The 72,089-nt window shown below is 34.9% G+C and overlaps 4 protein-coding genes and 2 long non-coding RNA genes across 6 annotated transcripts; 5 read left to right on the forward strand and 1 right to left on the reverse strand.

The window, feature by feature from the left end:
• Window positions 1-6,075: 6,075 nt before the first annotated feature.
• LOC131163662 (uncharacterized) lies at window positions 6,076-7,304 on the forward strand. Its single transcript, XM_058120315.1, has 2 exons — window positions 6,076-6,399; window positions 6,817-7,304. Exons 1-2 carry the CDS (start codon window positions 6,246-6,248, stop codon window positions 7,047-7,049), a joined length of 387 nt encoding a protein of 128 aa, XP_057976298.1. The 5' UTR covers window positions 6,076-6,245; the 3' UTR covers window positions 7,050-7,304.
• A 13,607-nt stretch (window positions 7,305-20,911) lies between these two features.
• On the forward strand, window positions 20,912-22,221 carry LOC131163663 (uncharacterized). The gene is made up of 2 exons (XM_058120316.1): window positions 20,912-21,390; window positions 21,815-22,221. The coding sequence occupies exons 1-2, from the start codon at window positions 21,237-21,239 to the stop codon at window positions 21,964-21,966; spliced, it is 306 nt and encodes a 101-aa protein (XP_057976299.1). The 5' UTR covers window positions 20,912-21,236; the 3' UTR covers window positions 21,967-22,221.
• Window positions 22,222-24,361: 2,140 nt separating this feature from the next.
• Window positions 24,362-43,717, reverse strand: LOC131163664 (uncharacterized). Its single transcript, XR_009139083.1, has 4 exons — window positions 43,591-43,717; window positions 39,477-39,520; window positions 38,264-38,361; window positions 24,362-24,564 (listed from the first exon to the last, which is right to left on the reverse strand). It is a non-coding gene; the product is annotated as an uncharacterized LOC131163664 (long non-coding RNA).
• On the forward strand, window positions 26,247-26,972 carry LOC131163665 (uncharacterized). Its single transcript, XR_009139084.1, has 2 exons — window positions 26,247-26,369; window positions 26,724-26,972. It is a non-coding gene; the product is annotated as an uncharacterized LOC131163665 (long non-coding RNA).
• A 186-nt stretch (window positions 43,718-43,903) lies between the features above and the next one.
• Window positions 43,904-47,010, forward strand: LOC131163568 (MDIS1-interacting receptor like kinase 2-like). Its single transcript, XM_058120159.1, has one exon. It carries the CDS (start codon window positions 43,904-43,906, stop codon window positions 45,629-45,631), a length of 1,728 nt encoding a protein of 575 aa, XP_057976142.1. The 3' UTR covers window positions 45,632-47,010.
• LOC131163569 (MDIS1-interacting receptor like kinase 2-like) lies at window positions 45,816-47,010 on the forward strand. Its single transcript, XM_058120161.1, has 2 exons — window positions 45,816-46,416; window positions 46,502-47,010. Exons 1-2 carry the CDS (start codon window positions 45,816-45,818, stop codon window positions 46,693-46,695), a joined length of 795 nt encoding a protein of 264 aa, XP_057976144.1. The 3' UTR covers window positions 46,696-47,010.
• Window positions 47,011-72,089: the final 25,079 nt, after the last annotated feature.

Here is a 72,089-nt window from a genome sequence, read left to right on the forward strand (position 1 = left end):
GCTATTTGATAATAATGGGTACATTGTATTTTAAATTTATATAATAGTGTTTGAACACAAGGTATAAATGAATTAGAAGATTAACTAGATGAAGGAAAGGAAAATGAAATAGGAAAATCAAGGAAATTGCATTGGTAATATATATTTTTTTCTGTTAATTCTACTTTATTTTGTATGCAGGACCATTGTTTTTATAGGCTCTATTCTTTTAAGGATTATTAATGTTTTCGTTAGTAGCTAACTTTATGGCTGAGCTCATGAAATTTAGTTTTTGTTTACATCATTTCATCCCTAGGCGATTGCCTTGTTTGATAGTATACAATACTTTAGGACCAAACAACATTATTAAATGTTTCCTAAAAGTGTAAAAATGGTCAAGGAGACATAATTTAGCTATCCTCAGCTTAGATTTTGCTGTCATTGAAAACGGTTTGTTATATAATTTTAAGTCTACTTTTGATAACTTCTATTTTTGATAGTGGGCATATCATTTGCAGTGTATATACAATGAATGGAGGGGCTTTATCTAGTTTACCCGGGGTTTCTTTTCAAAATTGATTTAAAATGCAATAAGCCTGGCCATATAGAAAATATGAATTTTAGCCTTTCATCCAATAGGTTGTCTCTTATAGTTAAGGTATGATTTAAATATTAATTTTATTTCTCTCGAATCTTGATGCCCTTCTTGTGATCATTGCATCCACATAACCTCCCTAAGACAACAAACAAAGTCTCTCTGCACTTCTGTCCACAAAATCACCCTAAGATAACACCAATCTCCCTGCAGTTCTATCCACAAAGTCACCCTAAGATAACACTAATCTCCCTGCAACTCTATCTATGCGAATCTTCAAACCAAAACCCTTCTTGGTAGAACCCAAAACACTCATGACAAAACCTTTCAACAGAGTTTCCAACTAATAAGCCTCAATCCTAACTAATAACATGTCAGTCACAAACAATAGATACATCACTCCCTTGCATCCTATCACCCTCTTCCCCATTGGAAGCCTCGCTAACTCTCACATCTTATTTTTATGCAGTAACTTCATTTCCTCAACCATAACACTCATCCATCTATTTTTACCTTTACTGTACACTATAACTTGAAAAATAGTAAGAATCTTACTGTTGGTAGTAATGAATGCATAAAACACCAGAATGCCAAATTTATACATGAGTGGTGGTCTGATAGTGCACCTAGATTCACCGTGATCCTGCTGGTCTCCTGAGCTGAAACTCCCTGCAATATGAACAATGTCATCTCTACCCTGAGTCTATAGCTCCACCTGCATCATATGCCCATTTATATTGTGATACTATTGACTTGATATAGAACTCCCTACATTTCTGCCCTGACTCCACCGGAATTACATGTTTGTTGCTGCTACAGTTTTCTGACATTTGTTTCTCTTCCTTTACTTGAGTATGCTGCCTTATGACTTTCTCACCAAAAGTCATGTCTCCACTAATCAGCCCCTTGTTTGTCACATGATCACCCATCTTGAACTCACCCTTCTTATATCCCAGAAAGATGTACTGTCTAGACATAACACCAAACCTAAATCCAACATCACTAGAAACGTGCACCTATGGACATCCACTCAAATCCAAGCAGTCCACCGCAAAACTTGCCCATAATTCTCCTGCAACTCTCCCATCTATTGATACCTTTGGCGATCAGTTAAACGAGAAACGTGTCATACTCACTAACTTCACCAAGAAGTTCTCTACAAGCACGATATATAACTTGCCCTGCTCAAAAAACTCCTTGAACTGAACCAACATACTCAGTCCCAATATCTAACCTGAGGGTCTTTCTCTCAGTCTGGTTCTTCATCTCAACCACAAGTTAAATCTGGTAAACATCTCAAACTTGTGCCACATGAGATTGAGCCAAATAAGGAATGGGCAGAGTAGGAAAGAATTCGACTCAGATTGGGCCGAATAAGGAAGCAATTGTCTCAGATGGAGCTGAATAACTAGCTCGACAAGGCCGAACAAGAAGGCATTCAGCTCGGATCCAACCAGAATTTTGAGAAAATCGGCTCAAATGGAGCCAAACAACCAACTCAAAGTGAGTTGAATAGGAAATCATTTAGCTTGGATTGAGCCAGACTTTGGGAGACTCGACCTAGAGGGGGTCGAACAGGAAAGCATTCGACTTAGATTGAGCCAAACTTTGAGAGAACCGACTCAAGTTGAGCTGAACAACCTGCTCAGACTGAGCCGAACAAACTGGTTGGGCTGAGTTGAACAAGCGACTCAAATTGAGCCAAAAAGGAAGGCACCTAGCTCGGATTGGGCCGAATCGTCCAGTAATTGGCTTGGGTTTTGCTAAAGAGTAAGATTAGCAGCTCGCCTTAAGCCAAATAACATTATAACTGGCTCAGATGAAGCTGGAATTCTTAGTAACCGGCTCAGATTGAGCCAGGGCACTCTGTAACTGGCTTGGATTGTGTTAGAAGCTCCCCAAATTGGCTCGAGAAGGGACCTCAAAACACACTCTTGATAAAAGAAGCTTACTTCAAAAAGTCTAGAGTAAGGGGGGGCAATTGAATGCCTAAAATTAATAGGCACATTCATGAGGACTAAGGTTATAAAACCATCATCAATACCCCTACATAACTGATATACCGAAAGTCAATAGGCATATTCATAAAGGGTTGCAGTTATTAAACCACTATTGACACCCTCATGTAAATGCCCTTAAATCATCATAACCTCCCCCATAATTGTAATAATATGCCCATAAATACTAAATTAAAGAAAGACATCCCTCCACCACTATAAAAGGGTACTTTGAGAGGATCCGAGAGGAGGTAAGCATCTCATTCTTACTCATTCTCTCCTACTGTTGCAACCTAAACCTCTCACAATCCCTAACTTAGGCATCGGAGTGATCCCCAAAGTACACCCCAAGTCCTCCAAATCATTCTTGTTTGAATTCTTATAGGTGATCGCAGTCGAAGATCAATCTATGTACATTATTCTATTGTTGGCAGCAACACCTCCCATCAAAAGGGAGTTTTGGAAATCAGCCTCATCAAAACATGAAATTCACAACTATAAATCAATTGCAAAAGCAATAAGGACAACCCATGAAATATAATAAGGTTGTGAAGGAGGCCACGTTATCCACATCTCTAGTTAGATGAACGAAGTATCAACCGACCCCTGTTTTCACGCACATTGGCGGGCCCTGGAGTGCCTATCAAGGGCACTAGCGCATATCCTAGGGTGATCATCACCACGTGCACCTCACACCTCAGCGCAATGGAACGTGTAACTTGCCCACTGTCTCATTCAACTACATTTGTTCCTTTAATTCATAGCCTAATAGAACGCAGCAGCAAGGGACAACCCACAAATTACTATTTAATTTTTAATTAATTTGAACAAACCATACATTATCTGTTACACCTATTTAATTAACGCTTTTGAATATCACTGTTCAACATATGCATGTGGCCATGTCCTCCGACTAATAGAAAATTTATAATTTCTCTGGCCATCATTATGCACAAAAATTTTGGGTTCAAACACTCAGGTCACAACCAATACGCACCTCCTATCTTGTACGTATAACTTATGAATAAAATATGGGAATAAAGGGATGAAATTGCATCTTAAGTCCCTAAAATTTACTTGATAAGTGCCAAATGCAATTAGCAGATCCTTCGTGCTTGGGCTAGAAAAAATAAAACAAGTAGCCTAACTTTAATGGCTAAGCTTCTGTAAGTGCGAAAATGAGGCAGAAAATCACATCATTGTGCAAACATTAAGAAAGAAACAGGGTACTACAAGAGACTGTATGGCCAGATTTTCAGTACAAAAATAAATTATTTCAAGTTGCGTTTTTTAACATGCTGACTCTTACCGAGTTTAGCATATTAGAAATAAAAAATATGCAATGCAGTAGTAGCACAAAATAGATGTGTCAACAAAAAACACTTGAGGTTGTGTGTATATAGGAGAAAGAGAATCAGTGCTCTTAAGTTATGTCACCTTTTGCGGCCTCTGCTCTCTCTCTTGCTTTATGAATTGATGAAATCTATTAGAGATGCAAGAGTGTCATTTGCAAGATCACCTATTATTATCCATCTGCAAACAAAACAAAGCAAAGGGGAAACACAAATAAATTGAATATTCGGCACCCAAATATTAGAATCTCAGTTCCTAGTCAGATTTATAGAGTGAACCTTTCAATTTGAAGTTCCCTGAGGATGTGAGACCAGCTCCCCAATTTCTTCACCCTCAAATCCCCACTCATTTACTTGTATATTAAAAGAATTAACAAACTGAGCATTACAAGTTACTGTTTCTACAAAAACCCTAACAATTTGTAATTGGGTTTCTGAAAAATCCTCCAGCCATTCTAGGGTTCCTTGGATCTCTGAATACTCCTAGAGCAATTCTTGTTTCTTTAACCTCAAATCCATAGCCCTTTTCCTGATCAACCAAGGCAAAAAGAATCAAATTGCATAATTCCATATAGATTACTAAATTTTATATTTAAAATAAAAAACATAATAAAAGAAATGCAAAAGGAGCATACTCTTGAAAAGGACGGCAGCAAGCAGAAGCATCTTATCCATTTCTCACTTGGCAGACCTTTACCAAAATTGGTCTTCCTATTTCTTTAACCACATATTTTATTTAAATTTATACAATTTCAAATTAGAATTTTGAAATTCAAACTCCTATTTACCGGACGGAGTATAATAATTAAAATTTTTAAATTTAAAAATTAATTTAACATAAAAATATATCAAAAAATTTCGTATTCAATGCCTACCTTAAAAGATATTCTAAACATGATGTAGGATGATTCAAAGATTCAATCAAAGTATATTGTAACATCTCATTTCTTATTTTAAAAGTATGCAATGACAAAGAAGATTATAGTTATATTAATTTTAAAATTTTTTAAAAATAACATCACATGTTTATAAATTATTTTATTCATAATTTCATATTTTCTTCAATAGACATATATGATATGTTTAACTTGGTCTTTTTTATATTTAGGCCTATTTGGCTTTTTTGATTATGCCATTTTGTTAAATTTCTTTAGATGTACTTATTTTTACCTTTATACCTGATCATACTATCAGTTTCTTTAGATATGTCCATTTATTCTTTTATCCATAGTCGGTCAACTAGTTGGTCGGTTTATTTGATTTTTTTTTTTACCTTTTTTCTCTTTATCTATTTTCTAAGGGTCTATTTAGATTAATGATTTTTCTTAGAAAAAAGAAAAAGAAAGAAAAATAGGAAATTAAGAAAAACTAAATATTAACGATGTGTAAAATCAAAATTTTGTTAAAAAATTTGTTATAGTTTTTATTTTCTTTCTAACTTTCTTTGATAAATAAACATGAAAATGTGAATTTCTCGATATTTTCCTTTCTTTTTTCTTATATTTTTGAAATTCTAAACGAATTCTAAAAGGAATAATATTTATGGCATTATTATTACATATTATTTTATGTGTTTGTTAGGTTATATTAAATGAATTATGTCATACTTCTAATAAAATGGAAAAATATTAGAAGAAAGAGTTTCTGGTATATATGGGTGACCCATTTTTTTATTAAAAAAATTGAAAAATGTCTTTGAAAATGTATTATTTAAAGATTACTTTTTATTTGAAAGTATTTTAAGAGAAAATCAATGAATATAGAGAATGAATGAAATATTTTTTTTTGCAATTATTCTGTTTAAAACATGGTAAGATATTAAAATATATGTAAACTAGACTTTTTTTCTAACTGATTTAGAACCAAATCAGCGCAAATCCTATTTATTAAATGTTCATCAATTAATTAATTACTTGAAACTTGACTCCTTGACTTGTTCTATCACTTGGGAGAACAAAAAGAAGAAGTGATGACACCTTTTATTTATTCTATTCACTCCTTTTAAATAAAAAAGAGGCACCTTCCTAGCTACTTGCTGGGTGACTGGTGAGCCCAGCTGATACTTTATTAGGCATGACAAGGCTGACCATTAACACTCATGGATCATCATATATGTATATATAAGTAAGTGTGGGGCTGACCTGTTTGCTTTAGTTTCTTCTTTCTTATCTCAATTATCAAACACACTACTGTTGTCATCCCCTATGACTATAAATAAACGAACGCCCAGCAGCCTCAGTGCCCATAGAAGCAGCAGCTGGGGTAATACTCTTCAACAAAGAGGGAAGTTAAATACATACAGCTCAGCAACTATACAGAGATATGGCGGTTGGTCAGCAGGCAGCAGCAGAAGCAGCTAAGTCCTCTCTGAGTATCTTTTGTGTTACCCTCCTGCTAATTTCCACCCAACTGCTGATTCAATCCCCCACAGTGCTTGCAGCTCCACCAGCTTTAGTATCATCCCAGCAGTCAATAAGTAATACATATTAACTCTTCTTTGTGCCTACTCTTTATCTATATATCATTTTTTCCAATTATTTCAGAACGTATGTATATACACATATACACACATATATAGTACATACATTCATACATACATACATATATATATATATATATATATATATATATATGCATGTAGCCTGCCTCCAATTTTCTTTCTTTCTTTCTTTTTTGCTAATGCATGATTTCACTTTCGACGAGTCATTTAGGTCCTCTCAAATGAGTTATAAATCAGGAGAGGACACGATATACCGGACAACTCCCTCATGATAAATGAAAGATCGGCGAGATTGTGAAATTACCTTTTACTACCAATAGCCTATCTCAAATATTAATAGAGGGACTGAATGTGTATATAATTATTAATTATGTTATTAATTGTATTATACAGAAGAAGAGAAGGTCGTCATCAACAACATTAATAGCAGAAAGATGCATGGGGGGCTTAAGGACAATAAAGGTAGTCGCTCAGCACCTGATGGATGTGGAGCACTAGAAGCAGTAGGTCCTGGAGATGCATACAAACGAGTACGTCTTGGAAATCCATACACAAAAGGTCCTGGAATTCATCGAGGTCCTTGCCCACCGGGTAGTAGGCCCAGGCACCCTGGCATACACCCTTAAGCCGAATGATATCAGATGCACAATTACACAGAGTCAATAATTATTTGGCTTATCTATCTTTCCTAATTTGTGAATCACTCTTAAAGTGATGTTACTGTCGGATTGTTTTAATGTTTAACTAGCTAGCCAGTAATTAGAAGATATAAATGCCTATATTTGTATGTGTGTGCTTGATCATATATTATGTGAAGATGTAAAATTGTTGCACCTTTTGTACGATGAGATGTACTGTACTAATAAATTTCTATTTTCATCTTTCAAGGTTTTAACATTTAAGTCTCAAATATTACTAAATTTATTTTTGGAAGAAGCTTTTCGAGTAATAGGTCAGAAAAATACTTCATTTAAGTACTGCCAAACTCCATATAACAACACTGAAAATTGAAATTACAATGATAATTTTGGTTGGAGTATGAGGTTTGAATCTTGAGATGAGAGGTCGATGGGATGCCGATCATTGTATAATTTAAGTTCAACGTAGATCTTAATTGGCCAAGAAAATTAAAGGTTGCCCAGAAAAATTGGGTGAAAAAAAATTATAGAAGAGTGCAAGCGAATACAAAAGAGTAAAGGAGTAAAGGAGTAACTAGGCTTTTAAGCTGACAATTATTATTAATTAATTTTTGGAGAAATAATTAAAATCAAACTTCTAGCCACTTTGATAAAATTAAATAATAACTGTTAAATGTTGAATGCAGTTGTGAATCTGAAAACTGAATTCTAAATATAATTGGAACTTGCCTATGAATTTATAAGTAACGTATTTGGATTTAAAGCTTTGCACGTTCTATGTTTGGAGGATTTGCGAATTCCTCCTACTTATTCTAAAACTTTCCAAGGTTCGCATTGTGGTATCCAAGTTAAGAGAGAAGGTCGTCACCGACAACATTAATAGTAAGAAGATGCATGGGGGCTTAAGGACAATGAAGGTACTCGCTCGGCATCTAATGGATGTGGAGCACTAGACACAGTAGGTCCCGAAAAGTCATACAATGAAGGCCGCAAATGAGTTCGTTGCCCACCAAATAGTGGACACAGGCACCCTTAAGTTGAATGATATCAAATGCACGATTACATGGAATAATTTGTGAATCACTCTTAAAGTGCAATCACTGTCTGATTGCTTTAATTTTTAACTAGCTAGCTAGTAATTAGAAGATATAAATGTCTATTTGTTTGTGTGTGCTTGATCATATAATATGTGAACATGCAAAACCGATGCATGCTTGTATGATGAGATATTTTTGTGCTAATAAATTCCTACTTTCATCTTTGAAGGTTCCAACATATAAGTCCCAAAAAAATACTCCACCTATGACGATTTTGGTTGGAGTCTCAGGTTTGAATCTTGAGATGAGGTGAGAGGTTGATATAGTTGTTACTGTTGTTTAGTTCAAGTTCAACATAATTTTTTTTTAGGCCAAGAAAATCAAAAGTTATCTTTGAAAAAATTTGGGTGAAAAAAGTTATAGAAGAAGGCAAGCAAATAAAGAAGACAATGTTCCAACAATATGCATGACCATCACAATTAGGAGTAAAGGAATTAACTAAGCTTTTAAGTTGATAATTATTATTAATTTTTTGGAGAACTAATTACAATTAAACTTGTAGCCATCTAAGGAGAAATTTAATAAAATTAAGTGTTAAATGTTGAATACAATTCTAAATTTGTAAACTAAATTTCAAATATAATTGGAACTTGCCTATGAATTTAAGGTAGTGTTCGGTAGCATTGATTTTCGGACTTTGAATTAAAATTTTTTTAGATTGGGTAGAAGTTCAATGCAATGTTATATAAAAATTAACCCAAATTTACAAAAATCTAAATCTAAACCCTAAATTTCATGCTCCCAAAAGTAGTGTTAATGTTATTTTCAATTGCTAGCAATGGATCTAGAAAATGAAGAGAAGTGCGTCATGAAGTATTGTGGAATTCATATTATTTAGGAGAAAAAATGTCCAAAATGCAACACTTACTAATTAAAAGGTTTACAAAACAAGGTTGATTTAATTAATTGAATTTTAAACATTAAGAGTTTGAACTCTTTTTAAAGGCAACTAAAGAGTGCATAAATGCATGCATAAACCCTAATTAAAAAACAACCTTAAGCTCCAATGGCCCATAAAAACATGCAGTCACCAGCAAAAAAAAAACATGTTGTCACAATCAAGTGGAGATCACAAGAATAGGATGAGAGACTATGTTGATGTTGTTGTTTTTTTGTCCCACATTGGTAGAATACTTTCACTTTAGTATAAAAGGTGGTTTTGAACTTTTTATATTATTTGTCCCACATTGGAGAGAAGTGTTTTTTAGACTTGAGGTTGAAGCTATATAAAGAGTTCAACTCTTCATTTGTAAAACACACCTCCAAGTTGTACTTTGTCAAGAACTAGTGGATTGATCATCGACGCCCGAGGACGTAGGTAATTCTATACCGAACCTCGTAAATTTCTTGTCTTGTTCTTTTATTGCTTTATTATTAGTTTCTGCATTACTTTATTTTCTTTTATATTCAATAACAATAGTTGTAGTATTGGTGTTTGGCACAAGTGGGGTGCCCGGCACAACAATTGGTATCAGAGCTAGGTTGAATAGTGTTGATACGGAGGTGTTTCTCTGTTAGGATCCTTGATTCTACGTTTGATGCCTAAGAAAGACCTTGTCTAAGTGAGTGCTCAAAGACCATTACGGCTCAGTCGCTCGCTGGAGGTCGGCCTGGTCAAAGTGGAATTTCATATGATAAAACAGAGTAGACACAGTTGATACGTACTATTCATTCTAGGCCTTTTGCTTTGTTGGTTGCTATTGAATATATAGAAGATGGCAAAAACTAGTGCAGCAGTAGAAGAAACTCTGTCCACACGAACTCCAACCCCTTCGACTTCAACATCATCATCAAAGACGATAGCTAATGCTCGGTTTGAGGTGGAGAAATTTGATGGTACCAATAATTTTGGTATGTGGCAATGTGAGGTGATGGGCATCTTGTATCAACAAGAACTAGATATTGCTTTGGATGATAAACTGATAGATATGGGTGACAGAGATTGGGAAAAGATCAATCGTCAGGCATGTGGTACGATTTGTCTATGTCTCGCCAAAAATTAGAAATATTGTGTTATGAGGGAGACATCTGCAAAGAAATTGTGGAACACATTGGAAGATACATTTATGACCAAGAGTCTGGAAAATCGACTCTATTTGAAAAAGAAATTGTTTAGCTTCCAATATCAACCAGGTATTTCGATTAATGACCACATAAATGCTTTCAATGAAATTTTAGACGATTTGTTAAATTTGGATGAAAATGTGAAAGATGAGGATAAAGCCATATTGTTACTGAATTCTCTCCCTGATGAGTATGAACATTTGACCACCACTTTATTGTATGGGAAAGATAAAGTTACTTATGATGCTGTTTGTACTGCATTGATTAGTACTAAATGCAAAAACAAGGATCAAAGGGTCCATAAGGAAACAGCAGAAACACTAACAATAAGGGGACGTTCTCAGAGTCATATGCCTGGAAGGAAGAGTAAATCTCATGGGAGGAGTAAATCTCGTGGGAGACCTGCTAAAGATGAATGCGCATTTTGTCGTGAGAGAGGGCATTGGAAGAAAGATTGCCCTAAATTACAGCAGAAGAATAAGGGCAAAACAAATTCTAATGCCATTATAGCCAATGAAGATGGAAGTGAGTCAGATTTTTCTCTTATTGGAACATCTTCGTCACATTATATTGGTGAGTGGATTTTCGATTCTGGTTGTTCCTATCACATGTGTCCCAATAGGGAATGGTTTTCTAATTTTGAAGAATTAGATGGTGGGGTTGTTTTTATGGGAAATGATAATACTTGTAAAACAACTGGAATAGGATCAATACAGTTGAAATGTCAAGATGGAACTATTAAGACCTTGACTGATGTTAGGTATGTTCCAAGCCTAAAGAAGAATCTGATTTCATTGGGTGCCTTAGAATCTAAAGGGTTCACTATCACTTTGAAAGATGGAACCTTAAAGATTAAATCAGGTGCCCTGGTGGTGATGAAAGGAATAAGGAAAAATAACTTGTATTATTTACAAGGTAGTACAATTATTAGTTCAGTAGCTGTTGTTTCCGAGAAAGATGCAGGTTCAGATACAACCAAGTTATGTCATATGCGATTAGCACATGTAGGAGAAATTTTTTTGCAACAATTAGTTAAGCGAGGTTTGTTAAAAGGTGCAAAGGTGTGCAAACTTGAATTTTCTGAGCATTGTATTCTGGGAAAACAAACTAGAGTAAAATTTGGCACAGCAATCCACGAGACTGAAGGTATTTTAGACTACATCCATACAGATGTATGGGGGCCCACAAAAACGGTTTCATTGGGTGGTATGCATTATTTTGTCACTTTTGTTGATGATTTTTCTAGAAGTGTTTGGGTGTATTCTATGAAGCATAAAAATGAAGTATGTGATATTTTCCTTAAGTGGAAAAAATTAGTTGAAACTCAAACTAGCAAAAAGATTAAACGGCTCAGATCAGATAATGGTGGTGAATAAACGAGTATGAAGATATGTCAGGATGAAGGTATTGCTCGACACTTCACAGTTCGAAATACACCACAGCAGAACGGGGTGGCATAGCGTATGAATCGGATTTTACTGGAGAAAGTTCGATGTATGTTGTCTAATGCTGGGTTAGACAAAAGGTTTTTGGCTGAGGCTGTTAAATATGCATGTCATCTCATCAATCGTTTACCATCATCTACAATAGGGGGAAAAACACCCTATGAGGTATGGTCTGGAAAGCCTGCTAGTGATTTTGATTCTTTACATGTATTTGGTACTATGGCTTATTATCATGTTAAAGAATCTAAGTTGGACCCAAGAGCCAAGAAAGCAATATTCTTGGGGATAACTGCAGGAGTCAAAGGATACCGTCTTTGGTGTCTAGAGACGAAAAAAGTAATTTTAAGTAGAGATGTAACTTTTGATGAACTTGCGATGATGAAGAAAACAATACGCAAAGAGTCACGAGTTAAAGAGAAGACTAGTGGTACTCAACAACAGGTGGAGGTTGAGACAATTTTGGGAAATCCAGTGAGAAATGAGACTACACAAGTTAACTCTCCAGTTACGGTGGGGAATAGTGTACAAGAAGAGGAGATTTCAATTCGAGAATCTTCACAGCAACAAGAATCAATTGTTTCTCAAAGGCCAAGACGAGAAATTCGAAAACCTGCTCGGTATACTGATATGGTGGCCTATGCACTTCCAGTTGTGGATGATAATGTTCCTTACACTTTCAAAGAAGCAATGAGGAACTCTGAATCAGACAAGTGGAAAAAAGCAATGGATGAAGAAATGCAGTCTCTTCATCAGAATCAGACTTGGGAGCTAGCCTAGTTACCTAAGGGTAAGAAAGCAATTGGTTGTAAATGGGTTTATGTAAAGAAAGAAGGATTTCCAGATGCAAATAATGTTTGCTTCAAAGTTAGATTGGTAGCTAAGGGCTACGCACAGAAGGAAGGCATTGATTATAATGAGGTATTTTCTCCAGTTGTTAAACATTCTTCCATTCGAATTTTGTTGGCTTTGGTAGCATAATTTGATCTTGAACTAGTTCAACTCGATGTAAAAACTACATTTTTACATGGTGATTTGGAAGAGGAAATCTATATGACTCAGCCAGATGGATTTCAGGTTGCTGGAAAAGAAAATTGGGTATGTAAACTGGGTAAATCTTTGTATGGTTTAAAACAGTCTCCAAGACAGTAGTACAAACGATTTCATCAGTTTATGATGGGTCAGAAGTGTAACACCCCGACCCCGAGGAGCCTGAGATATTAACTTATTACTACTGATTTATAGCGAAAGCAAATAAACTCAATTTTTATTAAACCAGAGCGCTAATTATCCATATTACAATCATTTATTTCAAAAGAAGAAAAATTACACAAACATAAATATCTGAAACCATACTAATATTTCTAATCAATCTTTATTTTTCTAATCCCCACCCGCATGCTTGCTAAGCCTGGTTTCCGACATGTCCTTCAGAGTTATCTGAAATAAAATATGATTAGGGTGAGACGACGCTCAATAAGTAAATAAAATTATTATTAGTGTGTGGCCAAAATGAGCTTTTAAAGAATTTCGTAAAACAATATTTAATACTATAACTTCAAGATTGCTTTTAGAATAAACATAAATTTAAAAATTTCTGCATAAAACTTTTATCATCAATTTCAACAGTAAATTTTTACAATCATATACTATAATTGCTAAATTAAACTTTTAACTTTAAAACTGTAAAAATATTTAATGATAAACATACATATACTTTTCCTTATACGTTTTCCTTAGATCGTCATTTAAGCACCAAAATGATCCATTTCACGTAAACTTACACTTTTCCTTCAAATCATCAGTAACTTTGTACACGTAATTAAATATGTATAAACATATATTATAAAAACCACGCTTATGCCTGTTTGCCGTAAGTCATGTTTACCCCCATGACTGGGTTGTGCGGTCTGAAGACTGGACTTAACTGGTTGGCCGACCAAACTAAATCAACGTACGAAAACTTTAAGTGATATTTTCCTTATTAAGTCCTGGTCCGGAACCAGGTGTGCACTCAGGAGGAATCCACTAACATAAATAACCACTCTGTAAACAGTGTGGGTGCACTCTGATCCGTATAAACTTTAAGCTGCGGTACCGAGCATCTGTAACTTTGAACTTTCATTGCCATAAAGGGTTTTAAAATCATCTTATTATAATTTATGCAATTAAAAATAATATCGTGAAAATCTCATCTTTACTCATATTTTCATTAAAAATGTAACGTAGATATAAACTCATGCCACACAATTTGTGTTAAAAATATATATAATTTTATTTTTGAATAGAAATAAATGCTGAAAATTTACCCGAGTGGATTAGAACATTTCTTAACCCAAAAATAGATGCAAGTATATTAAAGATAGAACTGGTATAATTAAATACGCGTAAAAATAAACTCATGGAAATTTTGTGGAACTAATTAACATATTTAAAATTTACTCATAAAATAAACTCGGGTATGAATTTTAAATAAATAAAAAAAAAAGCTAACATAATCAAAATTTACTTACCTTCCTTTTTACGAACACTGTAACTATCTTTAAGAAATGAGATCGGAAAGAGTGGGTGATTGAGAACTTATTCAAAATTTCTCTCTCCACCACAATTTCTTTCACTCACTAATCCTTCTCTTCCTTAGGAAATTATTGTGAAAAATGAAGGTTGATACCTCCCTATTTATAGGAAAATTTTGGGGAAGAAATAGAATTTATAAAAGTGTGGGGAGATGGGTGAAATTATAATTTTTTTAAAAATTAAAGAATGGACAAGGGATGGGCAGGGTATGGGTTGAGTATGGGATGGCGATGGAGGCCATGTGGGAGTGCTTGCCACCATTCCCATTAAATAAATTTTTAATTAACTACTTACCTAATTAATTAATCAATTAGTTAATTAATTATTTTATTATTTTATTATTTTTCTTAATCATTATTATCATTATTATTATTATTGTTATTACTTTTAAACTATTTTTAGTATTTATTTATTTTATTATTTATTTTTGAACAAGAATTAAATTTAAATTTTGAAAACTCATGTGGACCCCACACGGTCTTGTGGGCCCCACACAACTTCGAGACCCGAATGGATCCTACGTAACTCGAATAATTCTTATACGATTTTATGCATCCTAAATAGCTTTGAGACTCGTGTAAACCTCCATACGGTTTCGAGACTCATGTGGGCCCCACGCAGTCTTGTGGGCCTCGCATATGATACCTATATTATTATTATTTTATCATATATTTTTACAAATTATATCAGTCAAAACATTATTTTATGTACTTATTTACGTATATAAACAGTGTCTTGTGGCTCCGAAACTCATGTGGACCCCACATAGTCTTGTGGGCCCCACATATGATACCTATATTATTATCATCTTATTATATATTTTTACAAATTATGTCTGTCAAAACACTATTTTATGTATATATACTTATTTACGTGTAAAAACAGTGTCTATCCTGTTTATCTTATGAAATTCCATTTTGATCAAGCCGACCTCCAGGGAGTGACTGAGCCGCAATGGTCTCTGAGCACTCGCTAAGACAAGGTCTTTCTTAGGTATCAAACATGGAATCAAAGATCCTACAAAAAAACACTTTAGTATTGATATTAACTTAATGACCATTTTTATTATTTTATTATTATTGTACTTTGATTATATATATATTTTTGAGTCATCACAAGAAGTACATCAGAAATAAACATGATCATTGTATTTATTTTCGCAGACTACAGAATGGATCTTTTATACATTTACTCTTGTATGTTGATGATATGTTGATAGCTTCAAAGAATAGGGAAGAAATCAATAAGTTGAAAAGTCAGTTAAATCAAGAGTTTGAGATGAAAGATCTTGGTGAAGTAAAGAAGATACTTGGCATGGAGATTCGTAGAGACAGAATGAGAGAAAGAGTTAGTTTGTCTCAGAAACAGTATTTGAAGAAGGTAGTACAGAGTTTTGGCATGTTTGAGCAGTCAAAACCAGTAAGCACTCGTCTTGCTCCTCATTTCAAAGTTAGTGCTACTTTATCTCCTAAATCAGATGAGGAACGTAAGTATATGTAACAGGTTCCTTATGCAAGTACTGTTGGTAGTCTGATGTATGCAATGGTTTGTACTAGACCTGATATTTCACAAGCTGTTAGTATGGTGAGCAGGTATATGCATGATCCGGGTAAAGGACATTGGCAAGCTGTGAAATGGATTTTGAGATATATTATGAATACGATTGATATTGGTATAGTATTTGAGAAAAATAATAGTATTGAACAACGTGTTGTTGGATATGTGGATTCGGATTTTGCAGGTGATTTGGATAAACGTCGATCAACTACTGGATATATTTTTACATTTGCTAATGGTCCAGTGAGTTGGAGGTCTACCTTACAGTCTACCATTGCCTTGTCTACAACAGAAGCAGAGTACATGGCAGCTTCAGAGGCTGTTAAGGAAGCTATTTGGTTGCAGGATTTACTTGAAAATTTGGGAGTTGTTCAGAAACACATGGTTGTATTTTGTGATAGCCAGAGTGCTATTCACTTGGCAAAGAACCAAGTCTACCATGCACGAACGAAGCACATCGACGTTTGGTTTCATTTTATGCGGGATATTATTGATGGAGGCAAGATACTTCTTCAGAAGATTGCTACAACTGAAAATCCCGCAGATATGTTGACCAAGATTGTGACAACAATCAAGTTCAAACATTGTTTGGACTTGATCAATATCCTGCAAATCTGAGTATTTTTGGAAGGCGCTGATGATGTGGAACTCTAGAAAATATTGGTGACTGAAAATTTTGTTGAATTTATCATCAAGGTGGAGATTTGTTGTTTTTTTGTCCCACATTGGTAGAATACTTCCACCTTAGTATAAAAGGTGGTTTTGAATTTTTTATATTATTTGTCCCACATTGGAGAGAAGTGTTTTTTAGACTTGAGGTTGAAGCTATATAAAGAGCTCAACTCTTCATTTGTAAAACACACCTCCAAGTTGTACTTTGTCAAGAACTAGTGGATTGATCATCGGAGCCCGAGGACGTAGGTAATTCTATACCGAACCTCGTAAATTTCTTGTCTTGTTCTTTTTATTGCTTTATTATTAGTTTCTGCATGACTTTAATTTCTTTTATATTCAATAGCAATAGTTGTAGTATTAGTGTTTGGCACAAGTGGGGTGCCCGGCACAACAGATGTGGCAAAGGAGTCGCCACTAACATATTTACCTATGTACAGTTAATTAGATCAATCACCTACATATTGGTCGATTAGCCTCTAAGTGCAAATTTAAATTAATTCAAGAAATCAATAATCCCGACTGCACAATTACGTAGGGCTAGGTTTAAGAGTATGATCATATAATAAAATGTTATGAATGCCCTCTACATCTCCACTCCACGAATAATACTTAACTTGCTAATCATTATCTTTGAACTCAAATAATTATGATTTTTTTATCAACTCTTCCTACGTTATTTAATTTTTAAGCCTTCATATTATTGAATTGTTACATGAATGACTATGCTTTGTGTTTTGGAATTTTATTATAATTATCATATCTAACCTTAATACTAAATAGTTTTGTAACTGGGGATATTATTTCACTTCACGAAACTTAATATTAAGGACGAAATCTCACCACTTATGAATTTCATCAATAGGTAATCAAACACTTAATAACTTTAAACAAAATTAATAAAGAAGGCAATGGTAAATGAAGACTTGAAATATGTAGCATAATCATAGAAGTGACTCCAAAATTACTAGATAATTTTTTAAATTTGTACAAAAAATTAGAAAACATCTTTTTATGTATAATGTTTCTTCTCAATTTTCTACAAAAACAATTATTTCCATGCAGGTGAGAGCAGTGAGAGAAGAAGAAAGCTTAATTTTCAGAAAAGAAGCAAAAGAAAATAACCAGATGAAATTATTAGAGGCAGCTGTAGCAAAGAGGGTAAAAGAAATGGTGGGCACGATGCGCATCTCGAAAGACGCTCATCATCAGGAAGAACCAAAAGACATCAAAGAAGACGAAAATAGGGGAAGCAATAATTTTGAAGACCAGAACCCCACAGACGATGATAGTTTGAAGACCAGAACCCCACAGAGCAGAAGCATAATTTACAGCTGTTAGCCACTAGGCGGCTTGTAATTTGTGTCGGTCAAGTCAGTCCAAAGCACTATGAGATAGTGGCTTGGCTTGGTAAGGAGATCCACATCAGTGGCACCGATGCAAAATCAGTACCAATTAAGGAGATCTCATTTTTTTTATATTTTTAGTGACCTCATCAATCACGTGTTGCATGCATGCAAACAAAAATGGTGGGTGAAGGGCATAATCTTGCTGGCAGCAAATGTTGAGAAAAATATTATATACGAACTAATTCTTACGAATAAACCAATGCAATAATGCAAATAATAAATAAAAATAAGACATAAGAAATTTAAGGTGATTTCCTTAAATATTGAGATACGTACACGGGGTACGGCGGTTCAAATCCACTATCACCAAAATATTGTACAAAGTGGATACAAAAGCATAAGTCTTACAAATATATAAGAGTATAAATAAATATAGTAAGATGAAAATGTCTCACCAAATATTCTGAACAAAGTTCCAAAGAACCAACTAAAATGAGCACAATCAGAAAATACCAAGCTGATAATATACGGCCTGAACAGCTGCAAGAATGGCCGCAACTAGTTGGAGAAAAAAAAAAAAAGTCGCAGCTGCTACAGAAAGAAGACAAGCAACCCTGCAGACGTGAGGAGCCGCTGCGTGTAAAAACAGAACAGAGAGGCAGTTGCTGTGGGTGTGGTGCTGTAGATGTGCTTTGTTTACATTGTTAGTTTTCTATTTATGTTGCTAATTTTGCCTTTGAAAAAATTTAAAACAAATTTAATGTTGTTCAGTTCGCCTTTTATCATCTAAAATTAAATAGATTTTAGTTAGCATTAAAATAAAATTACCTTTGGAATTTAACCTTTAATTAAAATAAGTTATCATCCGTATATTTTCCAATAAAATTAAAAAAATCAAATAAAATCATTTAAAAATATTTTTACTATTATTTAATTTTCATGTACAACAAAATTGTTCTTGTAGCACTTAAAGGTGAGTTCTGAAATAGAATAATTAAGAAAAATAATTGTAATAATTTCAATTTTTTATTTATAAAATTTTTCAATTTGCATTATTTTTGTATTATTATTATTATTTTACATATTTTAAATTGTTATTTGATTCATGGAAGAAAATAAACAATATTTGTTCAATCATGTTTTTAATAGTTTTAATTTTTTAAAAGTATTAACAAAACTTTATGGTTTTAGATTTGAAGTTTTTATCCCTGATTTTTAGTTTTCATTTCTAATTTTTATTTTCTTAATTTTTTATTGTCATGCCAGAAACCTCTCATTTACTTAACATTTTTCTAAAAAAAGAAAAAAATAAAAGAGCAGTTTAATGCATAAAGCTCTCGCATATGTAACGTCACGAGAAGGGGCAGACCATAATGAGTGAATAGTACACAACCTTCCCTAACACTTTTGTAAAAGACTATTTCCACATCTCAAACTCATGACCTTCATTACAACTTTTCCATTATGCCTAAACTCCCCTTACATTTACTTAACTTTTATCCAATCCCAAATAACAAATTACATTGCCATAAGAGGAAAAGGTTGTAGATGAAGAAACCACTCACTAGGCCAGCGATGAACACCACAAAAATTTTTCCATTGCTCTGCTCACCTACCAGGAAGAAGGGGGAAAAGAAGAAGAGCCCAAAAAAAAAAAAAATCAGCAACCAAAGACATACCTAACTTTGAATGATTGATGGAGATTAAATAAGAAATAGAAAATGAGGTTTTTAAGATAAGATTAGAATCAGTGTTTCAAACTGTTTCATGTGTCCTTAAAGATGATCCATACATGTCATTTCAAATCACTATAAAAAGAATATGACACAAAGTCCTCTGGCTTATATTCAATCTTATAAAATGACTTGCTTTAAACCACCTTCCATATTGTGTATTACGGGGAATCAATAATGTTGTATAGGCCCCCCCAAAAAAATAAAAATAAATATATCTTCCCAACAGGTAATTTTCAATAATTCATGCAATTGGAGGGGGCACTATTGTGTCAATAGAAAGCAACAGCAGAATCCATCTATGCCGCGCCCCCCTTTCCTTCTCTCTTTCTTTTCTTTAACTTAAAGAGTTAATTAACATGCACTTCTTACATGCAAACATGAAAATAAAGACACCAAAGGAAAAAAGCAAGCACAAGTTAGATTTCACAAACAAGACTTTTAGTCCTCATTTTATTTTGCCAGAGAACACTATTAAAGTTTGCAGAAATGCACACATATCATACAAGAAGCACAAATAGAAATAGCACATAATCACAATCAGCAGATCAGCCATAGTAAACGAGAAAAAAAAAAAAAAAAGAAGACCACTATGTAGCTTATATGTAAACATTATTAGTCACTTCCCATTGCAATGAAACAATTTTTTTCTTTTTTCTTTTTGACAATGAAAGAAGCTGGTCATTTTTTTGAGTGATTTTACCGCTTCTGTGTGTTTAGCTTCCTGAAGGGGCACATCTTTCTTTTTCAAAAGCTGGTGAAGTAGTGCTGTGTAGGTTGTCAGCTTTGGGATAAAGCCTATCATATAATTTACAATACTTATATTAGATAGAAAGAGGAGAAGGTACCAAAAGAGGTTTGAGCCTATTTATCCCGTCTTTACTTATATTAGACATGTAAGCTTTTTAAGAAAAGAGAAAAATTAAGCTTGAAGTTATAAACGAATTCTAAAAGGAATAATATTTTTGGCATTATTATTACATATTATTTTATGTGTTTGTCAAGTTATATTAAATGAATTATGTCATACTTCTAATAAAATGGAAAGATATTAGAAGAAAGAGTTTCTGGTAGATATGGGTGACCCTTTTTTTTATAGAAAAAAAAAAAAGAAAAAATATCTTTGAAAATGTATTATTTAAAGATTACTTTTTATTTGAAAGTATTTTAAGAGAAAATCAATGAATATAGAGAATGAATGAAATATTGTTTTTGCAATTATTCTGTTTAAAACATGGTAAGATATTAAAATATATGTAAAATAGACTTTTTCACTAACTGATTTAGAACCAAATCAACGCAAATCCTATTTACTAAATCTTCATCAATTAATTAATTACTTGAACCTGACTCATTGACTTATTCTATCACTTGGGTGAACAAAAAGAAAAAGTGATCGACACCTTTTATTTATTCTATTCATTCCTTTTACATAGAAAAGAGAACCACGAAAGCACCTTCCTAGCTACTTGTGAGCCCAGAGGATACTTTATTAGGCATGACAAGGCTGACCATTAACACTCAACAATGTCGGCTGACCGGTCTGCTTTAGTTTCTTCATCTCCTATGGCTATAAATAAACGAACGCCCAGCGGCCTCAGTGCCCATAGCAGCAGCAGCTGGTGTAGTACTCTTTAACAAAGAGAGAAATTAAACACATACAGCTCAGCAACTATACAGAGATATGGCGGTTGGTCAGCAGGCAGCAGCAGAAGCAGCTAAGTCCTCTCTGAGTATCTTCTGTGTTACCCTCCTGCTAATTTCCACCCAGCTGCTGATTCAATCCCCCACAGTGCTTGCAGCTCCACCAGCTTTAGTATCATCCCAGCAGTCAATAAGTAATACATATTAACTCTTCTTTTTGCCTACTCTTTATCTACATATCATTTTTTTCAATTTCAGAACATATGTATATACACATATACACACATATATAATACATACATTCATATATATATATATATATATATATATATATGCATGTAACCTGCCTCCAATTTTCTTTCCTTCTTTTTTTTGCTAATTCATGATTTCAATTTCGACGAGTCATTTAGGTCCTCTCAAATGGGTTATAAATCAGGAGAGGACACGATATACCAGACAACTCTCTCATTATAAATGAAAGATCGACGAGATTGTGAAATTACCTCTTACTTCCAGGAGCCTTGCTCTTGGGGCAAAGCAAATAGCCTACCTCAAATATTAATAGAGGGACTGAATGTGTATATAATTATTAATTATATTATTAATTGTATTATATAGAAGAAGAGAAGGTCGTCATCGACAACATTAATAGTAGAAAGATGCATGGGGGGCTTAAGGACAATAAAGGTACTCGCTCGGATTCTGATGGAGATGGACGTCGACACCACACACTGGATAGCGGACACAAGAACCGTCACATGCACCCTTAAGTTGAATGATATCAGATGCACAATTACACAGAGTGAATAATTATTTGGCATTTTTATCTTTCCTAATTTGTGAATCACTCTTAAAGTGATGCTATTGTTGAATTGCTTTAATGTTTAACTAGCTAGCTAGTAATTAGAAGATATAAATGTCTATGTTTGTATGTGTGTGCTTGATCATATAATATGTGAAGATGTAAAATTGATGCACCTTTTGTACGATGAGATGTTTCGTGCTAATAAATTTATATTTTCATCTTTCAAGGTTTTAACATTTAAGTCTCAAATATTACTAAATTTATTTTTGGAAGAAGCTTTTCGAGTAATAGGTCAGAAGAATACTTCATTTAAGTACCGCCAAATTCCATATAACAACACTAGAACATGAAATTACAATGATAATTTTGGTTCAAGTATCAGGTTTGAATCTTGAGATGAGAGGTCGATAGGATGCCGATCATTGTATAATTTAAGTTCAACATAGATCTTAATTGGCCAAGAAAATTAAAGGTTGCCCAGAAAAATTGGTTGAAAAAAAATAGTAGAAGAATGCAAGCAAATACAAAAGACATGTTCCAACATGCATGATCATCACAATTAGGAGTAAAGGAGTAACTAGGTTTTTAAGATGACAATTATTATTAATTAATTTTTTGAGAAATAATTAAAATCAAACTTCTAGCCGCTTTGATAAAATTAAATATTACCTGTTAAATGTTGAATGCAGTTGTGAATCTGAAAACTGAATTCTAAATATAATTGGAACTTGCCTATGAATTTAAGGTAGTGTTTGGGGACATTAATTTCAAGATTTGAATCTAAATTTGTGGAGATTAGGTTGAAACACAATACAATTTAGATTAAAAGCAATGTAAATTCTGATTTTTCAGTCACTAGAAAATAACTAATCATTAATATATGGATTTGGAAAATAAAGAGAAGTGTGTTTTGGAATATTATGGAATTTATATTATCTAGGAGGAAAAATGCCCAAAATTACATCTCAATAAACACCTTATTAAATTAGAAATAATTCAACACTAACCAAAAGGTTTACAAAATAAGGTTGATTTAATTATTGAATTTTAAATACTAAAATCTTAAAAAACCCTCTTTAAAGATAAACTAAGTGCAACTAAATAGCACCTAGGCCTGCCAAAAGAAATCGATAGTTTCTGGATTGTAATTAGTTAAAGTTCCATTAAAGAGCATTTTCATGGGATAGAACTCCTTGGGGATTATAAAATTTTCATGAGGTTGATTTTGTGCCGACATCCAAGCAGGAATATCTTTTACTTCCATTGTAAGTAACGTATTTGGATTTAAAGCCTTGCACGTTCTATGTTTGGAGGACATGCGAATTCCTCCAACTTATTTTAAAACTTTCCAAGGTTCGCATTGTGGTATCCAAGTTGAGAGATACAACATTAATAGCAATAAAGGTACTCGCTTACATCTAGTGGGTGCAGAGCACTAGACATAATAGGTCCCGAAAAGTCATACAATCAAGGCCACAAATGAGTTCGTTGCCCACTATTACACAGGCACCCTTAAGTTGAATGATATCAAATGCATGATTACATGGAGTCAATAATTATTTAGCTTATTTATCTTTCCTAATTGATTGTATTGCAATCACTCTTAAAGTGCAATCACTGTCGGATTGCTTTAATTTTTAACTAGCTAGCTAGTAATTAGAAGATATAAATGTCTATTTGTTTGTGTGTGCTTGATCATATACTATGTGAACATGCAAAACCGATGCATGCTTGTATGATGAGATGTTTTTGTGCTAATAAATTCCTACTTTCATCTCTGAACGTTCCAACATATAAGTCCCAAACATTTTAGAATTTTTTTTTTTTAAGTAGCACTTCAAGTAACAAGTCAAAAGAATTCTTCTTTTGAGTGTCACCAAAATACTCCACCTATGACAATTTGGTTGGAGTCTCTGGTTTGAATCTTGAGATGAGGTGAGAGGTTGATATGGGTATTACTGTTGTTTAGTTCAAGTCCAACATAATTTTTTTTTAGGCCGAGAAAATCAAAAGTTATCTTTGAAAAAATTTGGGAGAAAAAAGTTATAGAAGGCAAGCAAATAACGAAGACAATGTTCCAACAATACGCATGACCATCACAATTAGGAGTAAAGGAATTAACTAAGCTTTTAAGTTGATAATTATTATTAATTTTTTGGAGAACTAATTACAATTAAACTTGTAGCCATCTAAGGAAAAATTTAATAAAATTAAGTGTTAAATGTTGAATGCAATTCTAAATTTGTAAACTAAATTTCAAATATAATTGGAACTTGCCTATGAATTTAAGGTAGTGTTCGATAGCATTGATTTTCAATAATATAAAATGACTTACTTTAAACCACCTTCCATATTGTGTATTACAGGGAATCAATAATGTTGTATAGGGCCCCCCAAAAAAATAAGTAAATAAATCTATCTTCCCAACAGGTAATTTTCAATAATACATGCAATTGGAGGGAGCACTATTGTGTCTATAGAAAGCAACAGCAGAATCCATCTATGCCCCGCCGCCCTATCCTTCTCTCTTTCTTTTCTTTAACTTCGAGTTAATTAACATGCACTTCTTACATGCAAACATGAAAATAAATACACCAAAGGATAAAAAACAAGCACAAGTTAGATTTCACAAACAAGACTTTTAGTCCTCATTTTATTTTGCCAGAGAACACTTTTAAAGTTTGCAGAAATGCACACATATCATACAGCAAGCACAAATAGAAATAGCTCATAATCACAATCAGCAGATCAGCTATAGTAAACAAGAAAAAAAAAAAAAAAAAAAAGGACCACTATGCAGCTTGTATGTGAACATTATTAGTCACTTCCCATTGCAATGAAACAATTTTTTCTTTTTTCTTTTTTCTTTTTGACAATGAAAGAAGCTGGTCATTTTTTTTTGAGTGATTTTACCGCTTCTAGGTGTTTAGCTTCCTAAAGGGGCACATCTTTCTTTTTCAAAAGCTGGTGAAATAGTGCTGTGTAGGTTGTCAGCTTTGGGATAAAGTCTATCATATAATTTACAATACTTATATTAGATAGAAAGGGAAGGTACAAAAAGAGGTTTGAGTCTATTTATCCCGTCTTTGCTTATATTAGACATGTAAGCTTTTTAAGAAAAAAGAAAAATTAAGCTTGGCTAGGCTATTAACTCTGTTCAAGCTGAGACAGCACAAAAATTGAAAATTTGAGAGCTATTTCATTGTGCAAAAAAACTCATAGGTGAGCCATCAAAACTGGTTAATGAATTACATTCTTGGAGTTGGAAATTGATTGAATCGCTTACCTGATACTGTTGTATCCTAGCTTATAAGTAGTTTTGCACTGAAATCATTTGTGCTCCAAAGCTACCCCAAACTGACCTTGAATAAGTCCATGAGATATATAAAATAGGCCTCAGAAAAAGTTACCAAACAGAAAAATTAAGGACCGGGGGCGCAACTCATGGGCCAGTGCAACAGATGGGCAACTATGTCTGGCCTTGGTGCTGCAAATTAGATAATCCTTTTAGGGTTTGTTGGATAAGGATTTTACTTGGAAAAAAAAAAAGAGAGAAAACTTATTTTCCGTTATATTTCCTTTCTATGTTAAATACTATTGAAAATGAAAGTTTATTTTAATCTGATTGAAAATATGAAAAAATCAGATATTGATTATGGGTAGAATCAGAATTTACCTTTCTTGACAACTAAACATGAAAATACAAATTCTTTCATATTTTCCTTTCCTTGGTATTTTCCAAGTTCCAAAGGTGAAAAACTAAAGGCCCGAGTTGTATCCTATATATGAATACGAATAAACTTTGTATTGAAGAAGGATTCAATAGAAAAGAGGACCTCTCCCACGAGGTGCCAATAATTGTAGAAGAAAAGCTCCCAAAAAAAGTCATCTAGCCCCCTACAGCTCTAGTGGTTGGTATATGATTCTGTCAAGCACATTATGGCAGAAAACAACCCGCACCCCCCACCCCCCCCCCCCCCCCCCCCAAATTATTATGGTGGTGGCCTGCAGCTTTTCCTCTTCTATTTTATTTTAAGGTGTGTGATGGATTGGTACTGTAGTAAAATGGGTGGAGCAAACATTAAACAATTAGCTAAAACAAACTATTAAAGATTCGCAACAAAGGGGGATCATTTCTTAGAAGACCCACTTGTATGTACGTTCTTCCTCAAACAACCTAGCTAGTAGCTAGCTAGTTATAAAAGCGAAGTGCTACTACAGAGCTTAATAACACTTTGCACGTAGCAACTTCTTTGTCATAATTAACAATCAACATGGCTCATGCGGCCTCTCTCAGCATCTGTATTGTCCTCCTACTTTCAGCAAAACTGATGTTGGTAGAACCAGCAACACAGATTGCACAAATTGGTAAGCATGCATGATGCTACTTTAGTTTTGATTGTTGCAGCTACTGGCATGATCTAACAGCATCAGCCTTTAAAATCAAGTGGTTAAACTAAGGACCCTGCATGTCTCCCCATACAGGATTTTTAATGTGTTGAGAAAGGAAGCAAGTGGTTAAAGTAGCCATCTTTATTTTTCCAAAATTCTCCTTCATTCCATATAACAGTGTATCTAGTACAATTCTTGACACACATGTGAGTGCGTGTGTGTGTGTGTGCGTGTTTGATATTTTGAAGTAACTTGCATGCTAATTTTCAAGTTAAATTGTTAGAGAATTATGTAACAATTAATATTTTATGACATTCTTGTTTATTGCAGAAGACACTAGTAAGAAGTCCAATGAGATCGTGATGAAAAGTGTCATTAAGCCAAGTCCAAGGCCACCCTACTTCCAGGGCGGTGGCGGGGGAAAGTGTAAGAGAGGGCATTGCCCTCCACCACACCCTCAAACTAAAAAAAAAATATAATAAAATGAATTAATGGAACTAGTTGTGGTGCCATCTACTCAGTTTCCATTCGAGTATGCAACTTATATTATATCAGATGAAGCAAGCACCTCATGGTATCTTTTCCTTCGAGCTTGGTCCTTTCAGTGCGTGTTTGTAGATTTGTTCTCTCTTCTAGCTGTTTCTCTTATACTATATATGTATTACAGTGCTTGGCACAAAAATATATATATCCATTTGCTCCTGTAAGGCAACCCATCTACATCCTATAACCCTTCCCACCCCTCCTAGAGACTTCCAACGTAGAAATCGCAAGCTTTTAACTACTGGATCTCCTAATTCCATGTTTGGATAGGCCTTACATTTGAGTTTGTATTGGATTTGGATAATATGTAATATAAAATTATATTGAAATTTGTCCAAATCTACCCAAAACCCAAATCCATGCTCCCAAATGAAGGTTAAGAGAAAATATAAATCCATTTGTTTATGTTTTTCTTTTCTGGAATGATACTAGCCTATCCTTTTGCTACTATTCAAATGGAATGGTCTTAGTTTCTAGTTGCTGATTTGCATTTTAAATTACTCTTCCAGTTCTGAATCACAATATCATTCCAAAGGAGAAATTCTTGATACATGCCATATTCTTCAAGAGGAGAAATGCCTCCCAAGCATGGCCACCTTTCAGATACAAAATAGAAAATCTCAAAGTTAGAAAGAATCGTGGCACACCCAGACAGAGACCAAAGAGGAGCCAAAGGGAACTTATCATTTGTTTGGTACACAAGATGGAACGGAATGGCACTTCATAATTGTACATATTCATCATATAATTTTTCATTCCATTCCACTCCCATTCAATTCCATTTCATCATTGCAAACATTGGGTTAATAACTTGGCAGCTAAAGGAAATATAGCAAAGAAAAAACATGGTAGAGAATTAATTGGTCTTATTTTTCCTAGCAACAAGTCCCTGAAGTGTTTTCCCAGTGAAAAAGAATATAGAGTAATATAAAACTCTGCTCACAAACCCCATCCAAGCAATGGATGCAACTAGAGGTATTATGAAGAAGTCCCATTCCATGCAGCCATGAGTGTAGCTCACAGCTGACTTCGAAGATAATTCAAGTATAGTCCCACTTTTGGCACTCAAACAATGAAATGCTTCTTCATCTATCAAGATATTTTCTCATAATTCCTTCCATTAACCTCATGCTTGGTACATTGGGGTGATGTTTTTTGAGGGGAGGGCTGTGCTTTTTTGACAAACCTCAGGTGGGTTGGAATAAAAAATTGGGCAAAAGATGCTTACCTCCTCTGAGGTTTGATAAAAAGACAAGAACCTTTCCTAAGGTTTCAAAAATGCCATAAACCTCCCTTGAAATTTCAAAAATGCCACAAACCTCACCTAAGGTTTGTCCCTCAAAAAACTTTTTTTTTTCCGTAAAATATAGAAGTTTGTGTCTTTTAGGCAAACCTTAGGGGAGGTCCCTGGAAATCTTGAAACCTTAGGAAAGGTCCTTGGAATTTTTGAAACCTCAAGAGAGGTTATTGTTTTTTGCCAAACCTCTAGAGAGGTCAATGTCTTTTACCCTAAAAAATTATATGGTGTACAATTACAAACCATCGACTTTAATACCACTTATTAGCACTGAGGGAGTTCTTGCAAACGGACTTGATATACATAGGTTAGCACCAACTTGACGCAAAAGCTTAGACTGTTAAATCTTGGGCCCAACCATGTATATAAGTCACTCATCCTCTTCTTAATTTTCCAATGCAAGACCGCTCTCATAAGTGGAATTTCCAGTGTGGCTAATATATAAAATTATAAAGACCTAGGAGAAACTACATAGGCTTATAGCTTCTTTTTTTTTTACAATAAGCCAAAACCTTAAAAACAAGCCTTATTGAGCCATCATACATGTTGAGTAATAAGAAGCTTTCCGCCACATCTATACAGAAAAATGTCCACTTTTTATTATTCAAAATATGTTCGTAAAATGGCACAGATGATGATAATATAAGAAAATATTAGGCATCCATAACAATCCTCAACTGTTTATATCTAACACATGAATATATCATCAATAACTGACCTGTTAGTACCCATAACCCATTCTTCTTCTTTTTCCAGTCCAGGGTTTTATTCTTTGAAAAATATCCTTGTTGAATGGTAGGGCTGAAAAATATTAAATTTTCCATGATGAAACCTTGACTACTTATAACTACGATATAAATACATCAGACTAACTTTTCATAACTACTCACAACTACAGAACTACCTATATTGGATTGTGTACTTTTTAAAAATTACCAACCCAAAAGTCTTCCTAAAAACAAATATGAGAATGATTACCAAAAACAAACATAGTGTGAGGGACAAAAAGAGGAAGGGGGGTTAAGACTGAGAAATACACCTCCATAGGCTTTTTGAAGAACATCTAATTCCTAAATTAGCATCCCAACCAATCACATGCATACCAAATTTACTTTTAATGACTCTATGCTGCCGAAATGACACCTATAAAGGAAACCATCATAACCCTTTAGCCAAAAGAGCAACGTTTTTAGACACCAACTAACCAATACCCAAACCCCCTCCAACCTAGACCTATAGACACTTCGTGCCAACAAGATGATCTCTCTTACCTCCAACCCCCGACCAAAGGAAATCTCACATGATCTTCAAAATCTTACTGGCCATCCCCATTGGATTCCTAAAAGCAAACAAAGTATGAAGTTGGCTACTAAAAGACAAGCTTGAATAAGAGTTATGCAACCCCCTAAAGAAAATAACACACCTTTCCACCCATCCAAATGCTTGGAGACTCTCCACCTCTAGTGGAGATTGCAAGAAACCATAGACCTAGGACAAGACACCTAGACAAGAGAAGAGCCAATCCAAAAACCCACAACCTGCTAACAAAGCCAACTCCCTAGACCTACTAGACATCAAATTGATAGCTGCTATACCACTCTTCCCAAAATTAATATAAAGCCTAGAAACCCTCTCAAATATTTGAAGAGTCAAAATTTTCACAAGAGAATCTCTTGATCATGAATAAAAAATATAGTATCATTATCAAACTGAAGATGGGACTCACAAAACCCCTCCCTACCAACTTCCAGCCCTTTAACTAAACCCTTATCAACTGCCCTCTCCCCATTTCTACTCAAAACGTCAACAACCAAAGCAAACAAAAAAGGTGACAATGGATCCCCTTGTCTAACACCTCTTGTTGCTCTAAACTACGATTTAGATTCTCCACTCACAATAGCTAAGAGAAAAGCACTAGACAAGCAACCCTTCATCCAAATCCTCCATCTCTCCCCAAAACCTTTTCTAGCCAACACATTATGCAAAAAATTCCAACTAACACTATCATAAGCTTATCAAAATCCAATTTAAAAAGAATGCCCTTATCCATGTTCCTACAAACCTCCTCTACAACCTCGTTAGCAATCAAAATAGCATCACCAATCTGCCTACCCTTCCTCCCCTCCAGATAATGCACTTTGAGCCCTAGAATTTAGAAATAGTATCGCCTAGCACCACACTCAACCTATTAGCAAGAAATTTAGCAATGATCTTATACACACTAGTCACTAAACTAATAGGCCTAAAATCACTTTTAATAGATCTATTCCTCTTAGGTCCCAAAGCTATGAAAGTGGAATCAATGCTCTTGCTAAGAATCCCACTAGTATAAAATTCTTTAAGGACCTTTAACAAATCCACCCTAACCACATCCTAACAATCTTGAAAAAAAGGCCAAATTAAACCCATCTAGACGTGGAGCCTTATCCCTCTCCATCCCAAATACAGTTGCCTTCACTTACTCATTCTCAAAAGGTCTTTCCAACCAACTCCATGATCCTTGGAAATGGGATTCCAATCTAAACCCTCAATCATAGGCCAACAAAAATCCTCCTTTGAATAAAGATTGGAAAAAAAAAATTAGCAATATCATTGGCAATCAAACTAGAATTAGAAATAACCTCATCTCCTCCCAAATCCAATTCCCTAATCATGTTTTCTTCATCTTCCCATTAACCAATTTAACTAAATTAGAAAAACAGAAAGATGTCCAAAAAAGTTGTTTGATGAAAACCATGATGTCCAGAAAATCACAAACAAATAGAATGAACATATTCGCAATAAGTTAGGAGATTTGTACAAGCTAAGCAAAGGAAAGGAGGCTCAGATAGTTTGGGCATCTGCAACATAGGTCAAATAGTGCATAAGGGGAAGTGAGCTAGTTACCATTAGTCAAAGTAGAAGGGGTAGGGGGGTAGAGCTAAAAGAACTTGAAATAAGATAGTAAAGATTTAATAGTCCTTCATTTGACTCCCCTTGATGGTGTAAATTGGTGAAAAAGAATTTATGTAGTGGACCCCACCTAGTCAGACTTCAAGCTTGGTTTTTTGTTGTTACTATGTTATTTATAAAAGCAAAAGAATATAACGAATAAATTAGTAAAGTGTAATAAATAAAGACATATTAGAGGCACATGGCATGTGTTGAATAACTAGTAAAAGAAGGATCACTTGCAACTGCAACAATAAAAAATTAAGGTCCAAAACAGGCATATAATTTCAGAAACTTAGGTTGCATAACTAAACCTTGATAAAGTTGTCTTTATAGCTCAAAGCAAATTCAACAGTCCTCTTTGTTGACTATCAACTCAGGAAATGCTCTTGAGCTATGATATCATCTTTTAGTTCCTTCCTAAGAGTGCTATATAATAGTTGCGAGATATCAAGTTGATAAGAAGAGGTTTGGGTCTACTTATCCCTTTTTTTTTTTTTTGTTTGATGAAAACCTTTAAGATAAAATGCATAGGCATGTAAGCATTTTACAAAAACAAAACTAAAATAACTTTAGTAAGCTATTAACTGTCTGTTTGATACAGCATATTATTGAAAATTTGAAAGCTATTTCATTGTGCAAAAGCAAAACAATTCATAGGTTAGCCAACAACTAATGGTTAATGAATTACATTCTAGGATGGAAATTGACTTTGACTTAGAACATTTTATGATGAAAAATGAAGCAATATATAAGGCCGATGTCAAGTTAAATCATTTACCCCTTAAAATGTTGTATTCTAGCTTAGAATTAGTTTCACACTGAAGTCATTTTTGCTCCAAAGCTATACCAAACAGACCTTAAATAAGTAAATGAGCAAGAAACTCACTACACGTAATTACAGTTGTTAGCCTTATCAACCTTTCTCCTTCAAGTTCCTTTAGGAGGTGACATTCCTAAAAGGATCTGGACTAGGAAAGATGTATCTTATAAACACTTAAAGGTGTTTGGTTGTAAAACTTTTGTCCATATTCCTCGGGATGAAAGGACCAAACTTGATGCAAAGACAAAAGAGTGCGTCTTTGTCGGTTATCGTATTGATGAGTTCGGCTACAAACTATGGGATCCAAAGAACAGGAAAGTCTTCCGAAGCAGAGATGCGGTGTTCTTTGAAGATCAAATTATTGACGATTGGGAGAAAGCCAGTAATCCAAAGCATGTCCTCAAGAATCCAATCGAGCTGATTTCAGATTCACTGCCACAACCATAAGAAGAGCATGACGATAACAGGCAAGTTGATGAACCAATAGCTGAAGGTGATCAAGAAGCTCTAACAGTAGAAACCCAAATAAGATCCACCACGGAGCGTCAACCTTCTAGCAGATATTCACCAGATGAGCATGTGTTGCTAAATGAAGGGGGAGAACCAGAATTTTATGAGGATGCCATGTCACATAAGCACAAGACTTAGTGGTTGAAGGCCATGCAAGAAGAGATGAAATCCTTGCATGAGAACCACACTTATGATTTGGTAGAACTACCAAAGGGAATGAAAGCACTCAACAACAAATGGGTGTTTAAATTGGAAAGTGAAGAAGGAAACTCAGAACCAAGGTACAAGGCCTGACTAGTTATGAAAAGTTTTGGTCAAAGAAAAGGCATTAACTTTGAAGAGATTTTCTCGCCAGTGATAAAGATGTCATCTATTTGAGTTGTTCTCAGATTGGTTGCCAACCTGAACTTGGAGATTGAGCAACTTGATGTAAAAACTGCATTTCTCCATGGTGATTTGAAAGAAGAAAACTACGTGAAACAACCTGAAGGATTCGAGGTCAAAGGAAAAGAACAGTTGGTGTGTAAATTGAGAAAGGGTTTGTATGGCCTCAAACAGGCACCAAGACAATGGTACAAGAAGTTCGATTCCTTCATGATGGAGCACGGGTATAGCAAGTTCACAACTGATCACTGTGTTTTTATTAAGAAATTTTCTAGTAATGATTTCATTATTCTCATGCTTTATGTGGATGATATGCTGATTGTTGGTCGTGATACTAAGAAGATAGAAAAATTAAAGAAAGAACTAAGCAAATCCTTTGCAATTAAGGATTTGGATTCAACAAAACAGATTCTCAGAATGAAGATCTTTCGAGACAGGAAAAATAAAAGGTTGTGGTTATCTCAAGAAAGGTATATTGAGAAGGTGCTAGAATGATTTAATATGAGCAAAGCAAAACCAGTCAGTTGCCCACTTGCAGGACACTCAAGCTTACTTCCAAGCAATATCCTACAAGTGAAAATGACAAAGAAGAAATGAAGAAAGTCCTTGACTCTTCAGCCGTGGGTAGCTTAATGTACACCATGGTATGCACAAAACCTGATATTGCTCGTGCAGTTGGAGTAGTCAGTTGATTCCTTTCTAATCCTGGCAAAAAACATTGGGAAGCCATCAAGTGGATTCTCAGGTATCTTAGAGGTACTTCTCATTTATGTTTATGTTTTGGTCATGACAAACCTGTGTTGGAAGGTTATACAGATGCAAATATGGCCAGTGACATTGATTCCCAAAAGTCTACTTTAGGATACCTGATGACATTTTCAGGGGGAGCAGTGTCATGGCAATCAAAGCTACAAAAATGTGTTGCATTGTCTACTACTGAGGCAGAGTACATCACCATCACTGAAGCAAGCAAAGAGCTTCTATGGATGAAAAAGTTTCTGGAGGAACTTGACCTCAAGCAAGAGAAGTATGTTCTCTATTGTGATAGTCAAAGCACTATTCATCTTAACAAGAATCCAAGTTTCCATTCAAAGTCGAAACATATTGATGTTGGATATCATTGGATTAGTGAGGCGTTGGAGTCAAAGCAGTTAAGTATAGAGAAGATTCATACTGATGACAATGCATCAAACATGATGACTAAGATAATGTCCAAGTCAAAGCTCGAAACTTGTACAACCGCAACAGGTTTGGTGGAACTCTCCGCATGAGTTGGGCAGAGAAGATTTGTTAGGGCCCACCTCATCTAGAAGGCAAGAATATTATTGCTGCAATTCGATGGCCTCACATGGAAGATGGCTGCAATTTGTTTTGTCAAAAAGGGCTGTTGTTTGTTGCAACAACTCCACCTACCTTTCGACAAAGAAGGAAAATTGATTTTTGGAGAGAATTAGGCTGCAGTGATCTCCTCCTATAAAAGGAGTGCGTCCCCTCCATTGTATGCACACAGATAGAGAGTGAGAGTGAAGATATAATTATTAGTGCACTGTGAGTGTGTATTAATGTGAGTGAGTTGAGTGCGTTGTAATCCTCCTCCTCCTTCACTGTATACCCATATATATATATATATATATATATATAGTGAAGTTACTTCTCTCCCGTGGAGGTAGGCAAAATTGGCCGAACCACATAAATATTGTGTGTTATTTGTGTGTGTGTGTGTTATTTAATCTTGAGCAGGATTCATATCCCAACAAAACACTAACCTCCCCTAAGGTTTGCCAAAAAGACAAAGACCTCCCCCTAAGGTTTTTAAAATACCAAAGACCTCCCTTCAAGTTTGAACCTATGGACACCCATACCCATAATGAAATTACAATAAAGCTAATAATTACACATCCAATACATTTAATAATTTCTCAAAAAGTAGACTTATATCATTTTTACATGAAATGTATTAGTTTTAAGTTGATCTATTCAATTTGATTTGTGAGTAGATAATGGTTCAAAATTTTGTTCATCGAATTTCATTGACTATTTGAAATGGTTCAATTTTAATTCACTTTTTTTTCTTGTGAAGTAATACTTTGCCTATGGTTTAAGTATATATTCACATTAATTGTATCATATCCAACCTTACTATGTTTCCATTTCTTCAACCATTTGCAATTTTGTTATTGTCTTCACTTTAATTGCATAAACCCTCAAAAATTATTTTGGCCTTTTAGGTAAAACTCATATGACATTTGCTTGGTGTAAACTTTTTAAAGATATATAAATCAAGTTCACAAAATATTATCTATTCTTAGATATAGAATGACTGCAATAATACTACGATGGAAATTGAATAGAGATGAAAAAAAATTATTTATGCAAAAGTTTGTACTATTTTGTTCAATATAGAATATGATGGAATACATATATTTATGATAAAATTTGAAAATAATTATTTCTTATATATTATAATGAGTCTACTCTTAAGAGTAGACATTTCAGCAACCCAAACGTAAAGGTTTGTTTTGTATTATTTTTTATTTTTTATTTTTTTTCTTTTGAAAAGTGCAAAGCAAGATTACAATGTAATTATTTACTTACTATTTTTCTATCTCTATTGTTAATTTTAGTGCTATCTAAAATCAGATTTTTATGTTTTTAAGTTGTTGCAATCTATGGTTACAATATTTTAATATGTGGAATTAACTTTTCGCGTTTATTTTTGTACAAATTTTTTAACTAAAATAAAATAAAATTACCAAGTGAATTTAAAATAGTATTAAAATAAAAGTATCAATAACATTTATAAAATTTTGGAAAATTTTATGTGAGCTCATTAAATTATGTGTAGATCCTATTGTGTGGGATCCACTGTTTGGTATATTTTCATTGAACGAAAAGGAATAATATGATAATTACACTAGTCTTCCGAGAGGACCTAACTCCTCGTTCTCACTTTCCTTTTCAACAAGTTCTTCTCCCTCATCATATTTCTTTTCATCTCAAGTGGAATCATTCCCAAGTTGGGAAAAATTTCATCTAAATGACCTCTGTGATGAACCCTTTTTTTTTTCCATTTTAACTGAGCTGTACATTACAACACCATACATTTTTTTATGCTCACCCCTATAAAGACAAATTGGTAGCTAGTTCCCAAATGAATTAGGTATAGTAGTTGGAATGAATCTTATAATCCAAACCAAATTCAAGACAATAAATAAAAAATGTATTTTCCTATTTCGAATCTGTCCTACCCTGAGTACTGCTACGTTTAACCGAAACTCACCTCAAATCTTCTGCAAATATAAATAAATAAATAAATCAATATATGCATATGCATATGTGCAAACATGTGCATGTGTACATATAAATATAGCATTTTTATTCAGTTGTTCATATCTTTTAAATGCATTATTTTTACTTAATTTTATATAATTCAACTAAAAAGGTTATGATTCATCTATATTACGTTAAAATAAGATGAGCTATTTTTTAATAATATAAAGACATTTTTGTGTTTCTTTTCTTTTTTTATAGTTGGCAAGATTGAGATTTGGATTTCCAATGAAAGGTGAAGCCCCAAATGAAGCAGGGATAGCTATACAAATAATCGTCCAAGGTGAGTTGGGTTGATAGGTGGAGCCGATTATTCTTAACACAACCATACTATATGTCTCAGACTCGTGATGACCTGAGCCCAAGTAACAAGGCACCAGTAAATGCAGGTGTATGGGTCTACATGACAAGACATGAATGGGCCTGCACCCATTGGTGTCTTGCCATGCAGGCCTATGTCATGACAGGCCCGAGACATCTGCATTTTCCTTCTAGGACGAATTCGAGTTTTGCTCCTTTCAGTTCTTACTGCCAGTGCCATTTGACGCTCTCTAGAAGTATCAGAGGGAGCCTGAAAGACCATTATAAGAAGAAGAATATGCCATTGAATCTTTGAACACACAATTGTACTGCTGAGCATGGAAGACACAGGAGAGGGAAGGCACCAAAACTTGTTATGCGTGTGCATCTTCAATTTAATTCAATTCATTTGTGTTTCTTTTCTTTTGTCCTAAAGTCATATAATTTTTTTTGTTTATTTCAATAAATTTTTTTTTCTATTGCTATTTGAAAACACTTAATAAATGTGTCTCATACAACAAGACATCATGATTATTTCTTGCTAAAATATACAACAGACAACAATATCAATGTTTTGAGGTAATTATTTATCAACTTTTGCTTGAATGTTGAATAGCATTGAACTAAAAATGTATATATTGGTGACAACAATTAAACATATATATATACACACATACATATGACATTTTTTTTTATCCAAATAATCTTATGCTGTCCTATATCGAAACTGTTAGTATATGTGACTTACTCTTATTAGGTTAACTTGTTTGTTTGGAAGAAATTGTTAAGATGGACCGAAGAGAGAGAGAGAGAGAGAGTGTTCAAAGGCCGCATATGCAGGTTATTTTATTAAAAAAATTATAAGATTTTTTTTATTACACATACAAAGAAAAATATTCTAGCAATCTTGACTTACACAGCCTCTTGTAGCCTCAAGTTCCTATTGAAGTCGATATTCTGAAAGATTTTACTTTTAATCTTTAATGAACGCCTCAGAAACCAAAGCTTTTTCTTTCTTGCAATTGAAAAAGTTCTGGTTTCAATGTCTATTTTAATACGACCAACCTCCCATACAGCGTCCCACACGCTAAGAATGTCCTTCCTAACCCTTCCTTAGTTATTTGTTGTTTTTTCTTTGCTTTATTGTATATGTATGACACATAATCAACATAATAATTCATATATAATGAACTTCATTTAGTAATTAAGTTTCAAACCTCTGTCATAAGAAATGACTCAAATGACAGTGAATATTCAACAGCCATACTAATTCAATATAATAATTGTGGATGAATACTTAAAACAATTTTTATATTTTTTAATAAGGGTCTCGATTATCCAATTGAAATCAGAGTTCAGAATTGATTTTAAAATACTTTTTTTCTTGGGCCTAGCCAAGAAGCACCTCTCTCTCTCTCTCTCTCTCAATACAATATAAAATTATATTTTGTTTAAATCCACACAAATTCAAATGTAATCTAAGTGTGGCATAGATGGTCTAGACCCACACTTGGACCATGAACCTCAAAAGTGGGTTGAATCTAGTAGAGTTCATCTAAGGGGTTTTGGGTCACATAATCAAACTTTAATTTATCAAATAAACTATGTTTTCAAATATTTTTAGCCTATGCTAAAAATATGCAACACCCAATGCACAAGATTTTCACGCTATGGACGATCTAAAAAGGCAAGATATACATAATTTTACCTTCATACTTGAAAGAAATTATTTTCAAGATTTAAAGTTTTTACCATGGTGTTTTTGAAGGTAGCATCCTTATCGTTGAGTCAAGCTCCAAGTCTTTTCTTTGGACAAAGTACAGTAGCTACTTTATCATTATTGTCCCATACTTCTCAAAGAAAAAAAGGCACAAGGATGATCAGCTTCTTGCTTGCTTTGCAGAATACAGGTTGCAGCTTAAGATAGAAAATAAATAAAAGGCATAGGGCACATGAGAGCTGGCTTTCCTCCCTCATGCTTCAATTCATTCCCTTCATAATCATTTCAATAAAACTTTTCCCAATATACCATTAGGGGTGAAAAGATATCAACCTCCAGTTGAATTTAGGAACAAAAAAAAAAAAATATGCCTGAATTTTTTTAAAAAATCTCACAAACCTGTTTAATGTTTAGTAAACAATATGAAACTCTTTTAAGATTTCAAAAATTTTACAAATCCAGTTAACATTTGATTTTTTGAAACACTTACACCCATCTCTATACTTGTGGCTTTGTCAATTGTTAAATATAAAAAAAGTTCTGTAATGCAAATTTTATGAGACGTCTGTAAAATTTATGAGAATTTTAGCTTTTAAAATTCTCAAATTCTTCTATTTGATGAAATAACTTTTAACTTCCAAACCCACTTTAAAAAGTTAGGGACTTGTTTGGTATCATTTCTAATTTTAGTTTTCTATTTTCATCTCAACACAGTGAAAGAAACAGATTGTAACAACATTTTTCTTACGTTGCTAGTTTTCTATTTTTTTTCTCAATTTTTGTTTCTTAAAAAATTGTAAATAAATTGGCATGATGTTACTTATTATTTTATCATACAAATTAACTTTTGTAGATTAAATCATTCATTAATTTTAATAATAATTAAAATAAAATGACCTTTTGAAATTAAACATTAATTAAAATCAAATATCCATATATTTATTAAAAATTTTAAAAAAAATTAAATTTTTTTAAAAATATTTTTACAATTTTTCAATTGTCAAGTACAATAATTTTTTCTTGTATCACTAAAAAGTGAGTTTTGAAATCAGAAAATTAAGGAAAATAATTATAATAATTTTAATTTTTATTCGCAATGTTTTTCAAATTGAATGCTTTTGTATTTTTATTATTTTACATATTTTTCATTATTATTTAATTCAAGGACAAAAATGAGCATCTGCACAATTTTCAGCAAATACAAGGCCATCAGAGAAAAAGGTTGTAGATGAAGATACCACTCACCAGGTCAGTAATGAACAACACAGATTTTTCCTTGCTCTGCTTACCTATCAGGAAAAGAAGGTGAGTGAGCAGAAAGATTAAAAAAAAATCAGCAACCAAAGTCATATTAAACTTCAAATGAATAATGAAAACTAAGTAGGGAACTGATAATGTGGTTTTTAAGATAGTCTAGAATTAGAATCTGTCTTTCAAACACTTTGCATATTTATTGTTTCAATAAATAAATTAAGCAATAGCTAACCCAAAAATCTCATTATGAGAACTCATCTACCTTTAAAAGATGACCCATCCATGTCTCTTCAAATCACAATAAAAATAAAATGATATAAAAGGCAATAGCTAGTCATGTTTGTGCATTACAGAGACTACATTATGTGTATCTCATAAAACTAAGCAATGAATAACTCAAAGTTCACATTATTGGCTTATATTCAATCTTAAAGAATGACTCGCACTAGACCACCTTTCACATTGTGTATTACAGAAAACCAGTAGTGCTAAGTCTATATTTTAAAAATAGATGCAATTGGAGGGGCAATAGAAAGCTAGAGAAGAATGGGTCAATGCCCCACCACCTTCTTTCTCTTTTTCTTTTCTTTAAGTAGTTCATTAACATGCACTTTCTGCCTGCAAACATGCATGGTGACTGGAAATGTTATCCAGAAAATAAAGAAACAAATCATAAAATAAGCACAAGTTAGATTTCACAAAAACAACAACAACAACAAAACCAAGCCTTAGTCCCACTAAGTGGGGTCGGCTATATGAATCATTTTCCGCCAATTTATGCGATCATGGACCATTTCTTTTGATAGATTCAAGGATATTAAATCCTTACTCACTATCTCCTCCCAAGTTATTTTAGGTCTACCCCTACCCCTTCTACTGCCCCCCACAGTAACTACGTCACTCTTCCTCACAGGTGCACTATAAGGCCTATGTTACAAGTGTCCATACCATCTGAGTCATCCCTCCTTTATCTTATCTTCTATAGGAGCTACACCTAACTTACCACGAATATGTTCATTCCTTAATTTATCTTTCAATGTTATACCACTCATCCATCTAAGCATCCTCATCTCGGCAACTTTTACTTTTTTGATATTATGTTTCTTCGTCGCCTAACATTCTGATCCATATAGCATAACTGGTCTTACAACTGTCTTATAAAACTTCCCTTTCAATTTTAAGGGTATTCTACGATCACATAGAACACTTGAAGCACTTCTCCATTTTACCCAACCTGCTTTAATTCTATGCATTACATCATCTACAATTTCTCCTTCAGCCTGCATAATAGATCCAAGGTATCGAAATCTACAAGTGCTATTTATTTCTTCATCATCAAGTTTAACTTTGTCTCCAATATTCCTCCTATCATTACTAAAATTACATTTAATATATTCTGTTTTATTTCTACTTATCTTAAAGCCTCTAGATTCCAAAGTTTCTCTCCATAATTCTAACTCAACCTCTACTCCATCCCTACTTTCATCAATTAATACAATATCATCTGCAAACAACATACACCATGGAACCTCCTTTTGAATACTCTTAGTCAATTGGTCAATCACTAAAGCAAAAAGATAAGGACTCAAAGCAGATCCTTGATGTACACCTATGGTAATTGGAAATTCTTTAGTTTCTCCATCTATAGTCTTTACACTAGTCATTACTCCATTATACATATCCTTAATGACATCGGTATACCTACAACATACACCCTTTTTTTCTAAAACCCACCATAGAACTTCCCTAGGTATCCTATTATATGCTTTCTCAAGGTCAATAAATATCATATGCAAGTCCCCCTCTTCTTTTCCCTAAACTTTTCCATTAATCTTCTTAAAAGATAAATAGCTTCTGTGGTAGATCTCCCAGGCATAAAACCAAATTGATTTTTTAGAGATCTTCGTTTCTAACCTTAATCTTTGTTCAACTACTCTTTCCTATAGCTTCATCGTATGACTCATAAGTTTAATTCCAGATAGTTATTACAATTTTGAATATCTCCTCTATTTTTGTATATAGGTATTAAAGTACTTTTCCTCCATTCATCTGGCATTTTCTTAATTTTTACAATTGTATTAAATAAATTAGTTAACCATATAATTCCGTTATCACCCAAGCATTTCCAAACTTCAATTGGGATGTTATCTGGTCCCATAACTTTCCTATTTTTCATCTTTTTTAGTGCAAACTTAACTTCGTTAACTCTAATTTTGCGAATAAATCTTATATTTTTAGTCTTTTCCTCATTTGACAATTCTAAATTTAAGCCTTCTATTTGGTTTTCGTTAAACAACTTACTAAAGTAACTTCGCCATCTTTCTTTAATATCTTTGTCCTTAACCAAGACACTATCATCCTCACTTTTTATATATTTTACATTTCCTAAGTCCTTGTTCTTCCTTTCTCTAACTTTAGCAAGTTTAAATATATCTCTTTCCCCTTCTTTTGTACCTAATCTATCATACAAACTATTAAATGATCTATATTTAGCTTCACTAACGGCCCTTTTTGCATCTTTTCTTGCCTCCTTATATTTTTCAAAGTTATCTCTGTCTCTACATTTTTGCCACGTTTTATACCAAATTCGTCTTTATAATTTTTTGTACATCTTTATCCCACCACCAACTTTCTTTGCTATTTGAGAATCTTCCCCTTGATTCACCTAAAATCTCTTTTGCTATCTTTTTAATAGAGCTAGCTAATCTATTTCAAAGAGTATTTGAATCTATCCCATCCTTTAAGGTCAAATCCCCATCTTTGATCATTTTATCTTTAAATTTTATTATATTTTCTCCTTTTAGGTTCCACCATCTAGTTCTCCTACACTGGTTTATTTTATCATTTTTCTTTCATTTTTTAATGCATATATCTAACACTAAGACTCTATGTTGTGTGGTTAGACTTTCACCTGGAATAATTTTACAATCCTTGCATGATAAACGATCTACCCTCCTAGTTAAAAAAAATCTATTTGACTTCTATTTTGTCCACTTTTAAAGGTTATTAAGTGTTCTTCTCTCTTCTTAAAGCAAGTATTCATTATACTAAAATCATATGACATAGCAAAGTCTAAAATCATCTCCCCAGACTCATTTTTATCTTCATGTTCATATCATCTATGTATCCTCTCACAATTTTTATTATCTCTTCCAACGTGTCCATTCAGATCTCCTCCTATAAATATTTTCTCAGTCTCTGGTATGCCTTGTATAATACTATCCATATCTTCCCAAAATTGTCTCTTAAGATTTTCTGCTAAGTCAACTTGAGGAGCATAAGCACTGATGATATTTATTATCTCTTGTCCTAATACCATCTTGATTTTTATAATTCTATCCTTTACTCTAGTTACATCCACAACGCTATCTTTAAGCTTTTGTCTACAATAATGCCTACTCCATTCTTATGTTTTTCTTTTCCAGTGTACCAAAGTTTAAATCCTGATTTATCGATTTCTCTAGCTTTCTCCCCCGCCCACTTAGTTTCTTGAAAGCAAATTATATTAATTCTTCTTCTAATCATGGTATCCACAATTTCCATGTTTTTACCCATAAGTGTCCCTATGTTCCAAGTTGCTAATCTAATCTTAGTTTCCTGAACTAACGTCATTACCTGCCCACGTCCAGAATGATGCAGGAACCCTCGCATATTTGACACCATACCAGGGCGCCGACACGGCACGTCGCTTCAGGGTGACAACCTAGCCCATCCTCGCCCACTTTTCGCTACACCCGGGTGGTTCAAGTGCAAAGCGTCACTCGTAGGGGACGCCCCAGCAAATATTCGGTAAAGATTCATATCATAATGATCTGACAAATTTTATGCTCGCTGTCAGCTACCAAACGCAACACTCCTCCTTAACCCGGGCTTGGGACCGACTGTGTGTGAAAAAATTAGCATATTAAGTGCATCACAGGCAGAGTTAGTTAGATTTCACAAACAAGATTTTTAATCCTCATTTTACTTTGCCAAGAATAAACAACACGATTTAAGTTTGTAGAACTGTACAGATACAACATGCACAAACAAAAATAGCTCATAATCATCATCAGCACATCAGCTATAGTAAACCCAAAAAAAAAAAGAAAATGGGATCACCAACCTCAGAGAACTCTACACTCTCCCTTGTTTTGCTTGCCATGTTCATGCTATTGGTTTCTTTACCCAAAACTGTTTTTGCTTATACTGAGGAAGCAGAAGCTCTCCTCAAATGGAAAGCCACCCTTCAAACTCAGACCCAGGAATCTCCTCTATCTTCATGGATCTCTCTTCCCAGTAATGCCACCAATTCTTCTGCTACCAGCAACAAAACAACCTCATGCAGGACTTGGGTAGGAATTTATTGTGACCACTCCGAAAGCATCACCAAAATAAACCTTGCAAGTTCAGGCTTGAAAGGTACGCTCCATGGCTTTATGTTCTTGTCTTTCTCCAACCTTGTCTATATTGATCTTGGCGTGAATAATTTCTTTGGTACCATTCCACCACAAATCAGTTTCCTCTCCAAGCTCAAATACCTCGATCTGTCCAACAATGAATTTTCAGGTGAAATCCCTCCAGAAATCAGCATGCTAACAAACCTTGAGGTCCTAAACCTGGGGGAAAATAAATTAAACGGCTTGATTCCTCGAGAAATAACTAGGCTAAAATTTCTTAATGGTCTCTATTTGTACTCCAACAATCTCAGGGTTTCCATTCCTGCACCTATGTTGAATGGTTTAAGAAACTTGGCTCATTTATATCTATATAACAACCAACTCTTGGGTTCCATTCCTCCAGAAATAGGCAATCTTTCCAATCTTGTTGAGCTATATCTAGATAACAACTATCTCACAGGTCACATCCCTTCAACACTGGGAAAAATGAAAAAGCTGACCGTGTTATACTTGTCAAACAATAAACTAAATGGTTCCATACCACCTGAAATAGGAAACTTACATTTTCTTATCCAACTAATCTTGGATACAAACAATCTTTCGGGTCCCATACCTGCATCAATAGGTGATCTGAGATCCTTGACCCATCTAAGTCTCCACTCTAATACACTTTCTGGTTCCGTTCCTAAAGAAATGGGTAATTTGAAGTCTCTTGTCGATCTGGGGTTGGGCAACAATGAGCTCAATGGTTCTATACCCACTTCATTCAGTAATTTGAGCAACTTGATATATCTACACCTCCGGGAAAACCAACTTTCCGGTTCCATTCCTCAAGAAATTGGGAATTTCACAAAGTTGGCTCTACTGCAACTGGATACAAACCACCTCACTGGCTATTTGCCCCAACATATTTGCCAAGGTGGGTCGCTTCAGAACTTTACAGTGTTTAACAACCACCTCAAAGGTCCTATTCCCAAAAGCTTCAGAAACTGTACAAGCCTATACAGAACTTGGTTTAACGGGAACCAACTAACTGGAAATATATCTGAAATTTTTGGTGTGTATCCTGACTTGAACTATGTGGATCTAAGCAACAATAAATTATATGGAGAAATGACAAATGACTGGGTAAGATGCCAACATTTGCAAGGGCTCCGCATGGCAGGAAATAATATTACTGGCAGAATACCATCGGACTGGGGAAAATCATCACAACTACGTGTACTGGATCTTTCTTCAAATCATTTAGCTGGGGAGATTCCAAAAAGACTTGGGAAGTTGAGTTATTTGTCAGAACTTTATTTGAGCAATAATCAGCTTTCTGGAATTATACCTTCAGAACTAGGATCACTTTCCAACCTCCAGAAACTTGACCTCTCGACAAACAAATTGAGTGGTTCAATACCAGCAAATCTTGGGAAATGCTTGGAGCTGATTTCTTTGAATTTGAGCAACAACAGATTGAGCCAAAGAATACCATTACAGATTGCTGAGCTAGCTCACCTGCAGATCGTATTGGATTTGAGTCGCAACTCACTGACAGGGGAGATTCCATCAGAAATAAAAAACCTGCAGACCTTAGTGAAGCTGAATCTCTCCCACAATAACCTCTCCGGTTTCATTCCAGCGGCTTTTGAAGAAATGCCTGGCCTGTTGTACATTGACATATCATACAATGAGTTACGGGTCCAATTCCCAATAGCAAAGCCTTCAAAGATGCACCCTTCAATGCAGTACAAGGGAATAGAGATTTGTGCGGCAATATGAGAGGCCTGCAACCTTGCAATTCTCATGTCAAACATCAAAAGGCCACCAAAAGAGTCCACAAAATTATGTTATTGGTCATACTTCCTTCTTTGGGAGCAATTTTACTTCTAGTTGCATTCATTGCAAGCAATTCCATTTTTCAAAAAAGAGAAAGCAATATGGCTCAATCAAAACAGGAACTGAAATGCACAGTGAAGTTATGGGAATTGGACTAGCTTTTGATGGAAAAGTGATGTATGAGGAAATAATTAAAGCAACCAATAACTTTAATGCTACACATTGTATTGGAGAAGGAAGGCATGGAAATGTGTATATAGCAAAGCTTCCTTCAAATAATATAGTAGCTGTGAAGAAACTTCACACACCCAATCCCAGTGAAATAGAAGATCAAAAAAGCTTTCAAAATGAGATACAAGCTTTAATAGAAATACGACACCGGAATATTGTGAAGCTTTATAGTTTTTGTTCACAAGCACGGCATATGTTATTGGTTTATGAGTATGTTGAGAGGGGAAGCCTAGCCAAAATCCTGAGCATGAAGGAAGAAGCAAAAGAATTGGATTGGACAAAGAGGGTGAATATCATTAAAGGAGTGGCATTTGCTCTGTCATACATGCACCATGACTGCTCCTCGCCTATTGTTCATCGAGACATATCAAGCAAGAATGTTTTGCTGGATTCTGAAAATGAGCCTCATGTTTCTGACTTTGGCACTGCTAAATTTCTAAAGCCAGACTCATCCAATTGGACTGCAGTGGCAGGCACATATGGATACATGGCACCAGGTAAAATCATCATAAAAGCACCATACATGATTGATATCAAAATAAATAGAACATGAATATATGATGCCTTCCTTTATCTTTGCAGAGCTTGCATACACAATGATGGTGACTGAAAAATGTGATGTTTATAGCTTTGGAGTTTTAGTGCTGGAAGTGATCAAAGGAGAGCACCCAGGCGACTTGGTTTCCTCAATATCATTGTCTTCATCACTTAGCGAGAACATGCTATTAAAGGAAGTGTTGGACCAACGCCTTTCAACCCCCCATGCTTCAAGTTAAGGAGGATTTAGTATCAATCATAAAGTTAGCAATTCAATGCTTAAACAAAAATCCACAATTTAGGCCAACCATGCACAATGCTTCTCAAATCTTATCAACTCTATTGTCATCCTTTTAGGGTAAATTTACACAATCATGGTTGGACAATCTGTGAACTACAGCTTCCCAAATGCTCACACACGTGCGCACGCATTTATGTGTTGGTAAATGCACTTTCCATATGTATCATGTATCTATGTCTATGCGGTTTTAAAATTTCAAAGTTGTGAAGCCAAAATCAAACTCTCTTCAAGAATGCTACCCCTTCTTCACATCTATATGTTGTTTGACTTGTTCCTCAAATATAGCTGTTGCACTATATGACTCATAAGTCTTAAAATTATTACTCATAGAAATGAAGACACACAGGACAATATAAAAGAAGGATCACTTGCAACTGCAACAAAATAAAAAATTAAGGTCCAAAACAGGCATATAATTTCAGAAACTTAGGTTGCAAAACTAAACCTTGATAAAGTTGCCTTTATAGCTCAAAGCAAATTCAACAGTCCTTTTTCTTGACTCTCAACTCAGGAAATGCTCTTGAGCTATTTAGATATCATCTTTTAGTTCCTTCCTAAGAGTGCTATATAATAGTTGTGAGATATCAGGTTGATAAGAAGAGGTTTGGGTCTACTTATCCCTCTTTTTTTTTCTTTGATGAAAACCTTTAAGATAAAATGCATAGGCATGTAAGCATTTTAAAAAAACAAAACAAAAAATAGCTTTAGTAAGCTATTAACTGTCTGTTTGAGACGGCATATTATTGAAAATTTGAAAGCTATTTCATTGGGCAAAAGCAAAACAATTCATAGGTTAGCCAACAACTACTGGTTAATGAATTACATTCTAGGTTGGAAATTGACTTTGACTCAGAACATTTTATGATGAAAAATGAAGCAATATATAAGGCTGATGTCAAGTTAAATCATTTACCCCTTAAAATGTTGTATTCTAGGCTTCTAGCTTAGAATTAGGTCCACACAGAAGTCATTCGTGCTCCAAAGCTACCCCAAACAAACCTTAAAATAAGTAAATGAGCAAGAAACTCACTACACGTAATTACATAAACAGCAACGAAAGACATGCTTAGAACACAGAACTGAAACATACAAAGCATATAATATACATAATGGGCCGCAGAAAAATGTGGCCAAACAGAAAAATTAAAGAACAAGGCACGTATTTTTCTGGTTGAAACCCCAGGGAACTCATGGACAACTATGTCTGGCCTTATTGTTGTAAATTAGACAATTCCCTTTGCACTTGAGAGAAAAACAAAAGGCCCTAACAGTTTTTCCAATCCTCTCAGTAAGAAAAAACTTCGAGGGAAAGAAGAGTTGAATAGAAAAAGAAGAACTCACCCTCTGGGTGCCAATAATTGTAGAAGAAGCTCCCAAAAAATCATCTAGCCCCACAACTCTAGTGGTTGGTATATGATTCTGTCAAGCATATTATGGAGATAAGTGTGGTTTACTTTTGGTGGGGACAGATGCAGGCCTTTAGACAGTAGCTAAGTGATAGGGTCAATTTTCAACTTTGTCTGCAACTTTCGCTTTTCTATTTTATTTTGTGGTGTCTGATTGATTGGTACTGTAGTAAATGGGTGGATCAAACAATTATTTAAAAAATCTATTAAAAAAAATTCCCAGGAAATATGGATCATGTTTGTAAAGACCCCCTCGTATATACGTTCTTCCTCAAAGAACCATGCCGGTAGCTAGCTAGTTATAAAAGCGAACAGCTACTGAGCTTAGTTCTCTTAACAATAGCAACTTCTTTGTCATATTTAACAAATTAGTATGGCTCAGATGGCCTCTTTCATCATGTATAGTGTGCTCCTTTCAGTAAAACTGATCCCAGCAGAACCAGCTGTACAGATTGCACAAATTGGTAAGCATGGTGCTCCTTCAGTTTTAGTTGTTGCAGCTACTAGCATGTTCTAACAGCATAAGATTTTAAAAAATCAAGTGGTTAACTTGAGCACCATGCAGATTGTTAGGGGATCTAGGAACAACAATCACACACAAGCAAATATAAACAAGCAAAAATGGAACACCAGATTTAACGTAGTTTGGTCCAATCTGACCTATGTCCAAAGAGCACACCAATCTCACTATAAATTGGGAGAAAAATTACAAGAAGGAGGAGGCGTCGCTCAACTCAATTCTCTCTCACACGCACAATTTCTCTCTCTATTCCTCACACTTCTTCCACTCTATTCTTGCCACACACTTACACACACATATACATCTCCTATATATAGCCCTGAATTGGGGGTGGAGTAATTGGCATAATTTCAACCAAAGTGTGCTGGATTGGTGGAGGTGGCTACCGGTCTCCTCTGGAAATCAATCAATTCAACATAAGCAGCTGGGGGTTGGTGCTGTCGACGTTTCCACCTACTGCAACTCAACAATCTCTCACTTGGAGATGGAGACACCATCTCAACCAATGTATTGATGTGCTCACATTTGTCTTCAAGCATGAAGAACAACTAAAATTGAGCACAACTTCAGCTTCTCTGTAGTCACCACCTTTGTCAACTTAACTGTTGGATTCTTACTACCTAGAATTTTTTCAAGTACTAACACTCCGTCCTCTAATAGATATCTAACAAAGTGATAACGAAGTCCAATGTGTTTGGTTCTTAAATGAAATGCAGAGTTCTTTGTCAGATGTATCGCACTCAGACTATCGCTGTGCAAAACGTTCCTCACCTGCTTTATTCCAAGTTCTGTCAACAAACCTTGAAACCAAATCATCTCTTTGTTGGCTTCTATCACTGCTACGTACTCAGCTTCTATAGTGGATAGGGCAACAATCTTTTGTATCTATGACATCCAACTAACAACTGTTGTGTCAACAGTGAACACATATCCGGTGGTGCTTCTACAGCGATCAACTTCACCAACAAAATCAGCATTTACATACCCTTTAATTTTCAATTTCCTTTGCCGAAACATAAGCACTTATCAATAGTGCCACTTAGGTACCTCAAGATCCACTTCACTACTTCCCAACGAAGCTTCCCTAGATTTGACATGAACCTACTGACGGCTCCCACTGCTTGGCCAATGTCTGGTCTAGTACAAACCATGGCATACATGAGACTTCCAATGGCTGGGACATTAGTACCTTAGCCATGAAGTCCTTCTCTTCATCTGTCTGAGGAGCCTAATCCTTGGAAAGGCAGAAGTGTCCGACCAATGGTGTATTTACTGTTTTGGCGCTGCTCATGTTGAATCTTTGTAAAACACGACTAATGTACTCCGACTGAGATAACTACAACGTTCCCTATTGCTTATCTCTAGAGATCCGATTTCCAAGTATCTACTTCGCTGAACCCAAGTCCTTCATGTCAAACTCCTGACAATTGCTGCTTCAATTTTCTAATATCTTCTATATCTTGTCCAGCGATTAGCATATCATCGACATATAGCAACAAAATGATATAGCTAGACTGATACCTCTTGAAGTAACAACAGTGTTCGTCGTTGCACTTTGAAAATCTTTCTTTTGCATAAAGCAGTCAAATTTTCGGTACCATTGCCTGGGAGCTTGACTACCAACAAGGCCTTGTACCTTTTGGAGCCATCATGCTCCTATTTGATCTTGTATACTCATTTGTTGTGAAGAGCCTTCTTATCTTTAGGCAACTTAGCCAGTTCCCACGTTTTGTTGGAAGTGAGGGACTTCACCTCATCCTTCATCGCAAGCTCCTACTTACTCGAATCTCCCACCTGACATGCTTCATCATAGCATTCGGGCTCTCCTCCATCTGTAAGAAGTAAATAATCCATATACCTTTTATTTGGTACATGGGACCGAGAAGATCTCCTAAGCTCTGGAGTTGGAGTAGGAGGTGGTGGTGCGACGATCTGCTCCACAGGTTCCTCCGCTTGAGGATTCTCGGCGTTTTGTTGTTGTGTCCCGACACCTTCTAGGACATTATCCATGTCTACATAGGTTGTTTCATTCTGAACTGATTTGGTGGGTTCTGTTGTGTGTCTGTCTTTGTACATCACTTTTTCGTTAAATATCACGTCTATACTTCTAATCACCTTCTTGTTTTCATCCTCCCAAATGCAATATCCATATTCATCTTCACCGTGACCGATGAAGGTGCATTTTCGGAACTTTGGATCAAGTTTGTTTCTGAAGGCAACAAACTTTGTCAGCGTCATCCTGATAGCTCTGAGAACTTTTCGATCAAACAACTCCCACTCGCCTTCCTTCATGGATTCTAACTTTCCCATCAATGGTAAGTGCAACTCCATACCAAACAAGTAGTCTTCAATATACATCTTCCGAAAACAGAAATTGGTGTCTTCAAACATCTCGATCTTTGAGCTTTTTTCGTTCAACATCTCGATTCGCCTATCGAGAGATGAAATTAGCTCAAACGGAAAGCACAGTTGCATCCGAAACGGTCAAAAACCGTTGAAGTGGTTCAAGTCGTTTGATAAACGAATCTGAAATGACTCTAAAAACCTGGTCAAACTCCATTAAACTTAACAAAATATTTTCTTCCTTAATGGAATATAGCTGACGTCGTTACTAACGCCATTAGTTGACGCCGTTGGCAATGTGGGGCCCATTTACTGACGTGGAAATGTGGGTCCCCATGCTGACGTGGTAGTGGGACCCAGTGCTAACGTGGCACCTGGCGTGCCAGTGGGTCACAACTACTAATGTGGCAATGGGTCCCGGTGCTACTGACCTGGCAGTTGACTCGGACGCTGACGTTAGGTTTTCTTCAACCTTCAACTTTCGTCGTGAGCTCGTTGGCCCGTGGGGGCGCGTAAGGCTACACGCCGACTACTGGGAGGCACATGGAAACAACGGTGAGGTGTCGTCGGTACGGGTTGGCCCGTTCGGGCTTATGGGACCTCCATTCGAACTTTGGTTTGCACCGTTGGCTACGTCTTGTCGAGAGGAACACGATGGTGGCCTCAAAACTCAGTTTTGAGATACTGGGCAAAGGCTCCAATCTGGTAATTTTGCTCCGTTCTAGCGATTTTGCTCCGTTCTGGCGATTTTGCTCGAATCTAGCTCTGATACCAATTGTTAGGTGATCTAGGAACAACAATCACACACAAGCAAATATAAACAAGCAAAAATGGAACACCAGATTTAATGTGGTTCGGTCCAATCTGACCTACGTCCACAGAACACACCAATCTCACTATAAACTGAGAGAAGAATTACAAGGAGGAGGAGGCACCATTCAACTCAACTCTCTCACACACAATTTCTCTCTCTGTTCCTCACACTTCTTCCACTCTATTCTTGCCACACACTTACACAAACATATACATCTCCTATATATAGCCATGGATTGGGGGTGGAATAGTTGGCATAATTTCAACCAAGGTGTGCTGGGTTGGTGGAGGTGGCTTCCGGTCTCCTCTGGAAATCAATCAATTCAATAGAAGCAGTTGGGGGTTGGTGCTGCCGACGTCTCCACCTACTGCAGCTCAACACATATCTCCTCATTCAGGATTTTTTACATGTTGAACAAGGGAGCAAGTCATTAAACTATTTATTAAATTCTTTACTTTGTTAAAACTCTGTTTCATCTTCTATAATATCTAGTTCAATTTTGGACAATTGGCAAGAACTGAAAAATATAAACATAAATAAGAGTATTTTGCATGTGAGTACGGCCATGTTTGTCTGTGTGATAATTTGAAGTAATTTGCATGCTAATTTTCAACTTAAATTGTATTATGCTACAATTAATAGTTTGTGGTATTCTTTATGTTTGTTGAGAAGAGACTAGCAAGCAGCTCAACGAAGGAAGTCCAATTAAGCCTAGCCTAGTGCCACCCCACTATCAGGGTGCGGTCAGACCACGATGTAGGAAGCCGCATTGTCCTCCAGCACATCCTCAAACTAAAAAATATAATAATATGAATTAATGGAACTAGTGGTAGCGACATCTACATAGTTTTTATTGGAGTATGCAACTACATCATATCAAATAAAGCAAGCACCTTATGGTATCTTTTTCTTTGAGGTTGGTCCTTTCAGTGTGCGTTTGTGGGTTTGGTCTCTCTTCTTGCCATTTTCTCTTATTGCCATTTTCTCTTATTCGCTATAAATCAATTAGTTTCTTTTTTCCTTTTCTTCTGGGATGACAGTGGCTTGTCATTTTTGCTAATTGTTTATCTTTGGTTTTCATGTCATTTTTGCTAATTGTTTATCTTTAGTTTTCCAATTATTCAAATGGAATGATCTTAGCTTGTAACTGCTGCTTTGCACTTTAAATTACTATTTCGCTTCTGGATCACAACATCATTCCAAAGGAGAAATCCTTGGTACACACCATATTCTTCTGGAGTAGAAAATTTTCCCAAGCCTTATCTGCTCATAACTAGCACATAAATATCTTGGTAAAATGGAAGAGTTGATGATACATTGCAACAACAACGGACCAAGTATTAAGTCCCACTAGGTGGGATCAGTTATATAAATTCTGTTGTACCAATTTACACGATCATGGCAATTTCCTCCAAAATTTTAAGGGCTAGTAAATCTTTACTCACTATATCTGATTCCAAGTTTTTAATTGTCTACCCCCCCCCCCCCCCCCACCCTTCTACAGCCACTAAGAGATGGAAGAGCTGATGATGATACAAGAAAATATTAGACATCCACAACCAACCCTTAACTGCTATAACTAACACATAAATATCTCATGATTAACCCGTTAGTACCCATAACTCTTTTTTTTCGGTCCAATATTTTATTTTTTGAATATTTTCGTTGAATAATAGAATTAATGACAATATAAGAAAAATATTAGATATCCCACGACTAACCCTTAACTGCTTATTATAACTACGACATTAATATATCATCACAAACTCATCATAACTAACCTATAACTAGCTATAATTTTTCCTTCTTTCTTTTTTTGGGACTACCAACTTTTTAAAATCTTAAAATAGCCCTATATAAATTGAGTGTTTTAAAAGGCCAAGGGGTAAGGCGAGGCATATTAGCCTTTAAGAGGCGAGATGTGAGCCTTTTGAGACTTTCTTTTTACAATTAAAAATATGTAAATAAATTACATATATTTTTTTACAATAAATGAAAATTTTAAGAAAATTACAAACAAAATAAATAAAAATTCAAATATCCCTTGTAAATTACTTGTTGGCATTCAAAAAAAATGCTAACTTGATTTTATTATGTGAACCATGCCAACAGATGGCTACTTACAAAGTTCAAATTATTTTTAAGATCTAAGATGCAACTCTCGATTATTTGAAAAGGTTGAGATTCAGAAGTTTTAAAAATCAACTCATATTATGACATTCCTTACATATAGACATGTAGTTGAAATTTTCTAAACAAATCTAACTTGAAATTCACACACGCATAAGCCTCAACCAAAAGGGTGCAAAAGATGTGCTTTTTGTATTAATACGTAAGTCTCAGTGCATAATGCGTTGGCCTTTTTGGTATTTTAGACTAAGCCTTGAGGCATTTTAGACATACCCCTTCTTGAGGCGAGCCTGATTTAAGCCTTTCTACTCCTAAGGATAGAATGAAATAAGATAAAAATATAACAAAATTTGTATGGGGATTAATACTTAAGAAAAAAAAAATCACTTATAAAAAAGTTTATGTGATTCCATTGAACATAATAAGATAGGAATAAACATTTCTGAAATTTGAAAATATCCATTGCTTATTTGTTCAATGTTTTGAATTAATGAAAATTTTTTATTATCATTTCTTTTATAATCACAATATATCTTCTTCCTATCAAATCCTTACATTATAATTGTTATTAACACTCTCGTTTTATAATTACAATACATCTTCTTATTAAGTGAAATCATAAGTTAAATCCTATACTATAAAACAAACTCTATTTTAGTCCTTATACTTTTAGTCAGTAAAATTAAGGGCTTATACTTACTAATTTCATGCAATATCTTTTGTCACCCTAATCAAATCAAAAATGGCAAAAGACACTAACCTCTCTTGAGGTTTCAAAAATTTTAGAAACTTCTCATAAGGTTTAAAGAATTTCAGGGACCTCCTCTAAGGTTTATCAAAGAAGACATAAACCTCCCCTTATATTTTACAAAATAAGGTAAGGTTTGTGACACTTTTGAAACCTACGGAGAGGTCAACGGAATTTTTAAAACCTCAAGAGAGGTACCTATTTGTTTACCAATCCTCAGGGAAAATGAATATCTTTTATCCTATCAAAAAATATTAATAAATCTCTCATACATACATAAAATGATGAATTAGCATTACACTCATCATTATTTGTTAGAAGTCTGGCACTTAAAAAAGAAATGTCAAGAAGTTCTATGCATGAAGTGATTGTGGCTTCAAGCACATAATTAGTTCTATAATTTAAAACTAACATGTATACTTTTTTTCTTTCTTAACCAATAATACCCTAATGGAACAACTAATCCATAAAGCATAAGGACTTTCTCTTAATTTCTACCCTCCATTCTGTAACCATTAAATTAGTTTAAATGATAGTTTTAATTGAATTAAATTAATACTGATAAGTCCTTAATTGAACTAATTCAAAGTATAATGACTAAAATAGATTTCAGTTAATAGTCCAAGAACTAACTAATTAATTCACTCTCATTATGTTGCTACATTCTACAAAGCAAACGAAACCCTAGCTCAAAAATCCAAACAACACCAAAATTTCCTCACGCCCGAGACTGCGAGGCAATCTGTATACAAAAAAGCTATCAAACAGCAAATTTTAAAGAGAAAGGGCGCATATCTGGTTCGTGAATCGGGCAGGATCCCTTTGCACTTGAGAATTTAGAGGACGAAGGCGATGATGATAGTTTTGTTCTTTCTTGAAGTGATAAAGATCTCAATAGAAGGGAAGACCCCACCTCTATCTCCAATAGTAGAAAAGCTCCACTAACTGTAATGGAGAAAAAGAAAAGAAAAGAAAGCCCTAGCTAGAGATCTGAAAACTCTGAATCGGAAAGCTGCAATTTGAATTCGTCTCTTGTGATGCGGATGGAGCTGCAGCTTGCCTTTGGGGTGTTTCTTCCAATGGAGCGGGCAAGAAAATTCGAAAAATCAAACCACATGAACCAAAATGCTAAATAATTATTTTTTCAATTAAAATTTTTTAATATTTTTAACTAAGTCATGAATTGGTTTATCTCAGACTCACGTTTAATTGAATCTGATCAATATATCATAAATATATAAAAATATATAAACACCCTTGATTCAGAATTATTTTTATTTTAATTATTTTATTAGTAATTTATCTTTTGTTATAGCTCATAATTGATAAATTGTAATTTATTTTTGAAATATATTTTTTATAATTATTTACTGCAATGTTTAAGTTAATTAGGTCAATTTGTTATATAATGTTGCACTAAATATGGTTAACTAAATTTTGATTAGCCACTGGAAGAAATAGTAAGACATGCATTCATTCAATCTTCAATAAATTTAAAATATTGAAATAATTACACATTAAGCTAGTTTTAAATTAAACATACATATAAAAATAAATATGAAATACATTATATAATATTTGGAAGTTTGAATTTCAGACCTTATATTTGATTTTATGTTGATTTGGATAAAATTTAATTTAGTGTTATACACCATTTTGTCCAAATTGGCAAAAACATCAAATCAAATGCCTAAAATTTATGCTCCAAAAAGGAGGGTCACTACATTATGAGAAATGATGAATGACACATGGTAGCAGGCTCACGTGCCAAGAGCTAGATAAATGAAAATCAATACTATTAACAAATGGGTCCATGATGATTTAGCCCCGTGTTATTGTGCATTACTCCACCATTTTATTTTTTATGTTTTTCGTATAAATTTTTTTTACATAATTGTAGTGACCCGAAAATTATATTGTTATAAATAAATATTCTATGATACCAAACTATAATGACTTGAACCCGATGGGATAACGGGTATTCCTATCATAACTAATCTAATCCAAACAACGAAAACATATATGTAACGACCTGCCTATTTTATCGTAAATTATTTTTTTCATGATAACATTTAATATAATAATTCTGATAAAACATCATCAACCTGGACCCATGGGTACCAGGGATATACCTGAAATACAATTATGATACCTAAGCAACGAGAAACATAAATTACATACATACCATCCAACAGTTACAATACCAGAATACTACAAATTTGTCAAGTATATATATATATACATCCCAAAAAAACCAAAAATGTAAACTAGGATCATATTCCAAAAACCATCTGACCCTAACTTAGAAACTCACCCTCCTATCAGGGTAGTATAGACTGCCTCTACTGACGCGGATCTTGGTCCACTTGTCTAGTTGGATTCCTTGAAATGTTTTGTAAGCTGGAGTGAGACACCTCTCAGTAAGGGAAATAAAATAATATCAGTGTGTGGGAACATGAGTATTTCCGTATTATAAATGTAATAGTACATAAATCATATTTAGTAAAACTATCTGTATCATATATGAGAGAAACATAATTTATCATAACATAGTATATTATACTGAATTTCTATGAATAAAATCATCTTATATAACTGTACATGAAATAACACCCTAAATGAATAGCTGGCTGGTGTCATGTCTTATCCACACATGACTAGGTTGTGTGACCCGAATGTGGGACTAGCAATGGCTGGCTGACCACCCTAGATCAATATAAGTCTGTAAGTATGATGGGTCTGCCCCTCCTGATCCGGATGTCAGAGGAACGCCTGCACTACCATAAAACCACATCGACTATCAATCTCCCACTACCCCTTACGACATGTGGTAACACTAACATATACATGATCGTGATCATATAGATACGGTACCGTACTTCATGAAAGCCTAAACCAAGTCATCCAGGTTCTAATAACATATAATAAATCTCAAATAACGATACATAGCTATTTCACAATAACATTTGTCAAAATAATATTTTCATGTATTTTTGCATATCTTAATGTATAAAGCACGACCCTTAGACCGGCATTTGTATTTTGTGGAACACGATCCTTACACCGACATAGTAAAACATGAAAACCACGGCCCTTACGCTGGCATTACATATCATATAAAAATCCCAACCCATATGCCGGCATATCATATAACATTCATAGTTTGAAATCCTTGTACCGTTTTTAATATCTTCCTGAAAACTGTAATAGCATGCTTATTCTAAAAACATAATACTTTGATACGACATAAAATCATAGAATTTCATATTCATGCCACACAAAATGAATATTATTCTATTCGCAAAATCTACACAAAATCATATTCCCTGCTGAACTGTATTAAAATCATTTTGCTGTTAACAGAAGTATTTCCAAACTCAATTCTATAACATACATAATTTCCTTGAAAATAAAATCTGAATATTAATAAATAATTTTATAGAAATACTAACTTAATTTATCCCCTTACCTGACTTATTGAAAAGCCCACAAATTAACCTATCCTGCACCAGTGGTGTTCCCAGTTCAACACCATAAAATTTACATTTGTCCAAATTTTGGGATGATGCCCAAATTGGCCTAACCAACAATCTACTCCAGCGGATGTGAAGAGAATCTTCTCAGGAGTAGCATGGCGGCTTTGGATCATCGAATCGGCAAATAACCAACCCAAAAATCTAGAGAGAAGGAGTGGAGGACGGCATGTAGAAAGAGAAAAAAAGGTTGCATGCAGGTGTCCCTGTATACGATCCCAATAAGTCCCTTCATCGACGAACGCTTCGTGTTCGTCGACGAGATCCTGCTATTACCCCCTTTAAAATTTCCTTTTTCTCTCTTTTTTTTTTTACTATTTAATTGCTATAATTCACTAGGTCTCTACAATATACATAAAATCTCATATACAATACTAGAGTTCTATGGTCACCATAAATACAAACACGTTCCTGAGATATCCATAATACATCTCAAAATATCTAAAACATATCTATATAAATAAATGTGTTCCCCAAAAAAAACTTACTCTGATCTACTCTATCTATCCTTGCTCTGGAGCTCTCTGGGCTCGATTTCCTAGGTTTCGTGAAATGTTAAAATTATTAGGATGAGACACCTCTCAGTAAGAAGGAATAAATTATTATCAGTGTGTGGCAACATGAGTTCTAATGTATCATATATATACCCTTTAGATAATAATTCCATAACTAACAAATCTGGTAAATTTGTACTCATATCCATATATTTGAATAAATTACATACTGTTTGAAATAAACATACCATATAGTAATAAGTTTCTCTATGTACATAAATCATCTAATGTATATGCATATATATTTTAAAAACTTTCTCCGAGACTTTCATACATCTCGTCATGTAATAATCTCACATGACCAGGTTGTGCGACCCGTTGGCAAGACTTAGCAATGGCTAGCCTACCATACCAAGTCAAACATACCTCGTCTGTAAGTACAATTGGTCACCCCTACCCTAGTTCGGACCTAGGAAGGCATCCTACACTTCAATGGCCCAATGGACTATCCAAGACTACACTCTATCTAAGACGTGTGCTGCACTAACTAAACTAAATAGCTACGGCACTGTGCTCTAAATCTGAATCATAACTGGTCCATTAGGGTTATGCTACCATATAGTACATTTCATATCATATAACTGTAACATAATCTTGTTTTTCATATTCCTACATAAAATTTGTCATATCATAATTTTTGTATAAACTGTCATTTCATAACTAATCACGGTATAAAGCCGGCTAAACTGTCACGGCACGAGACCGACTAATCTGTCAGGGCATGAGGCTGGCTAATACTGTTAAATATCATATATCTGTCTAAATCATTTCTTGTAACAATTCTATATAAAAATCATACTCGTTTTGTATTATCATAAAAATATTCTACATACTGATTTATACAATAATCATATTCCTACTCATGCCACACAATTTGAGTGATAAACCTTAACATAAGTACTGCCTAGGAAAAATATTTTGCTAAGAATTAACATTAAATCATCTTCCAGGGTTTACTCAACTCAAAATACTTGATTTCCCAAAAACATACTAAAATTAATATTCCAAAATTTCCATTTCCATATTCAGAAAAACATATATATTATTCCTGATAATCTGATAACATCAAATCCCTCTAGTTTCATTTAATTCCAAAATATTCCCAAAAAATCTGACATAATCAAATCCTTACAATTTAATTTAACTCAGACATATTTTAAATTAAAATTTGAACAGAAATATAATTAATTTCACATACTCAATTTAAATCAGACATATTATAAATATCATAAATCTAATTAAATTCACGTACTTCAATTTAACCAAGTAAATTTTCTAAAAATACCTAACATAATCTATTCCCCTTACATGATTCTTGAAAAAATACTTGCACGGATCCTAAAATAATGTATGCAGCGTTCGCACAAATCTTTGTATTCACATACCCTAATTTAATCAGCTCAACCCTCGGATAATAACTATATTAACATTCCTAGGCCCACATACTCCCAATAACTAGTTAAATTCTAAAAACAACTGATTTAATTCATCTTCCTTACCCTAACTTTGGAGTGGTGCCTTGGATTCCCAAACCACGAATTTGTTTTGATTACAATGACAAGGATCGAAGTTAAGACCCCGTGGTGGTGTCCGATCATTGATTTGGCTTGAGAGAAATTGAGGAAAGAGAAAGTTGGCGGAAGAGAGAGAGAGAGAGAGAGAGAGAGCAAATTACGTTCTCGGGCAAGTTCTCTGGAATGTTTAACCTGAAGGATCTTTTGATCCTCAGGTTACCTAAACATATATGTGTGTGTCTATATATATATATTATTATAGCATTATATTATATTATATTATTTAATTTTACAATTTTTATTTATTTATTTCATTTATTAATTAATTTAATTTAATTTTTTTTTGTTGGAATCACTTCAATAATTCTTAAAAACATAAAGGCTAAATTTTGGTAGTCCCTACAGTGACAAAATTTTTTAATACCGATAATGCACTTTTAGTACATTTATTGATATTTAAATTCTTTCTATTTTTCTTCAATTTCACTATTTTCAAATCATTATTGTGATTATATCTCTTCTACTCCACTTTTTTTTAAAGTATTGCAATCTAATTTTGTTGAGTTGTGGCTCATATCTAAAGAGTATACACTTGAAGATTGTTTTGAATTAGAGTTATGGTGTAATACAATTGTATATCATATGAGGGTATTTTGGAGTTTCATAAGAAGTTGCCCCTCAATCTAGCTACACACGTTGGGCACTTGCTGTGAGGGGTTGCGTATCACCATCCCTCACATCAACAAGCCCTCGGGCTAAGTCCCGAGGATCAGGGTGTTACGTATCGCCGCCCTCCGAGACCTTTTCTGTAATCGTCATCGGGGCGTTATGTATCATCGTCCCCCAATACCTTTTATGTAATCATCATCAGGGTGTTACGTATTGCCATCCCCTAAAACCTTTTCTATAATCATCATCGGGGTGTTGCATATCACTGTCCATCGAGACCTTTTCTATAATTCATCACCGAAGCGTTACGTATCGTCATCCCCCAAGACCTTTTCCAGTAATTCATTACCGGGGTGTTACATATAGCCGTCCCCCGGGACCTTCTCCCATATATATTCTAACGATGCCAGTATTTTCACAATTTCCAATCATTCACACAAAGTCTATCATATCAGGGAACGGAATTAAACTGTCATGTCATGTCTGTCATAATAATATTTCGGAATCAACTGCTATAAATATATCTAGTCATGACATATGGGTTGGCTGAAATATCACAATATACTGAAAATATAATAATTTCTATATTGTTTAAAGTTTTCTTAAAAATCGTTATTAAATCATGCTTGTTCTGTGTATTCATAAAATATTCTGACATGACAATATTTGTAGTAAAATATTTATACTCATATCATTCAAGTGAGTGCTACTCTGTATTATACTATCTCTCTAGTAAAAGCATATTTTTGCTGAAAAATAATATTAAACCTATTTCTAGGGTTTCCTCAGTTTAAACATCAGAATTTCCCAAAACATGCCTTAAACCATAAATAAAGTTCCTATAAGCCTGAATATTCTAAAAAATTATATAAATCATTTCTGTAAATAAATACTATGAATTAACAGGTGAATTTTTAATCTATACTCTTACCTGATTACTTAAGAAAAGCTTGCGAAAATCCTAACATGCGCTTGCGACATATGTGCAAAATCCTTGTATCCATAAACCCTAATCCAATCAACTTAACCCCATACTAACAACCATTCAACATACTGAGGCTCACATTCTTCCAATGACTAGCTAAACTGTAAAAATAACTTCCTTACCCTGGTTTTGAGATGGTGCTCGAAATGCCCGATTCATGAAATTACTCCTGTTAAACTGTGGAGAATCACCGTCGGGATCCCAAAATCACGTTCATCAGCTGATTCGGGTGAATATTGGATGATAAATCAAGGAGAGAGAGAGAGAGAGGGGGGGGGGGAGCTGCAGCCCTCGAAGAGAGAAAGGGAGAGATTTGATTTAAAAACATCAAATGAACTTAAACCCTTTATATAGGGTTGCTGGTGCAGGGGAAACCATCAAGGGTTTGGTATTTTAACCAAGCTGTTTTCACTGTTTTACCATTACTAGGCCGCGGTTACTCAAAATCATAGACAGTTTTTTTGAACTTGCTAAAACCATCGACAATTTGGCCTCACAGAACCCTACGCACTCAAAACCGTCGACGGTTTTCCAGAGACTCTCCCAATCCGTTGATGGTTTGGTCTTGTGCCAAACCAACTTTTCCCTTTTCTTTATTATTTTTATCATTATTATTCTCTAGGTCTTTACATTCTCCCCTCCTTATAAAAATTTCTTCCTCGAAATTTGTCATTTTGCACTGCACCAACCTTAAAGAAAAATGCTGAAATTTTATTAATTACCCTCATTTATGGTGAAGGAATACCGTGGTTACATATACGGTTTTGGGAGATTACAATAACCAAATCAAAACTCTCCCAAAACCAACCGAAACAAAAAACTATTACATTTCACTAATTAACCTGCACAAAAATTTACGTACTTACATGATTTCTTACACAAACCATTACCTTTTTCTGGTTAATGTTGGGCCCCACTAAATAGATGTGGATACTTCTAACGCATTTCCTCCTCTAACTCCCACGAGGCTTACTTAACTGCATGATTCCTCTAGAACACTTTCACTAGTGGGATTCTCTTGGTGCGTAATTCCTGCTCGTTATGATTTAAGTTCTGAGCTGGTATTGCATCATAAGATAAGGTCTCACCAATCTCCAGTGCTTCATAACTTATTATATGAGATGAATCTGGGATGTATTTCTTCAACATGGACATATGAAATACATCATGGATTTTGGATAGCGCTGGGGGTAATATTAACCTATAGGCAACTAGGCCAACTCTTTCCAATATTTCAAACAACCCAATATACCTAAGGCTAAGCTTACCCTTCTTCCCAAATTTCATTATTCCTTTTATTGGTGCTATTTTTAAGAACACATTATCACCCACATCAAATTCTAGCGCACGTCGACGGATATCTGCATAGCTTTTCTGTTGGCTCTAAGCTGTTTTAATTCTTTCCTAGATAAACTTGATTTTCTCAAAAGCCCACTATACCATCTCTAGCCCCAATATCTACTTTTCACCAATTTCATCCCAATATAACGGAGATCGACATCTCCGACCATACAATGCCTTATACGAGGCCATCCCAATACTAGCCTGGTAGCTGTTGTTATAAGCAAACTCCACTAGTTACAGGTATTGAATCCAGTTGCCTCCAAAATTTAGTACACAGGCACGCAGCATATCCTCCAATATCTGTATAGTGCTCTCCGTCTATCCATTAGTCTAAGGATGAAATGTCGTGTTAAAGGTCAACTGGGATCCCAAAGCTCTCTGTAAGCTTTTACAAAACTGAGATGTGAAACATGGATCTTGGTCATAAATGATGGATACAGACACTCTATACAGTCTGACTATTTCCTGTATATATAACTCTGTCAATCTACCCATGGAGTAGTTAACTCTGATGGGAAGAAAATAGGCAGCCTTTGTCAATCTATCAACGACTACCCAAATGGCGTCTTATCCATGAAATGCTGGTGGTAACCTCGATACGAAGTCCATAGAAATATGCTCCCACTTCCATTCGAGGATGTGAAGTGGTTGCAATGGCCCTGCCGATCTCTGATACTCAGCTTTCTCCTGCTGGCATATCAAACAGTGCTCTACGTATTCCTTAATTTCTTTTTTCATATTGCTCCATTAGAAGGATAACCACAAATCTCTGTACATTTTCATACTTCCTGGATGTACTGTATATAGGGAACACACAACCTACTACGAAACCTTAGTGCTCCGTCATCTGAAATATTAAAATCAGCTTCCTGTTCACTTTGCACTCTATCTACGATCTTTACTAATTCTGCATCTTGCATTTACGCAATCTTAATTTTCTCCAACAAAGTCAACTGAAGTACAACAATTAATGCCTGATGATTATCCTCCACCAACTCTATACCAAGTCTTTCTAAATCCATCTTGATCTGAGGTGCAGTTACTATTGCTTATATGAATACGCACCCTGATTTACGGCCCAATGCATCAGCTACCATATTAGCCTTCCTTGGGTGGTAATTGATGGTACAGTTATAGTATTTAATCAACTGGAGCCACCTTCTCTGTCTCATATTTAACTATTTCTCTATGAAAAAAATACTTTAAACTTTTATAATAAGAAAATATTTCACACTTCCCACCATATAGATAATGCCTCCAGATCTTTAATCAATATACCATTGCGGCTAACTCTAAATCATGCATATGGTAGTTCTTCTCATACTCTTTAAGTTGATGAGAAGCATATGCCACAACTTTTCCCTACTGTATTAGCACACATCTGAGCCCTTTTTTGCGATGCATCACTGTAGATTACGAATCCACCATCTCCTAATGGAATAGTCAAAACTGGTGTAGTGACGAGCTGCTGCTTCAATTCCTAGAAACTCTGCTCACAATCGTCATTCCATTCAAACTTAACATTCTTCATGGTTAGTCGTGTTAGAGGCCCTGATAGCCTAGAAAATCCCTTTACGAACTGGAAATAATATCCCGCCAGTCCCAAGAAACTTCTGACCTCCTGAACATTCCTTGGTTTTGCCTAATTCACTACTGTTTTTATCTTGCTTGGATCTACCAAAATACTGTCTATGGAGATCACATGTCCAAGGAATGTAACTTCTTTCAACCAGAATTCACATATCTTGAATTTAGTGTACAATTTCCTTTCTCTGAGTTTCTGAAGCACCAGCCTTAAGTGTATCTCATGCTCCTCTAGACTCCTCGAATAGACCAGTATATCATCAATGAAAACCACTACAAACTAGTCTAGGTATTCATGGAAAACTCTGTTCATTAGATCCATAAACATCGTAGGAGCATTGGTCAATTCGAAATGAATGACCAAAAACTCATAATGGTCATACCGAGTCCGGAACACTGTCTTAGGAACATCCTCTATCTTAACTCTCACTTGATGGTACCCAAATCGTAGATCAATCTTTGAGTAAACTCATGCACCCTGGAGCTGATTCAATAAGTCATCAATACGGGGAATAGGATACTTATTCTTAACTATTACTTTATTTATCTCCTTATAGTCGATGCACATCATCATTGTCCCGTCTTTCTTATTTACAAATAGAACTGCTGCTCCCTAGGGCGATACACTAGGTTTGATAAATCATTCATCTAATAATTCCTGTAACTGTTCTTTTAACTCTCTTAACTCTGCTGGAGCCATTTTGCATGGAGCTTAAGAAATCAGTGCCGTCCCTGGAAGCAAATCAACGACAAATCCAATCTCACAGTCAAAAGGTAATCCAGGTAGCTCCTCTAGAAAGACATCTGAAAATTCTTTCACTACTGAAATATTAGTAAGTTTTACTTCTTTCTTCGGTATCTCCTTTACACAGGCTATGTACCCCTGATATCTATCCAGAAGTAACCTTCTCGCTTAAATAGATGACACTATTTGTGGTGAGGAGCACACGCCAACCCCACAAATTTGAACTTCTGTTCTCAAGGAGGTCTAAATACCACCTCTTTCTGATGACAATCGATGCTGGCGGTTTAATCGGAGCGAAATTGTGTTTTGGAGGTTGTTTATTATATCTGTATTACAATTATCATGTCTGTAATGAGTAACCATCCTGAGGATATTCAAATATCATCGTCATGTATCACCCCCATGATCGGGTTGTGCGGCCTGGGTTGGACCTAACCACGATTGGCCTACCCGGTTAGATCAAAACGGGGAACGTGTCTGTAGTACGATTGGCCTACCCAATCCTGCTCCGGACCCCAAGAAGTAACACAACCCTTCACAGGCTCAATCGACTGTCTCGTCACACTCCCAACGGCACCGTGCTCTTTATACAACTAGAGTCCATCAGGGTTCTCATTTTTACCTTTTTGTATTCACATTTCATCATGTATGTATATCACAACTTATCTGTACAGTTCTCATCATTTCTGTATCAATTCCATTTCATGTCTGTATATATCTTAATTCAATAATTCAATATAAAACACATCAGTGCATTACATGTTTCATCATTTTTGTAGTAAACATATATGTATCTCACATTTTACCATTTCTCTAAAAACATATCTGTATATCATATATATCATTTCCATAAAAACATATCTTTATTTCTTATATTTTCATATATATATATATATATATATCAAACATATCAATATATCTCATATTTTTATTTCTTCCCAATGCAAAACATATATATCAATATAAAGCAAATTCCCAGTATAAATCCATCATTTCATATTCCTTATGCCACATAATTTTAATTGATAATCATAATATAATAATCATAGGAAAAATATTTATTTCATAATTTTCCAAAACTATTTACCATAATCTCATTTTCACATACTTTAAACCAACTAGTTCATTTCCCAAAATAGCTGTTATAATTTATTCCCCTTCTCTGCTTATAAGGAAGGTTGCCTACTAATATCTCTAAACCCACACCCACGACATTTGAAGCCTAAAACCTTGAAATCATATTGTAACGCCCCAACCTGGGTCTATCAAGGAGCACTACGTCTCTCCTCATCCACCTGAACCAGACAACAGGGGGCAGCCCTTATCGGACTAATGACTAGCCCTATAGACCGACATGTGTCCTTTTCAGTGTGTTTTATCCTCACTCACACACTTCTTGAGAAAACTTCCTAGAAGGTCACCCATCCCAAGATTACTCCAAGCCAAACACGCTTAATCGTGGAGTTCTTATAGGAAGGCTCCCGAAAAGAAAGGTGCACCTTATTGATATGAGTAGTAACATCCACAGACCGACATGTGTCATTTTCAATGTGTTTTATCCTCACTCACACGCTTCTTGAGAAAACTTCCTAGAAGGTCACCCATCCTAAGATTACTTCAAGCCAAACACGATTAATCATGGAGTTCTTATGGGAAGGCTCCCGAAAAGAAAGGTGCACCTTGTTGATATGAGTAGTAACATCAAATCCTTTTTAAGCCTTTCTTCCACGGGGTATCACATTCTCCCCCACTTACAGAACACAACATCCTCGTTGCAAACCCACATTTTCAAACCCAGGCGATGTGAATCTCATTACACTTTCGGTTGGGTAATGTCTCTAATACCATTTTGTAACGCCCCAACCTGGGTCTACTAGGGAGCACAGTGTCTCTCCTCCTTCACCTGGACCAAACAATAGGGGGCGGACCTTATCAGACTAATGACTGACCCCACAGACCAACACATGTCCTTTTCTGTGTGTTTTGTCCTCACTCACACACTTCCTGATAAAACTTCTCAGAAGGTCACCCATCCTAAGATTACTCCAAGCCAAGCACGCTTAACCGGGGAGTTCTTATGGGAAGGTTCCCGAAAAGAAAGGTGCACCTTGTTGATATGAGTAGTAACATCAAATCATTTTTAAGTCTTTCTTCTACGGGGTATCACATACATTTTTCCCAATTCAATCAACATCAACCCCAAAATTATAATCATTTAAAATCTCTAAACCCATATGCTTCATTTAATCAATCAAATACCAACATTTAACACCCTTACTTCAACTTTGGAGTGGTGCTTAGGAACTCCTCAATATAGTCTGGGAGCAGACGCAATAGCTGGCGGTGCTTGGCAGTCTCTCGCTATATGGCGAGGTTGATAGCATCGGTAACATATCATCTCTCTGACTCGACATCTTTCTGAGTGTCTCGTGTGGCATCTGGGACAGGGAGGGGGCATCGGTTTGCTTTGTACTGCTCGATCTCTCATCCACTGTCTCAAACCTCCTCTACTACCCTACCTTCTCTAAGGCCCCTGGTTGGAACTTGCCTAAAAATCGGAAGGCGTAGGCCTTTTTCTCTGACTCTGTGCCTTAGTAACTCTCTATAGGCCAGTCTCAATCACTGTAACTTTATCAACTAGTTCTGAAAAAGTCTAGGCCTAAAAACCCAGTACTTGCTCATATAAACCCTGTTTTAGGCCCTCCTCGAATTTCCTTGCCTTCTTTTCCTCATCCGGCACCATATATGGGGCAAATCGGGACATCTCAATGAATCTGGTGGCATACTGTTGTACTGTCATATGTCCTTCTGTCAAGTTCAAGAATTCAGTTGCCTTAGCATTTCTAATAGTAGCAGGGACGTATTGATCGAAAAATAACTCCCTGAAGTGGCTCTATATCATCGCTATAGGCTCAGGTCTCTACTTCTCTAACAATCTCGCTGATCTCTACTAGTGTTTTGCCTTTCCTGTCGAATTGAATGTAGTAAAAGATACTTTTTGCTCCTCGGTACAAGGGAGCACTGCCAACATTTCCTCTATATCCTGAACCCAATTCTCAGCCACGAATGGGTTGGGCCCTCTTGAGAATGACGGGGGTCTTATGCGTGTGAACTGCTTAATCGTGTAGCTCCGCTCCCTTGAACTCCTGGCCATCTCTATCATCACCTGCTGGGTGTTGCTGCGTAGCACCGCATTTAGATCTCCGCTGCCCATACTAGAAGGCCTTGTCTCATCACCTCCAGCATTCGTATTACTATTCCCAGGGTCCATCCTAAAAATGGTATAAAACAGTCTTAGAATTCTATCATAACACAACCAATACACTCAACAAACTAAGGCCCATAATTAATCTTCTATAACCATTCATATTAACATCCTCATTCCCAATTTAAAATTCAGTCTTACCACTCAGAAACAAGAACTTACGACAGTTTACTATGGTTTTCCTAAAGTCGTCACCCCAGAAAAATCACAGAAACCACCACGGAATATCCTGCCTCTAGGCTGCAAAATAGAACCCTAAATTTCAATATTAACCTCCAACAATGACTAACTTATATCCCAGTCTACCCATCTCCTACTCATCAAAATCTATTCCTATACTCTGGTATTGTATTCCACTGAAGTTTACAGAACCTAGCAACCTAGGCTCTGATACCAAACTGTGACGACTTGATTTTCCTACTATTTTTTTTTTATAAATAGCAATAATCAATCATCTATCAACCAACTTTGATACCATATATCATACATAATCGGACCTGAAGTGGGTACTGGGTAATCAGTCCATCTCATATATATATATATATATACACCTAATAGCGGAAGTCAATATACACCATCCTAAATACAGATACCAGAGTACTATCCTTCCATATATACACATGTCTTTACACATATCCAAAATCATCAAAATACTCTCGAAGATTACATAAAACACATCCCCAACACAAAACACTTACCCTGACTACCAAGGTACCAGTTCCCTTCTATCTTGGAGCTCTATTTACTCGTCGGTCCTGATTTCTTGAAATATTTAAATTCTGGGTGAGACATCTCTTAGTAAGACGGAATAAATTATTCACAGTGTGTGACAATATGAGTTATATTATATACTAACACATTCATTCAAATAATTATTTTGACTGGGAAAATATATACAGATATGTACTCACAATCATATTCATATGTTAAAACATATTTTCATAAGCATCTATTTCTCATATCCATATTTCAATAGCTTTCATAAGCTTTTTTTTTAGCAAAATCATAACTGTTCATTTATCATTTGATTTCTCAAATTTATATCCTAGCTCATGAGTATCCACCCGCATATAGCACCACGTCTTTGTACCTCATGGCTGTTCATCACCTCTGAGATATACAGTTATCTTTTATTTCACTTTTCATATACAAACCCTAGCTCATGAGCATCCACCAGTATACTACACGACATGTCTGTAGTTCTCTAACTCACATTGTTACATTCTTTGAAATATTTTTTAAAGAGAGTATTTGGTTTGGACATTTGTTTTTAATTGTATTTGTTGCACATATACTCTTCAGCTTAAAATCTCAGATTCTAGAAACATTTTTATTTGCAAAAATCTTTATTGGAGAATGTATTTATCATATATATATATATATATATATATATATATATTCACATATATTTTATTTGTGTAAAAAACTATTTGAAGAGCAAACCCTTGGTTCTCCTCTACTTGTATTGAAATATATTTTTGGGAGAAAATTTTAATAGGTTCACATCTTTGAGAATTTTATGATAAACATCTTTTTTCAAAGATTAGAAATATTGTTTTGAGAAAACACCCCTTCTTTACTGAGCATTATTGCATAACATATTAGAGTGCTTGTATTGAGTTTTTAATGTTGTACATCTTTGCTTATATTTAGAAGCATTTTTATATGTACACAAATATTTTTAATGTACCGGTTGGGTTCATCCCGTTAATTGAACTGTGGAGTCCTAGCCCCGTAAGAGAGACCGATTGGTTTAGCCCAGAAATTGAACTAGGGAGTCTCAACCCCATAAATGCATGAGACTGATTCGGTTCGGCTCGAAAATTGAACTGGAGTGTCTTCGTCCTGTAAAGGAGACCAGTTGGGCTGAGCTTGATAATTGAGCTAGGGTTTACCTCACCCCAAAAAGAGAGGCTGTAACAGCTTCTGCTTCGCTCATTTAAGTGAATAGGGATAGTGTAACCCTTGGGGGGTATGCCTAAGGCGGGGACGTAGGCTGGTTTGGCCGAACCTCAATAATAAATCTGTGTGTCACTCTCTCTCTATCTTATTTAAATTCTTGCACTTTAATTTCAGCATGTGTATGAATGTTTATTTAATGTCATAAATATTTTCATACACACATTTGATTTAAATAAGATATACTGCACACTTTTATGTTTGCTTTTATTGTTAAAAATATTTTACATACACGTGTGTATATTGAATGGGATATGAACTGTGGTGAATCGGTGTAAATGTTTAAATTAGTGGAAATATTTTTTAAACCCAAAATACCCCCTCTTGGGATCATTCCATTTCTAACATAATCCCCTTACCTATGTCTTGAAGAAACTGCCTAAAACCTTTAAAACCACGAAACCTAGCCACTCAAATTCGCCAAGGATTAGCAACCTATAAGTTGGGAGGAGGATCGAGGAGCACTCGTGAGTGATCTGGAAGGCTTAGAGGAAAAAGAGAGAGATGAGAGAGAAAGAGAGCTTCCCAAATCACTAGGTTAGAGAGAGTGAGTGAGTGAGAATTATGAAAAAAAAAATATGTTACTTAGCCCTTAAGTAACTCAGCCAGCAGGAAAACTATCGACGGTTTGGCCACTTACCAAACCTATTTTGCCCGTGTAATGCTCTTGGTTGTTTGCCTCTACAAAAAAACCATTGACAGTTTTCTTGGGACTCCTCAAATCGTCGAAGGTTTGGTCCTATTCCAAACTGTTTCCCTTTTTTCTTTCCCTTTCTCTTTTCTTTTATTTTTTTCTTTATTCTTTTGGTTTGGGTTACTACACCAAGAGATAATAAATATCATTAGTACTTATACTTCTCAAGAAGGCTTATTAGAAAATCTTAAGAGACAATTTTTGAAAGATATGGATAGTTTATATATATTTAAGGCAAATCAATGACTAAGAAAATATTCATAGGAGCATATCTGAATGCACACATTGGAAGAGAAAATAAAAGTTATGAAAATGACACATGAAGGATATAGATATGGAAACAAAAATAAGTTTGGAGAGATGGTCTGAGACTTCACTGTGTCATACAATTTTATTACAATGAATACTTCACTATTGTCGCAATGTCCCAAAAAAGGGTTCAGAATGGTGAAAAATAATAATATTAAAAGTTTGATGGAGTCGCCATTAACTTGTCATTTACCTAGGTTTGATTAGTTCACCTTA

This window comes from Malania oleifera, chromosome 9 (genome assembly GCF_029873635.1).
Source record: "Malania oleifera isolate guangnan ecotype guangnan chromosome 9, ASM2987363v1, whole genome shotgun sequence".
NCBI lineage: Eukaryota > Viridiplantae > Streptophyta > Magnoliopsida > Santalales > Ximeniaceae > Malania > Malania oleifera.

Bases quoted from the DNA above. Each gene is read 5' to 3' on its own strand.
- LOC131163662 (XM_058120315.1), top strand. From the start codon at position 6,246: ATGGCGGTTGGTCAGCAGGCAGCAGCAGAAGCAGCTAAGTCCTCTCTG. The intron at 6,400-6,816 runs GTAATACATATT...TGTATTATACAG, and splicing joins ATCATCCCAGCAGTCAATAA to AAGAAGAGAAGGTCGTCATC.
- LOC131163663 (XM_058120316.1), top strand. From the start codon at position 21,237: ATGGCGGTTGGTCAGCAGGCAGCAGCAGAAGCAGCTAAGTCCTCTCTG. The intron at 21,391-21,814 runs GTAATACATATT...TGTATTATATAG, and splicing joins ATCATCCCAGCAGTCAATAA to AAGAAGAGAAGGTCGTCATC.
- LOC131163568 (XM_058120159.1), top strand. From the start codon at position 43,904: ATGTTCTTGTCTTTCTCCAACCTTGTCTATATTGATCTTGGCGTGAAT.
- LOC131163569 (XM_058120161.1), top strand. From the start codon at position 45,816: ATGCACAGTGAAGTTATGGGAATTGGACTAGCTTTTGATGGAAAAGTG. The intron at 46,417-46,501 runs GTAAAATCATCA...TTATCTTTGCAG, and splicing joins ATATGGATACATGGCACCAG to AGCTTGCATACACAATGATG.